The 64,828-nt window shown below is 46.0% G+C and overlaps 2 protein-coding genes across 2 annotated transcripts; both read right to left on the reverse strand.

The window, feature by feature from the left end:
- Positions 1-2,643: 2,643 nt before the first annotated feature.
- On the reverse strand, positions 2,644-21,029 carry LOC140728738 (uncharacterized). The gene is made up of 3 exons (XM_073047688.1): positions 20,939-21,029; positions 14,879-14,978; positions 2,644-7,000 (listed from the first exon to the last, which is right to left on the reverse strand). The coding sequence occupies exon 3, from the start codon at positions 6,903-6,905 to the stop codon at positions 3,264-3,266; it is 3,642 nt and encodes a 1,213-aa protein (XP_072903789.1). The 5' UTR covers positions 6,906-7,000; positions 14,879-14,978; positions 20,939-21,029; the 3' UTR covers positions 2,644-3,263.
- A 15,869-nt stretch (positions 21,030-36,898) lies between these two features.
- tmem256 (transmembrane protein 256) lies at positions 36,899-55,787 on the reverse strand. The gene is made up of 4 exons (XM_073048829.1): positions 55,652-55,787; positions 46,594-46,631; positions 40,523-40,603; positions 36,899-39,385 (listed from the first exon to the last, which is right to left on the reverse strand). The coding sequence occupies exons 1-4, from the start codon at positions 55,728-55,730 to the stop codon at positions 39,242-39,244; spliced, it is 342 nt and encodes a 113-aa protein (XP_072904930.1). The 5' UTR covers positions 55,731-55,787; the 3' UTR covers positions 36,899-39,241.
- Between the last annotated feature and the right edge of the window lie 9,041 nt (positions 55,788-64,828).

Consider the following 64,828-nt stretch of genomic DNA (forward strand, 5'->3'; position numbering starts at 1 on the left):
GAGCACAGCCTGATACCTTCCTGATCATTGCGGGAGATAGCTCGATGAAGCCTCTCATCTACCACGTCACCCGCAGAACCACTGTTACACCAATATCACGAAAGCTGACCATGCCATCCCATGCCCGCACTCCAGCAAGAGTGATCGCTCTTTCTTCTGGGTAAGTTTTTTACGCAGAGAGTGGTGAGTGTGTGGAATGGGCTGCCAGTGGTGGAGGCGGATACGATAGGGTCTTTTAAGAGACTCCTGGATAGGTACATGGAGCTTAGAAAAATAGGCTATGGGTAACCCTAGGAAATTTCTAAGGTAAGGACATGTTCGGCACAGCTTTGTGGGCCGAAAGGCCTGTATTGTGCTGTAGGTTTTCTATGTTTCCCCCCTCCACTATACTTTCTGCCAATCACTCAAATTATGCCCTCCAATATTAGCCATTTCCTCCCTGGGAAAAAGTCTCTGGCTCTCCATTCCATCAATGCCTCTTAACATCTTGTACAGATCTATCAAGTCATCTCTCATCCTTCTTCAATCCAAAGAGAAAAGCCCTGGATCCATCTACCTTTCCTCATAAGGCACGCTCTCTAATCCAGGCAGCATCCTGGCAAACCTCCTTTGCACCCTCTCTAAAGCTTCCATACCCTTCCTATAGCGAGGTACTGAGAACTGGCCACAATATTCCAAGTGTGGTCCCACCAGAGTTTATAGAGACTCAACACTGAACTGCTCCCATAAGCCCATAAGATATAGGGGCAGAATTAGGCCATTTGGCCCATCGAGTCTGCTCCACCATTTCATCATGGCTGATCCATTTCCCTCTCAGCCCCAGACTCTTGCCTTCTCCCCAAATCCCTTCATGCCCTGACCAATCAAGAATCTGTTAACCTCCACAACCGATGGACTCACATTCAAGTACTCTGCAATTTTCTCAATACTACTTATTTATGTATTATTGTATGTCCACAGTTTGTCTTCTTTTGCACATTGTTTGTCCATCTTTGTTTGTGTGTAGTTTTTCTTTGATTCCATCCTATTTCTTTGCACCTACTGTGCATGCCCACAAGAAGATGAATCTCAAGGTAGTATATGGTGAAAAATACGTACTTAGATGATAAATTTACTTTGAACATTATCTCATGGTTCTTGAACTCAATCCTCTGACTAACAGATGCCATCACACCAATACGCCTTCTTACCCACTCTATCAATTTGCATGGCAGCTTTGAGCATGTGAACCCCAAGATCCCTCTGTTCCTCCACACCACTAAAAATCCTGCCATTAACCCTGTGCTTTGCCTTCAAATTTGACCTTGCAATGTGAATCACTTCACACTTTTCTGGACTGAACTCCATCTGCCACTTCTTAGCCCAGCTCTATCTCAGCTTTCCCTTCCCCACCTAACTCTGTCTTGCCCATCAACCTCCTCCTCTCCTGGACCCACTTAATACATTGTCCAGCTCTTGCCTCTCCCCTCCCCCTCACCTCTGTATTTATTTATTGAGATACAGCACAGAACAGGCCCTTCTGGCCTTCGAGTCGTGCCACCCATCAACCTCCGATGTAATCTTAGGTTATTTACAATGACCTAGTAACCTACCAACTGGCACCTGTTTGAGCAGTGGGAGGAAACACACACAGTCACAGGGAGAACGTACAAACTCCTTACAGGCAGCTGTGGGATTGAACCCAGGCTGCTGGTATTGTAAAGCGTTGCGTTAACCACTACGCTGGCCTTCAATGCAGATGAAGAGCCTCAGCCTGAAATATCAAGTCCAGTTTCCTTCACAAATGCTGCCTGACTCACTGTGTCTGCTAACCCGAGGAAATCTGCAGATGCTGGTGGAACGCAGCAGGCCAGGCAGCAACTATAGGAAGAAGCACAGTCGACGTTTCGGGCCGAGACCCTTCGTCAGGTCTAACTGAAAGAAAAGATAGTAAGAGATTTGAAAGAAGGGAGAGGATCATGGGATGGGAGGCCTAGGGAGAAAGAAAGGAGGAGGGGAGCACCAGAGGGAGATGGAAAACAGGCAAAGAATGATTGTGAGAGAGGCAGAGAGAGAAAAGAGAGAGAGAGAGAAAAAGGGATAAATAAATAAATCGGGGGTGGGGTAAAATGGGGAGGAGGGGCATTAACGAAAGTTAGAGAAATCAATGTTCATGCCATCAGGTCCCATCCCATGATCCTTTCCCTTCTCCAGCTCTGTATCCCTTTTGCCAATCACCTTTCCAGCTCTCAGCTTCACCCCACCCCCTCCGGTCTTCTCCTATCATTTTGGATTTCCCCCTCCCCCTCCTACTTTGAAATCTCTTACTATCTTTTCTTTCCGTTAGTCCTGCCGAAGGGTCTCGGCCCGAAACGTCGACAGCGGTTCTCCCTGTAGATGCTGCCTGGCCTGTTGCGTTCCACCAGCATTTTGTGTGTGTCACTGTGTTTGCTTGCTGTCAAATATTAAAACCTTCTAGCTGTCTGATTAGATACGATTCAAATTAGATCCAGTTCATGCTCTGTTACTGGCATGTAGTTATTCTTAATATCTTACACCTGTCAGAATAAAAAGAGGACCATTGTTTTCCACTCTCTCTTTATTGGCCCAAACGTGTTATTTTGTGACCAAGGGGTGCTAAATAGGAGCACGCAACTGGTTGGAGTGGGATATACCCAGTTATTTTAATAGGCAAAGAACAGCGAAGCTGGTGAAGTCCTGCACTAGAAACTGTTCAGCAAAAGCAAGAAACTTCGAGAGTATTCTTTGTTGGTGAAGCAACTGAACGTCTTCTAGCTCATCTCTTGTCCACTCCTAGTGATCTTGGATGCCCATTCCAAGTGGTGTGGCCCTCGCGTTAAGATCCTGCATCAATGTCCTTTCATCTCATGTTGTCCCACTTCTGGAATGGGTTAGTATCAAGATGTCCAACCAAGCTAAACAACGGATTTGAGCAGCATCAAAGAATCGGCTGAGTTTGTCCAGTTGAGTGACCGGTGATTTTCCGCACTATGAGCCCTTAATTCTAGGCCGTGAACTTGGGAGTTTTCAGAGGTCAGAGTTGATTACTTTTGGGGAGTTTAGGATCAAGAAACTGATTGGCTGTTTAATGACCCTCATCAGAAGCGCAATAACCCTCTGAGCTTTTGTGGATATTGTACTTCCCTGTGGCTAAAATTAAACAAGTAGGCTTTATTGGTCATGCTGGAGTCAGGTTGAGATGTATTAGAAGATTTCACAGAGGATAGGCAAGATATTGGATTAGAAATCGAGGAAGTTTGGGATTATTCTATTCGACCAAGACGAGAGTGAGAATGAGACATATTTGAACATCTCACAGAACATTGAACAGGGTAAGAAGACCTTACTTGACCAGTTGTGGAGGGTCGTGCAACGTTCGAACATCTCACTGAAGATGTAGCAGAGTGCGATATTCCTGGGTAGGTCAACGGACCAGAAAGGGAGAGATGGCTGGGTGTTTCGGTGTCGCTCATTGGCATGAGGTTGAAGTGAGAGTGGGATGTGTTGGAACATCTTATCAGATGTGAGGCAGAATGAGACTGTGGTCTAACAGGGCACTTCACTGGATCGAGGATGGACTGATGCTCAGGGGGCTCATTATTTCCCTTTTGACCAAGACAGGAGTGAGAATGAGATGTGTTGGAGCATTTTACCGGGTGTAGAGAAGACTGCGAAGTAACTGGGCTCCTCACAGGACCAGCGAGAGGGGTCGGCCCAGATGTCTCAGCGTACTTTGTTGGACTGAGCTTGGAATGAGAATGAAAGGGGTTGGAGCACCTAACCGGTCCTGAGGGTGGTGTGGGGCCAGGGGGAAGGCCGGGTGTCCCATTGTGTCTTACTGCACCAAGGTTAGAATGCGAATGAGATGCATTGGAACAATTCATGGAAACTGGGGCAGCTTGAATTGTTCCTCGGGATTTCACTGGGGGATGGGATGAAGGGCTCGCGGCTGTTTCTGCACACCTTGTTAGGTCAGGATCAGAGTGAGAATCAGATGTATTACAACACCTTACATCACAGAGAAGAGAAAGAGGGCACATTAGCAGATCTGGTCTAAAGGGAGACTGGGCTGAGTGGGAACATTTTTCTGGGTGTGGGATACCAGGAGGTATTTGTGGGCATTTCGCCGCACTGGAGAGATGTACTTCAGAGGCTCTTGTAGTCTTAGGACTACAGTGAGAATGAGACGTGTTTGAACACTTGACTGGCTCGAGTGCAAGTAGGGACCGTGACATCGCAGTCTCCCCTTTTGAACCAGGGCTCGAGTGAGAGTGAGATGCAAAACTGGGGATAGTGAGACACAAAGGTCTTTTGGGTTGCACTGCTGGAGAAATGCTAAAGGACGCTGGTGATGCTTCAGAATGACTCGCAACTCCAGAATTACAGGGGGGTGGAAGGGCTTTGGCGGACATTAATAAATCAGAGATACTAGGAACAGGAGACGTCGCAGTGTGTCGTTCAGCTCCAGAACTAGAGGGATATGGAAGGGCTTTGGGGTGCCTTATTGGATCAGAGATAATAGGAGTAGGAGATTTTGCAATGTGTCTTACAGCTCCAGGGTTAGAGGGGAATGGAAGAATGTCAGTGTGCCTTATTGGATTGGACATACTGGGAATGGGAGACGTTGCAGAATGTCTTACAGCTCCAGGGTTAGAGGGGAATGGAAGGGTTTCAGTGTGCCTTATTGGAAGTGAGCTCGAGGAAGGTGGAGATGCTGAAGAGTGTCTCACTGCATCAGCGGGAGAGGGAGAAGTTTGTTCAATGTGCCTTATTGGACTACAGTTAGAGGAAGGGGGAGCAGACTGAGTTTTCTTTATTGGGCTGGAACCAGAGAGAGAAATTAAAGGATTTCGTGTTGGACCAGAGCTGGTGGAAGGTGAAATTGGTTCAACATTCTGTTTTGGGTTTGAGCCGGAGGGAGGTAGAGATGACGGGGGGTGCTTTATTGGATCAGAGGCAGAGGGAGGTGGGTCAGCTGCAGTGTTTCTCAACGGGTCTGAGCTGGAGAAAGGTGGAGGTGCTGAACAATGTCTTTTTGGATCAGACACAGAGCGAGATGGACATTCCTCGGTATACTTTACAAAGGAATCTGGAATTGGCTCTACGTACCACGTTGGACTTGGGCCAGAGGGAGGCGAAGGAGGAAGTCTTTTTGGACTGGTACAAGAAGGAGGTGGAGATACTGCACCTTGCCATGTTGGACAAGGACCAGAGGGAGGCAGGGATGACTCAGGAAGCCATTGTAGACACATGCTAGAGGGAGAGGGAGGCATTTCAGGATGTGTTATTAGACGAGAGGCAAGGGGAGCTAGAGGTGCTGAGGGGTAACTTGTTGGATCAGAACCAGAGGAAGGTGGTGATTTTTCATCAACATCTACTCGGACAGAGGTGGAAGGAGACACAGGTGTTTCTGTGTGGTTTCTTGAGGAAGAGTGGAATTGAGATGAATCACCTTTGGTGCCAAAGCCAGAACGACCTTTAGCAGTCTCAATTAGTCTGACAGAATCAGACCCATATGTGGAAACTAGGCTTACTTTATCATTGCTGGGATGGTAATGAACCGGGCTGGCCTGGTCCATTGAATCAGGGCTGGGAGGGTAATGAACCGGGCTGGCCTGGTTCATTGAATCAGGGCTGGGAGGGTATTGATACCTTTCAGGGATATGAGTTAGATTTGAGATGGTGTGATAATGAGACATGTCAATGTGTCTCATTGAATCAAGGCTGGTGTTTATTAGGTGACTAATTTGGCCAGAGTTAAAGAGAGTCCCGTTTGCTTTGATGTGCCTTGCCACACCAGGGCCTGAGTGAGAATGAGGGGCGTTGCCATTCTTTACTTGACTGGAGCTGGCATGAGAGCTGCTTGTTTTGGCGTGCTGTGACTGAGTGGGACTAGAGCGGGATTGGGAAGTGTGAGCATGCGTCATCGGGCCGGGGCTAGAGCCAGACCGGGGTGTTTCCTTCTCTTGTCTCGGACCAGATTTGGCGCGGGCCCGGGCCAGTTGACCATGCCTCTCAGGGCCGGGGCTAAAGTGAGGTGGAGATTTTACAGACGACCTCATTGGACCGGGGATGGAGTGGGTTAGTTCAGTGTGCCGAAATGAGTGGAAGGTGGAGTTCGATGCTTCCGACTGCCTTCGTGACCCGGAGGCAGACGGGGACGGAGACGTTCCAGCGTGTTTCCTTGAACCAGAGGGAGAGGAATTCTGACGTGAAGTGGTTTGCCTTACTGACCCAGAGGCAGAAGGGGACCGAGACGATCTGGTGTGCCTTACTGAACCAGACGCAGAACGTGACTGGGATGCTTCTGACTGTCTTTGTGACTCCGAGGCAGAAGGCTGTGATCTGGTGTGGTTTATTGAGGCAGAATAGGACTGAGATAATTGGGAGTGTTGTACTGACCAAGGGGAAGTGGGGGACTGCGGAGATCCAGTGTCCTTAGCTGAACCTGGTGGAGAGTGCCTCACTGACCCAGAGGCAGAGGAGGAATGTAATGGCTTAGCGTGCCTTGTTGGGCAAGGGGCAAAACACAGCGGCCCCTGATGAGCTAATCCTGGATCCTCAGCGTCGCAGGCAGGGCCCGAGCCAGACTGAAATTCCTGACTGCAGGCGCACGCTCCGCTCCTCTTTGATCCCCTCCTTCCGCGGTGACCGTTCCTCCTTGTCGGATCTTCTGGCGCTCCGCCGTTTCTGGCCATTTCTGAATGCAAGTTCTGGGGGCAGCCCGACATCACGAGTCTGGAGATCTTTCCAATCTCGACTCCCTGATCAGAATAAATGACCAGGTTGTGGAGGCTGCCATCTGGGAGCTGAACCCTGGAATTGTAATCCATGTGTCGTTGTCTGGTAGAGTCACTGCCCAAAGCTGTGCCAGTTCGGCAATGCCCTCCTGATCTGCCTTGCATTGGTTCAATGTACCCAGTCCAGTCGGCTTGGTACGATCATCTATACTGGACCTCCATCAAGTATCACCATATTGGTGTAGCTTTACCAGTAGTACCTAACGATAAAACAAAGATATTACTAGTAAAGCGTAATCTAAGGTCAAAATATACAGTATGGTGCAAAAGTCTTAGGTACATACATATAGCTAGGGTGCCTAAGACTTTTGCACAGTATTATAGTAATTTTATGTATTGCACTATGCTGCTACCACACACACAAAAAACAAATTTCATGACATTCGTGAGTGATGATAAACTTGATTCTGATCTGGGTCTCTATTGTGGACTGAGAGTGGGAAGGGGGCAGGGAGAGGGGAATCATGGTTGGGAAAAGGGGAAGGGAAGGGGGAAGGAGCAGGAAACATTCTGTAATGATCAATAAACCAATTGTTTGGAATCAGATGACCTTGGCTTGGTGTCTCAGGGCTGGGTGTGTCTGCACCTGTGCCTCTCCCACCCCTTGCACTCCTTCTCTGCCACCTGTCCCACACCCCTCCCATGGCACTCCACCCTCGCCATTCCCAACATCCTTTCCGCCTGCCAGATTTACAAACTCACTCTCCGCTCCAAAACAGCAAAAATCTTAGGCACCCTGGCTATGTATATAGGAAAATATAGGGGAGGATGTTTTCTTTACACAGTGGTGGGTACATGGAACATACTGCTGGAGGTGGAGGTAGAGACAGATGCATTAGGGATATTTAAGAGACTTGTAGATAGGCATGTGGATAAAGAAAAAAATGGAGGGCTACATGAGTGGAAAGGGTTAGATTGATCTTGGGCTAGGTTGAAAGGTCATCACAATATTATCAGACTGATAGGGAAGAAAAATTACCTAAAATGGAAGGAGAGAGAACTAGTTCTGCTGTTTTAAAACCTATATATATATAGATAGATAGATAGATAGATACTTTATTCATCCCCATGGGGAAATTCAATATTTTTTCCAATGTCCCATACACTTGTTGTAGCAAAACTAATTACATACAATACTTAACTCAGTAAAAAATATGATATGCATCTAAATCACTATCTCAAAAAGCATTAATAATAGCTTTTAAAAAGTTCTTAAGTCCTGGCGGTAGAATTGTAAAGCCTAATGGCATTGGGGAGTATTGACCTCTTCATCCTGTCTGAGGAGCATTGCATCGATAGTAACCTGTCGCTGAAACTGCTTCTCTGTCTCTGGATGGTGCTATGTAGAGGATGTTCAGAGTTATCCATAATTGACCGTAGCCTACTCAGCGCCCTTCGCTCAGCTACCGATGTTAAACTCTCCAGTACTTTGCCCACGACAGAGCCCGCCTTCCTTACCAGCTTATTAAGACGTGAGGCGTCCCTCTTCTTAATGCTTCCTCCCCAACACGCCACCACAAAGAAGAGGGCGCTCTCCACAACTGACCTATAGAACATCTTCAGCATCTCACTACAGACATTGAATGACGCCAACCTTCTTAGGAAGTACAGTCGACTCTGTGCCTTCCTGCACAAGGCATCTGTGTTGGCATATGTATGTATGTATGCGGGACCTTTGAATTTAATAATATGGGAACACGTTCTGACGTTGTGGTGACAATAAGTTCTGTGTTCATAAACCAGGGATAGTTTGTACTTTAACCCTACTGTTCACATTTGCTTCTGCGGACTGGCTGGGAAAATGGCAGCTGGAATTTAATGCAGACAAGCGCAAGATGTTGCACTTTGGTGGGACCAACCAGGGTAGGTCTTACACAGCGAACAGTAGGGCACAGAGGAGAGTGTTAGAACAAAATATCTGGGAATTCAGGTCCATAATTCATTGAAATTGGTGTCACAGGTTGATAGGGTCGTGAAGAAAGCTTTTGTCACATTGCCCTTCACAAATCAAAGTATTGAGTACAGGAGACGGGATGTTATGTTGAAGTTGTACAAGACGTTGGTGAGGCCTAATTTGGAGTATTGTGCGCAGTTTTGGTCACCTACCTACAGGAAAGATATCAGCCAGATTGAAAGAGTACAGAGAAAGTTTACCAGGATGTTGCTGGGTTTGGAAGACCTGAGTTATAAGGAAAGATTGAACAGGTTAGGACTGAATCCACTGGAACGTAGAAGATTGAGAGGAGATTTGATAGAGGTATACAAAATTACAAGGGGTAATTTTGCAAACAGCTTTTCCCACTGAGGTTAGGTGGGACTACAACCAGAGGTCATGGGTTAAGGGTGAAAGGTGAAAAGTTTAAGGGGAAGCTTTACTCAGAGGGTGGTGAGAGTGTGGGGTGATCTGCCAGCACAAGTGGGGTTTGCAAGCTCAATTTCAACTTTTTGATAGGTACGTAGATTGTAGGGGTACGGTGGGTTAAGGCCCTAGTGCAGGTCCGTGGGAGTAGGCAGTTCAAATGGTTCAGCGTGGACTAGATGGGCCAAAGGGCCTGTTTCTCTGTTGTACTTTTCTATGACTCTATGACTTATTTCTATCTACTCCCTCCCAGATTCTAGCCCCATCTATACCTAAGGGACAGTTTACAGTGGTTAATTTGTAATCAGTTATCATTTTTCTCAGAAAGGAAATATTTTGTGTATCACCCAGGTGCATCATTCCATACAACCCACACAAAATGCTGGAGGAACTCAGCAGCTCAGGCAGCATCCAGGGAGAGGAACCAACAGCTGACGTTTCAGGCCAAGACACTTCTTCAGGACTGGAATGGAAGGGGAGAGCAGCCGGAAGAAGAAGAAGACGTTGGGTGAGGGGAGGTGGGGGAAGGAGTACAAGCTGGCTGGTGATAGGTGGAACCAGGTGAAGGGTAAGGTGGGTGGGTGGGGTTTGCAGGATGATGTAAGAAGTTGGGTGGTGATAGGTGGAAGAGGTAAAGCTCTGAAGAAGAAGGAATCCGATAGGTGATGGGAGTGGATCATGGGAAACTGTCAAGCTGGAGGAGCAACACTCATATTCTGTCTGGGTAGCCTCCAACTTGACAGCAAGTACATTAATTTCTCTAACTTCTGGTAATTTCTCCCTTCGCCACCTTCTCTCATATTCCATTCCCCATTTAGGCTCCCCTCTCATCACCACTTCTCACCTGCCCAACTCCTCCCCGGGTCCTTTCCTCCTCCGCTTTCTCCTGTGTTCCACTCTCCTCCTGATGTAATAAAATTATTTCATAATAAGATTATAAATAGGCTATTTGGCCCATTAAATTTGCTCTGCTGTTTCATCATGGCTGATCCATTTTTCCTCTCTGAGGATATATCCTGGTATATCCTGCTACAAAGAAAGCACGACAGTAGCAGTATTTCATTTAGAGTTTGAGAAGATTTGGCACGTCACCAAAAACACTTGCAGAAGTACCGTTCTGTTGGGAGCATTCTAACTGGCTGCATCACCATCTGGTATGGGTGGGGTGTCTAAAAATCAGGGTCAAACTAAGCGGCAGAGAGTTGTAAACTCATTCAGCTCCATCATGGGCACTGGCCTCTGTAGTATCCAGAACATCTTCAAGGAGCGATGTCTTAAAAAGGTGGTTTCCAACATTAAGGACCCCCATCACCCAGGCAATGCCCTCTTCTCATTGCTACCACCAGGAAGGAGGTACAGAAGCCTGAGGACACACACTCTAAGATTCAGGAACAGCTTCGTCCCCTCTGCTGTCTGATTTCTGAATGGACACTGAACCCATGAACACCACCTCACTACTGTTTCCCTCCCTTTTTCCACTACTTGCTTAATTTTAGATTATGTATTGTTAAAAGTAAATTTTATTATCAAAGTATGTATATGTCACCATATACAACCCCGAGATTCATTTTCCTGCGGGCATGCTCAGCAAATCTATAGAATAGTAACTATAACAGGATCAATGAAAGATCAACCAGACTGCAGAAGACAACAAACCGTGCAAATGCAAATATAAACAAATAGCAATAAATAATAAGAATATGAGATAATGAGATAAAGAGTCATTAAAGTGAGATCATTGGTTGTGGGAACATCTCAATGGATGGGCAAGTAAGTGTAGTTAACCCCTTTTATTCAAGAGGCTGAGGGTTGAGGGGTAATAACTGTTCCTGAACCTCCCATAAGAGGTGAAAACTATTTATATATGTATTTATTTAAATTCAGTTTTTATTATGCATTGCATAATACTGTTGCAAAACAAGAAATTTCATGACACATACGGGTGATATTAAACCTGATTCTGATTCTCTCTCCAGTCGGAATTGGTATTGATACTGTGAAGAACTTGTCTTGCCAACTGTTCATACAGATCTGATCATTACACACATCATTGAGGTAGAACAGGGTAAATCAATAACAGAATGCAGAATAAAGTGTAACAGCTACAGAGGAAGTGCAGGCAGACAGACGATAAGATGCAAGCTCAATAACGAAATAGATTGTGAGGTCAAGAGTGCATCTTATCGTAGTAGGGAACTATTTAATTGCGTTATAGCAGCAGGATAGAAGTTGTTCTTGAGCCTGATGGTATGTGCTTTCAGGCTTTTGTATCTTCTACCCAATAGGAGGGTGGAAAGGAGACATGTCCAGAGTGGGTAGGGGTCTTTGATTATGCTGGCAGGAAGAAAGGGAAAATAAGTCAGATGTGGTCAATTGGCGGAGCAGACTCTACGGGTTGAATGCTCCAATTCAGCTCCTATGTCCATGTCTGAACATCAGACACAGTTTCTGTAATGTGTTGTCCTGCATCCACAACTCTGCCGTTCCTCGCGGTCCTGTGCGGAGCAGTTCCCGTACCAAGCTGTGAAGCAGACGGACAGAATGCTTTCTGTGGCACATCCATAATAACTGGGCAAGGGTCAAAGGGGACCTTCCCTCTGCTTCCACAATGCTCCCCAGTGCCGACCCATTCAGTGCTGCCCAGCTGGTTTGATCTACTGAAGGGCAGTACCTCACATTTATTCACCAAACCCATTTGCCGATCTTCAGTCCACATACCTAGCTGTTCAATCATTTTCAGTAACTCTCTACACTAACAACATCACTGTCTATTTTCGTATCGTCTGCAAACTTACTGACTGCGCCTTGCGCGCAGCAGGAACGCTGACAATGTTGCTGAGGGATGGGGACAGGGACTCAGACGTGCCTAACACAGCCTCCATCAACAGAGACCCTGTCACAGCAAAACACAAGCAGGAAAAAGAATGCCACAGGGGCATAGAGCATATAGCGCTGAAACAGGCCCTTTGGCCCATCTAGTCCATGCTGACCTGATCTTCTGCCCAGTCCTAAGAGAACACTACAGTACAGAAACAGGCCCTTTGGCCCATCTAGTTCAAACTGAGCTGACCTTCTTTGACCCATCTACCCTTACCTGGACGATATCCCTCCCAACCCCATCCCATCCATGCACCTATCCAAACTCCTCCAACATGTTACAGTTGAACTGGAATCTACCACCTCCACTGGCAGCTCGTACCACACTCACACCACTCTCTAAGTCTGAGGTTCACAACCTTTTTCTAATGCCACAGACCAATACCATAATGCAAGAGGGGTCTGTGGACCCCAGGTTGGGAACTGCTGCTCTATGTGAAGAAGATCCCCTTAAATATTTCACCTTTCACCCTTAACTTATGACCTCTAGTTCTAGTCGCACACTATCTGAGGGGAAAAGCCTGCATGTATCTATAATCCTTCAGAATTGTGTATACCCCAATAAGATCTGCCCCCCCCCCATTCTCCTGGGCACCAGGGAATGAAGCCCTAACCTAGACAACCTCTCCCTGCAGCCCAGCTTCTCAAGTCCCAGCAATATCCTCATAAGGGTGGAAATTCACTCGACTGCATCAATGTCAGAGTTAACACTAGCCCTAAGGACATGGAGGTGGGGATGATGCCAAGTCCAGATCCAGAAACTGTATAGAAATTTTAAAAAGCAAGCTGAGGAAATTTGTCATGGCCCCATTAAACCTCATCAAGTGCTCCGTATCCTATCCAGATAGGAAAACTCTGATCTCAAACCTCCACTAAACCCACTTGTGGGGTAGATAGATAGATACTTTATTCATCCCCATGGGGAAATTCAACATTTTTTCCAATGTCCCATACACTTGTTGTAGCAAAACTAATTACATATCAAACTGTATCTTTTGCTGTTCTTCTGCTTGGAGTGGAGGAGTTTGCTACATGGGCAATAGCTTGCTCTCCATATTGTACCGCCCTGACTTGTGTGTCTAGACAGCTCAGACGCAATGTCTATGGTTGACCCTGACCAATGGAGGCCTCAGTCTCATCTAGATCCATCACAGCATGGTATGGCAACTGCCCTGCACGAGAGTCGTGGACACATCACCCAGCACCTCCCTTCCACGGACTCTGTCTACACTTCCACTGCCTTGGTAAAGGGGTCAGCATAATCAAGCACCCAATCCGCCCCAGACATTCCCTCTTCTTGGAAATAACTCGAAAAACGTGCAGCTCCTGTGGTTGATGGTTGTGTCGGGTTGTTCTCCAATCTTGGTAATCCATTTGTGAACATTTTGTCACCAAACAATAAGACATCAGTGTGCTGTCAATTTATGGTGTGTCCTCCAAAAGCCTGGCCTTTGGATACTTACCAATCAGCTGATTGGTTGTCAGTGCAGAAACTCATTTGTGATGTAGGGAGGGGATCTCATCGCTGATTGGTTGTCAGTGCAGAAACTCATTTGTGATGTAGGGAGGGGATCTCATCGCTGATTGGTTGTCAGTGCAGAAACTCATTTGTGATGTAGGGAGGGGATCTCATCGCTGATTGGTTGTCAGTGCAGAAACTCATTTGTGATGTAGGGAGGGGATCTCATCGCTGATTGGTTGTCAGTGCAGAAACTCATTTGTGATGTAGGGAGGGGATCTCATCGCTGATTGGTTGTCAGTACAGAAACTCATTTGTGATATAGGGAGGAGATCTCATTGCTGATTGGTTGCGTAGTGAACTCCATGTGTTGTGGTCTGGAATTTTGCCTGCATTGGATCATAAATAGGACCTAGTCTACCTGTCTGTTTACAGAACTGTTTGCGGAAAACCATGCTTCTAGGAATTCTCTTTCATGCTGCGTGGGTGCTCATGCCATGACTTGCACTGATGCCCAGTCGAATTTTTGCCCCTATCGATCTGCATGGGTGGAGGCCAGGGAGGGTTGGCCATACCATTTAGAGGCAGTTAATGTTCATGGATCCCTGTGGATAATTTTCTCCCAGGTTTGGTTTTCCATTCCATGAACAATTCTTTAAACAGACATGTCTCTCTTCTCCCACCCACCCCACCCCATCAGGCTGAAGATACAAATGTCTGAAAACACAAACTATCTGACTCGAGATCAGTTTCTACTCTCCTGTTGGAAGACTATTAAATGATCCTCTAGTTCAATGAGAGTGCTTTTTAACTTCAGTCTGCCTTATCAAAGCCCTTGCAGCTATAAACACTTTTTCTGTAACTGTAATACTATATTCATAATCCTGTTATTATTTTCTCTTGTAGAATCTTGTGCACTGTTGTAATTAAGTGACCTGTTTGGATTACATGCATATGGATGAATCTATAAAAATACAAGCAAGTATAGTAAAGTTAAACTACAAGATAAATAACGATTCTACACCCTGATCCAACCATGGGCAAAATAGACCAAAGAGCAGTGGTCTGACTGCAGGAAGCTGAAGTGTTATCCCCGCTGAGATCCACAAACACAAATGTTGAACACAAGAGTCTTGGAGGCCAGATTGATAGATTCCTCATCTATCAGGGCGTGCATGAAGACACAAGATTGGGGTTGAGAGGGAAATGGACCAGCCACGATGAAATGGCAAAGCAGAGCCAAATGGTCCAATTCTGCTCCTATGTCTTATGGGCTTTTGATTCTGAGTGGTGCAGCTGTAGGTCATGCAACCCAACCCCAACCATGGGCAATGGAGAAGTCTCAACTTGGAAATTGCCTGGAGAAGGTATTTATCCACCCACCTGAGTTTCTGCAGAGGACTTCCTGGGTAAGTTGTAACTTACATGAACCACAAAGGCTGTTTGCCGTGAGCTGTGTGAACACATCTCTTGTACTGCTTCCCTGCAATTTAATGAAACAAGAGATCCAATAAATCTCCCCATTCAAAGCAAAGACGTGTTTGCATTCGCCATCTCCTTACCTGAGACACATTGCTGGGATTTGGCTCCATTAGCGTTAGTTCTCCTTTGTAAATGAGCCTGGACGGTGAACATTCATGGCACAATGTGTTCATACTAAACACATTGGATATAGGAGCAGAATTAGGCCATTTGGCCCATTGAATCTGTTCTGCCATTCAATCATGGATGAATGTCTTTTTCAGCCCTATTCCCTTGCCCTCTCTCCGTAACCCTTCACTCTATCACCAGTCAGGAACCTATCAATCTCTGCTTTAAATATACCCAATGACTTGGCCTCCACAACTGTCTGTAGCAAAAAAAACCCCCACAAATTCACCACCCTCTGTCTGAAGAAATTCCTTTTCATCTCCATTCTTCCGCCAGGACTTAAGAACTTTTTAAAAGCTATTATTAATGCTTTTTGAGATAGTGATTTAGATGCATATCATATTTTTTACCGAGTTAAGTATTGTATGTAATTAGTTTTGCTACAACAAGTGTATGGGACATTGGAAAAAAAAGTTGAATTTCCCCATGGGGATGAATAAAGTATCTATCTATCTATCTATCTAAATGGACATCTCTCTATTCTGAGGCCGTGTCCTCTGGTTTTTGACGCTCCAGCCATAGGAAACACCCTCTCCACAGCCACTCTATCTAGGCCTTTCAATATTCTATAGGTTTCAATAAGATTCAACCACCTCATTTTTCTAAACTCCAGTGAGTACAGGTCCAGAGCCTGTACTCCTCATACATTAACCCTTTCATTTCTGGGATCCTGACCTACTGAAGGTGGCCAAATCACATTCAAGTGTATTGTCAGAGGCTGAAGTACCCAGGAAACAGCACAGTATGTTACAGGCATGACAAGAGAAGTTACGTACTCAGATTAAACTGAAAAGCTTTACGCTAATCGCTGTGCTACCAGGATGCTCCCCTGTAGGAATCTATATAAAACACTGGAGCAGAATTAGGCCATTCGGCCCATCATGTGAGCTCTGCCATTTGATCATGGCTGATCCATTTCCCTCTCAGCCCCAATCTCCTGCCTTCTCCCCGTATCCCTTCATGCCCTGACTAATCAAGAATCTATCAACCTCTGTCTTAAATATACCCTATAATTCCACTTCCACAGCCACCTGTGGCAACGAATTCCACAAATTCACCACCCTCTGGCTAAGGAATTCCTCCTCATCTCTGTTCTGGAGAGATGTCTCTTTATTCTGAGGCTGTGCCTTCTGATCCTGGACTCTCCCACTGATGGAGACATCGTCTCCACGTTATCTCTATCCAGGCCTTTCAGTAGGTTCCAATGAGTTCCTCCCTACAGTCACCCATTCTTCTGAGCTCTAGTGAGTACAGGACCAGAGACATCAAATACTCCTCACACATTAACCCTTTCATCATTTTTGCGAATGTCCTCTGGAACTCGTCCAATGCCAGCAAACCCTTGCTCAGGCATACGGCCCAAAATTTGTCATGATATTACAAATGTGGTCTGAGCACTACATTCTAAAGCTGCAGTAGTGTTTTAACGTTTCCTGACTTCATCGCATCATCATCCGTCAGGCTCGGACATGGTCATTCTGCCAGAAACCTCAAAGCAGGTGATTGTGGCAGAATTGACCGTTCCTTGGGAAGACTGGGTTGAGGAGGCATTTGAGTGTAAGAAAGCCAAATACCGGGAGCTGATAGAGCAGTGCCAGAGACAGGGGTGGAGGGAATGAAGCTACCCTTCACAGGTGGGGTGGGATTTGGGGGTAGAGGTTCCGCTGGCTGCTCGCTCTGCAGAACCTACTCTCCCCTTGGCATTGCGAGGGCTGCAAAGAGAAGAGCCCCCAGGACCGTCACAGAGGCTGCTGAGCGAGCATCTATTTGGCTATGGATTAAGAAGTGTGACTCGTGGACCAGTGCTGGGGGGACACTAGCCAAGGTCTGATCAACCTGGCTGGGTTACCTGGGCGATTGTGTCTGATGTTGAAAGACCTGAAACACCCGATGACCCCAGGTTGTGTCAATGATGATGTGTCCCAGCACATCCTAGGATGTCTCTCAGCATCAACCTTGCTGTATTGTTTGTTTCCTGGAAGCTTTTATGTTGTTTTATTAAAATTTCATTTTCTAAATCTTATTAACTTCAAGAGGATACATTCCTATGCAATACTGTGAAAAAGTCATAGGCACATACAGTGCCTATAAAAGGTATTTACCCCTCCCACTCCTTCCCCCTGAAAGTTTTCATGTTTTATTGTTTTACAACATTGAATCACAGTAGATTTAACTTGGCTTTTTTGACACTGATCAACAGAAAAGACTCTTTCGTGTCAAAGTGAAAGCAAATGTCTACAAATTAGTCTAAATTTATTATAACTATTATATAAAATAATTGATTGCATTACTACTCACCCTTCAAGTCAGTATTTAGTAGATGCACCTTTGGCAGCAATTACAGCCTTGAGCCTGTGGATAGGTCTCTATCAGCTTTGTACATCTCAACACTGCAATTTTACCTCATTCTTCTTTACAAAACTGCTTAAGCTCTGTCAGATTGCATGGGGATCATGGGTGAACAGCCCTTTTCAAATCCAGCCACAAATTCTCAATTGGATTGAGGTCTGGACTCTGACTTGGCCACTCCAGGACATTAACTTGTTTTTAAGCCATTCCAGTTTAGCTTTGGCTTTACGCTTGAGGTTATTGTCTTGCTGGAAAGCAAATCTTCTCCCAAGTCACAGTTCTCTTGCAGACTGCATCAGGTTTCCCTCCAGGATTTCCCTGTATTTTGCTGTGTTCATTTTACCCTCTACCTTCACAAGCCTTCCAGGGCCTGCTGAAATGGAGCATCCCCACAGCATGATGCAGCCACCACCATGCTTCACGGTAGGGATGGTGTGCTTTCGATGATGTGAGGTGTTTGACTTATGCCAAACATAGGATTTAGTCAATTGGCCAAAAAGCTCAATTTTGGTTTCATCAGACCATTGAACCTTCTTCCAGCGACTTCAGTCTCCCACATGCCTTCTGGCAAACTCTAGCAGAGATTTCATGAGAGTTTTTTTTTCAACAGTGGCTTTCTCTTTGCCACTCTCCCATAAAGCTGTGACTGGTGAAACACCCGGGCAACAGTTGTTGTATGTGAGTCTCTCCCATCTCAGCCACTGAAGCTTGCGACTCCTCCAGAGTTGTTATAGGTCTCTTGGTGGCCTCCCTCACTAGTCCCCTTCTTGCACTGTCACTCAGTTTTTGAGGAGGACCTGCTCTTGGCAGATTTACAGCTGTGGCATATTCTATACATTTCTTGATGATTGACTTAACTGTATCTCAGGGATATTCAGTGACTTGGAAATTTTCTTGTATCCATCCCCTGACTTGTGCTTTTCAATATCCTTATTGCAGAGTAGCTTGGAGTGTTCCTTTGTCTTCATGGTGTAGTTTTTGCCAGGACACTGACTCACCAGCGGTTGGACCTTCCAGATACAGGTGTATTTTTACTACAATCAACTGAAACACCTTGACTGCACACAAGTCTCCAGAAACAGATCACCATGTAACTAACTGTATGACATCTAAAACCAATTAGCTGCACCAGTGATGATTTCGTGTGTCATATTAAAGGGAGTGAATACTTGTGCAATCAATTATTTTTGTGTTTTATATTTGTAATTAATTTAGATCACTTTGTAGAGATTTGTTTTCACTTTGACACGAAAGAGTCTTTTTTTGTTGATCAGTGTTAAAAAAGCCAAATTAAATCCACTGTGATTCAATGTTGTAAAACAATAAGACATGAAAACTTTCGAGGGTGGTGAATACTTTTTATAGGATCTGTATATATAGTTAGGGTGCCTAAGACTTTTGCACAGTACTGTAGTAATTTTCTGTATTGCACTGTCCTGCTGCCATTAAATACACACAAATTTCATGATATGTGTGAATGATGGTAAACCTGATTCTGTAATGGGTCTCTATTGTGGACTGAGAGTGGGAAGGAGGCAGAGAGATGGGAATCACGGTTGGGAAAAGGGGAAGGAAAAGGGGAGTGAGCAGGAAGCAGCAGAGAGTCATTCTGTAATGGTCAAAACACCACCTGTTTGGAATCAAATGACCTTCCCTGGTGTCTCAGGGCTGGGTGTATCTGCACCCATGCCACCCCCTGCCCCTGACACTCCTTTGCCAGCTGTGGCACTCCCATCCCATCCCATCCCGCGGCGCTCTACCCTCGCCACTCCCAACATCCTCTGCTCCAACCAGATTTACAAAATCACTCTTCGCTCACGTTGACAAAAAGAGTACTGTGTGAAGGTTTTATGCACCCTAGCTATATATACAGTGTGTGTCTAAGACTTTTGCACAGTACTGGTGCACCTTTAACATAGTCATTGATGCATTTTATGGAATTGAGAATCAAAATTATCCAACTTTGAGGTAAAAACAGAAAATGCTGAAAACAGTCTTTCTGTCCAAAGGATTTTTGACCTGAAATGCTAATTCTTGTTCTGGGTCTTCCAGCAACACACACAAAAATTAGACTGGAGACACAAATGGGGACACAAGAGGGAGTGCAGCTGCTGGAATCTAGAGCAACACACACACACACACACACACACGCACACACACACACACACACACACACACACACACACACACACACACACACAGAGTGCTGGAGAAACTCAGCAGGTCAGGCAGACTTTGTGGAGGGAAGTGGAGAGTCGATGTTTCAGCTGCCTATTGAATTTCAAATCTAAATTTCTCTGAATATGGATGACTCTTTACAACTCTAATTCTGGACTGGTAGTTTACAACAGACCATAAGATATAGGAGCAGAATTAGGCCATTTGGCCCATCGAGTCTGCTCCACCATTTCATCATGGCTGATCTATTTTCCCTCTCAGCCCCAATCTCCTGCCTTCTCCCAATCCCCACACCACCCATATCCCTTCATGCCCTGACCAATCAAGGATCTATCAACCTCTGCCTTAAATATACCCAATGACTTGGCCTCCACAGCTGCCTGTGGCAATGAATTCCACAGATTCACCATTCTCTGGCTAAAAAAGTTCCTCTTCATCTCTATTCTAAAAGGATGTCATTCCACTTTGAGGCTGTGTCCTCTGGTCTTAGACTCCCCCATCACTGGAAACATCCTCTCCATATTCAATTTATTGAGGTCTTTCAACATTTGATAGACTTCAACAAGGTCACCCTCATTCTGTAATAATTGTAAAAATATATAAAAACTGTCGGTGCTGGAAATCCAGAGCCACACACACAAAATGCTGGAGGAACTCAGCAGGTCAGGCAGCATCTATGGAAAAGAATAAAGAGCCGACATTTCAGGCCGAGACCCTTCATCGGGACTGGTAAGGAAGGAGCAGAAGCCAGAATAAGAAGGTGGGGAAGAGTACAAACTGGCAGGTGAGAGGTGAGTGCAGGTGAGGGGGAAGGTGGGTGGGTGGGGGGGGGGCAATGAAGTGAGAAGCTGTCACACGGAAGACTTGGCAGATACTGGAAATCCAGAGCAATACACACAAAATGCTGGAGGAACTCAACAGGTCAGGTGGCATCGATGGAAAAGAGACCATTCTTCAAGACTGGAAAGGAAGGGCAAAATGCCACAATAAAAAGGTGGGGGGACGGGAAGGAGGATAGCTGGAAGGTGATTGGTGAAGCCAGGTGGGTGGGAAAGGTCAAGGGCTGGAGAGGAAGGAATCTGATAGGAGAGGAGAGTGGACCATAGGAGATAGGGAAGTAGGAGGGGACCCAGAGGGAAGTGATAGGCAGGTGAGAAAAGGTAAGAGGCCAGAGAGGGGAATACAGGAGGGGAGGTAATACAAGCTGGCAGGTGATAGGTGGAAGAGGTAAAGGGCTGAAGAAGAAATCTGATAGGATTGGCTAACCTGTGGATTCACTTGCTCACGGGAGGTTGTAATTGGTTTCACTTCACGCTGAAGTTCCCAGCTTCAATTTCCCAATCAGTGCCGGGTAGGGTGCTGGGAAAGGATGCTAAATGTTAGTCTGAGTGTCCTTGGGTTAGGAATGGTACCAGTAAATCATTCGGAATTCTGATCTCTATCCTATAGTTGCAGTGTTGTGTGCGGGAGGGGTCATTGACGAGTCTCAGGGTCTGCATGGCTGCTTCTGGACAGGTGTTAGCCAAAATGCACGGTACATTCCTGCTGTCTGGCTGGGCGTTGTGAAAATATCTGTGGAAAGAAGAACAAAGGGTTAAACAATTGTGGGCACAGTGTCGGGATATTTTCTCAGTGGAAGGGTTCTATTGAGCAGCTTTTCGCTACATCTTCTAACAAACAAAAAATAACTCAGAATGGATCAGTCAGGTGTGTTAATTCTACTTGCTGCAAGGGAAGACTAGCACCACACAAGAGCTGGTGATAGCTTCAAAAAAGCAGGCAGCGTGATCACTTCTTTATACCCAAGTGTTAGCTACTGCGCTTCAGTTTAATGTCAGGGTGCACTCTTCGTCTGCTTAATCGATGTACTTGGCATTCTCCAGTAATGCATCGGCTTGACTTTCTTCAGTTTCAAAGTTCAAAGTACATTAGCAAAGTACATATACAGTATGTCACCATATACAACTCTGAGATTCATTTTCGAGTGGGCATACTCAATAAAACTATAGAATAATAACCATAATCGAATCAATGAAAACCGCCCCAATTAGAGTGTTCAAGCAGAGAGGAGAAGACAACAAACTGTGTAAATAAAAAATGAAAGAAATAATAAGAATAAATAAATAGACAATATCTATTGAGACCATGAGATGAAGCGTCCATGAAAGTGAGTCCATTGATTGAGGGAATATTTCAATGATGGGGCAAGTGTAGCTATCCCCTTTGGTACAAGAGCCTGATGATTGAGGGGTAGTAACTGTTGCTGAACCTGGTGGTGTGAGTCCTGAGGCTCTTGTTCCTTCTTCCTAATGGCAGCGGTGAGAGGAGAGCATGTTCTAGGGGGTGGCGGGGTCCCTGATGATAGATGCTCCTTTCCCGTGACAGTGTTTCATACAGATGTGCTCAATGGTGGAGAGTTTGTCAAGGTCCACTGGCATAAAGCTGCACGGACACTCTTAGCAAAGCACTCTGGTACAGAACAACTTCCATTTCTGTTGCCATTTGCTACTACAAATAGACAAGGTTGAAGAGGTACAGAGAAAATTCACAAGGATGTTGTCAGGACTGGAGCACCTCAGTTATAAGGAAAGATTGAATAGGTTAGGACTTTATTTCTTGGAACATAGAAGATTGAGAGGAGATTTGACAGAGGTATACAAAATTATGATGGGTATAGATTGAGTAAATGCAAGCAGGTTTTTTCCTCTGAGGTTGGGTGGGATACAACCAGAGGTTACGGGTTAAGGGTGAAAGGTGAAAGGTTTAAGGGGAACATGAGGGGAAACTTTTTCATTCAGAGGGCCATGAGTGTGGAACGAGCTGTCAGGGCTAGTGGTGTGTGTGAGCTTGATTTCAATGTTTGAGACATTTGGATGGTAGGGGAATAGAGGGCTATGGTCCTGATGGGAGTAGGCAATTTAAATGGTTTGGCACAGACTAGGTGGATCAAAGGCTTGTTTCTGTGCTGTACTTTTCTATGACTCTTAGTAAGATATATTTCCACAGCTTGCTAAACGCGATGGAATCTGTGGAGAATTGGAATTAAATAAAAATGAGGATTAAATTGTTTTAACCATAAATGGTGACTTTGATAAAGTAGAAGATAACGGAGAGTTCAAAACTAGTGGGCATTGGTGAGAGGGGAAAGATTTAATAGGAACCTGAGAAGGCAACATCTCCACGTGAGTATATAGAACGAGCTGCCAGAGGAGGTGGTTGAGGTAGGTACAATAACAACGTTTGGTGATTATATAGACAGGGATGGTCAGGGATATGGGCCCATCATGGTCAACTGGCTGAATGGGCTGATTCTACGTTGACTCTGCGAAGTTAATGTATTTGAGAGCCAACCCAAATGTACAAAGTGCTGGGTTCCAAAAATGAGAATAAGGGGCAAAGAGAGAATGCAAGAATGAATGGAGAGCATTCTAACTGGCTACATCCCTGTCTGGCATGGTTGGGGGGTGGGGGGGGGGGGTCTACTGCACAGGGGTCAAAATAAGCTGCAGAGCAAAGTAAATATAGTCATCCCCATCATGGGCACTAGCCTCCATAGTATTCAAGACATCTTCGAGGAGTGATGCCTCAAAAAGGCGATGCCCATCATTAAGGACCCCGACCAAGCCTTGTTCTCATTGCTACCATCAGGAAGGAGGTCCAAAAAAATTTGAAGACACACACAGCTTTTTCCCCTTTGCTATCAGAATTCTGAATGGATATTGAACCCATGAACACTACCTCACTACTGTTTTATTTCTATGTTTACACTATTTTATATATATATATATATATATATATATACACACACAGACAGACAGACAGACACACACATATATATATATATACATACACACAATGTATATGTACACACAATGTAATTCACAGGTTTTTCTCTATATTATAATGCATTGTATTGTTCTCCTGCCGCAAAGTTAACAAATTTCATGACGTGCCAGTGGTATTAAACCTGTTTCTGATTTAGAGATACAGTGGAGATCCAGCCCTTCCAGCCTGTCACTGGCCAGCTATATGGTCAGCATGAACACGATGGGCTGATGGGCCTGGCTGGCACTGTAAGACTCTAATTTATCAGCATTTTGAAAATATATATATGGGTAATACATGAAAGGCAGCATGGGCTTGTTACACCCCACCCACTCCATCTGCCCATCACCCACATGCTCCTCCCACTGTGACCCCTCTACTCACTGGTCGCATCTGCCTTCCCCCCACCCCCTTACTCCATGTTCCACCTACCTCTTCCATCATCTGCGGCCCCACGTTTGATTATTGTCACACGTACTGAGGTACATGTCGTGCATGTCATCCCTACAGATCATTTCAGAACAGCGGCATGCCCAAGTAGTCCATGGGGAAAGCAACAGAATAAAGAGTTACTGCTACAGGAATCGTACAGTGCGGGTGGACAATAAGGTGCAAGGGTCATGACCAGGTGGATTGTGAGGTCGAGAGTCTACCTCGTGCTGAATGGAGTAAAACTGCAATCTTGTTGTCCTCAGCAACAAGAATAAAACTCCAATCTAGTCGACCATTACTGTACTAGGGGGCCGCTTAGTAGTCTTAACAGCAGGAGTTGTTGCTTCCGTCTATTACTTTCCAGCCTCTGTCACTCTTTCCACTCTCCACTCCTCCCTGGAGCCTATCACCACCCCTCACCTGCATCCACACTTTCCCCTCACATCTTTATATTGGCTATCTAGGCCGTCGGGGGCATATAATGGAGCAAAATTAGTGGCAAGTTAGAGGGTAGGAAAGCTTTTAAAAACCAACAGAAGGTAACTAAAAAGTCAAAAAGAAGGAAAGGATGGAATACCAAGGTCAGCGAGCCAATAGTATTAAAGAGGAAACCAGAAGTTCCTTCCGATGTGTTCTCAGTCACCCAGGTCATTGCATATCAAGCAGCAGTAAATCAAGGCAACTGGACTTGCTGAGTTGTCTGGAAGGCATTTCACCGCTCAGCCAAGAGGCTACTTCAGATATAGAAACATAGAACACCTACGGCACAATACAGGCCCTTTGGCCCACAAAGCTTGCCGAACATGTCCCTATCTTAGAAATTACTAGGCTTACCCATAGCCCTCTATTTTTCTAAGCTCCATGTATCCACCCAGGAGTCTCTTAAAAGACCCTATCGTATCCACCTCCACCGGCAGCCCATTCCACGCACTCAGCATGCTCTGTGTAAAAGACTTACCCCTGACATCTCCTCTGTACCTGCTTCCGAGCACCTTAAAACTATGCCCTCTCATGCTAGCCATTTCAGTCCTGGGAGAAAGCCTCTGACTATCCACACAATCAGTGCCTCTCATCATCTTGAATACCTCTATCATGTCACTTCTCATCCACCATCCAGATATGCTCCCCAATCCAGGCAACATCCTTGTAAATCTCCTCTGAACCCTTTCATGGTTTCCATGTCCTTCCTATAGTGAGGCGACCAGAATTGAGCACAGTACTCCAAGTGGGGTCTGACCAGGGTCCTACATAGCTGCAACATTACCTCTCGGCTCTTAAACTTAATTCCATGATTGATCAAGGCCAATACACCGTATGCTTTCTTAACCACAGAGTCAACCTGCGTAGCTGCTTTGAGTGTCCTATGGACTCGGAACCCAAGATCACTCTGATCCTCCACACTGCCAAGAGTCTTACCATTAATACTATATTCTGTCATCATATTTGACCTACCAAAATGAACCACCTCACACTTATCAGGGTTGAACTTCTCAGCCTAGTTTTGCAACTTATCAATGTCCCTCTGTAACCTCTGACAACCCTCCACACTACCCACAACACCTCCAACCTTTGTGTCATCAAATTTACTAACCCATCCCTCCACTTCCTCATCCAGGTCATTTATAAAAATCACAAAGAGTAGGGGTCCCAGAACAGACCCCTGAGACACACCACTGGTCACTGGCCTCCATGCAGAATATGACCCGTCTACAACCACTCTTTGCCTTCTGTGGGCAAGCCAGTTCTGGATCCCCAAAGCAATGTCCCCTTGGATCCCACGCCTCCTTACTTTCTCAGTAAGCCTTGCATGGGGTACCTTATCAAATGCCTTGCCGAAATCCATATACACTACATCTACTGCTCTACCTTCATCAATGTGTTTAGTCACATCCTCAAAAAATTCGATCAGGCTCATAAGGCACAACCTACCCTTGACAAGGCCATGCTGACTACTCCTAATCATATTATACCTCTCCAAATGTTCATAAATCCTGCCTCTCAGGAATCTTCTCCATCAACTTACCAACCACTGAAGTAAGACTCACTGGTCTATAATTTCCTGGGCTATCTCTACTCCCTTTCTTGAATAAGGGAACAGCATCTGCAACCCTCCAATCCTCGGGAACCTCTCCTGTCCTCATTGATGATGCAAAGATCATCACCAGAGGCTCAGCAATCTCCTCCCTTGCCTCCCACAGTAGCCTGAGGTACATCCCGTCTGGTCCCGGTGACTTATCCAACTTGATGCTTTTCAAAAGCTCCAGCACATCCTCTTTCTTAATATCTACATGCTCAATCTTTTCAGTCCACTGCAAGTCATCCCTATAATCACCAAGATCCTTTTCCGTAGTGAATACTGAAGCAAAGTATTCATTAAGTACCTCAGCTATCTCCTCTGGTTCCATACACACTTTTCCACTGTCATACTTGATTGGTCCTATTCTCTCATGTCTTATCCTCTTGCTCTTCACACACTTCCAGGATTGCAAGGCCTGTCATATGAGGAGAGCCTAAAGGCTCTGGGTGCCTACCCACTGGAATTCAGACGAATGAGAGGTGATCTCATTGAAACCTATCAAATGTTGTAAGGGCTCGATAGAGTGGATATCGAAATGTTGTTTCCTATGGTGGGGGAAGTCTACGAACTAGAGGACAGACCCTCAGAATAGAAGGGCGTCCTTTAAGAATGCAGGAGATTGGGGCTGAGAAGGAAAACGAACCAGCCATGATGAAATGGTGGAGCAGACTCGATGGGCCAAATGGCCTAATTCTGCTCCTCTATCTTATCCCCCTTCATTCAGACCTTCAGGAAGGGGAGAAGGCACCTTTGCACTCATTGAGGGGTGTGCGATGGCACAGGTGAGTGGCTTCAGGTTCCCGAGTGTCAGCATCTCAGGCGTGATGGAACCACGAAGAAGTTTCCACTAGCGGGGGAGTCTAGGACCAGAGGGTGCAGCCTCAGAATAGAAGGTTGAACAGATGAGGAGGAATTTATTTATCTAGAGCAGGGTTCCCAACCAGGCAACCATATGGGCCCCTCGATGGGAGGGTCCATGACATAAAAAATGCCAGGGGGTGGTGGAATTCAGAGGGCTGTGGAGGCCGTGTCTTTGGGAATATTTAAAATGGAGGTTGATTAGTCAGGGCATCAGGGGTTATGGGGAGAAAGGGGTTGAGAGGGAAAATAAATCAGTCATGATCCGGTGGCGGATTGACCCTAATTCTGCTCCTATGTCTGATGGTCTTGCAGTGTACTCTAGAAGGGACTCCACCCAAACATCGGCTGTCAATTTCCCTCCCCGTCTGACTCGCTGAATTCTGCTGGCATTGTTTGTCACTATGTTTTCTTTAAAAAATGGTAAAAAGCATTAAATCGAACCTAGAACACACAGCAACGCGGGAACAGGCCCTTTCCAGCCCAGTGTTATGCCGAATTAGTTCAGAGCCTAACTAAACGAATCCCTTCTGTCCACGTGTCGATATCACGTCTTCTCTGTACCTGTAAATGCCCCTGTGGTATCTGCCGCCACCACCACCCCAGGAGGCCCAATTGAGGTACCCACCAATCTTAAAAAAAACGTACCCTCGCGCCTCCTATGGACTTACCCTCTCTCGCTTTAAATGCACCCCTCTAGTATTAGGCAATTGGACCCCTGCTCAATCTACTCAGCTGATCTCCTCATACTCCACCATTCCAACCCAAGTTCATCCAGCTTCTCCTCTCTAATCCGGACAGCATCCGAGAGAACCTCCTAGTCACGGAAGTACGGATGAACTGTGTTTTCTCCCCGCCCCTGCCCACCCCCCAGACACCCGGGGCTTCAGTGGTACCAGTGAGATGGTGTTGAAGATGATCGAGGCCAGGACAGCCGAGCCCAAGAGGCAGAAGACGAGGAGTTCAGCATCGAGGCAATGTCTCCCGCTGACCAGGCAGGTGTACTCCAACTCTGTCCCGTACAGCTTCTCCTCCACTAACCACTGGCATGTCGGCAACACGGAAACCATGGGCGGAGGCTGAGACCGAGAGCGTGGGCTTGGGGTGGGGGACGGGGTCGGGCAAACTGGGGTGTGTGTACTCGGTGCGAGGGAGGGGTGGGAAGAGAGTGGCCCGCCCCACATTGTGACTCCTCGCAGGCCCTTTGTTACGCTTCACGGAAGCCCCTTCCCTTCGTCAGTTGGATCGGAGACCCGCTCGAAGCTCCCCGCGTGTTTAAGGTCTCCCGGTGGAGGCGACGAACCTCAGGTCAAAAACTTCTCCAGGAGAGGTGGAAATTCGCCGCATCATCTCTTCTGCCCCCGAAAGCACCACCCATCCCTTCTTTATATACAAGTTTATTCGATTGGAAAGTCCATTTGTTGTAAAAGTATCTATACAACTCTGAGGTTCGTCTTCCCCACAGCCATGAGGCCAATAATTGATTACAATATCTCAATTATTTATATTTATTAATTATATACAATATACAGGACTTCATAAAACACACTCAGCGACAGTTTCAAATTAAAATACCGTCATCTCCGTCCAAAACCCACTTCAGTCGGCGAGGCGCCCACCGCTCCCGGAAACCGATGGACATGGCTTGGTTATTGTCCAGCAATACCCGGGGACGGATATAACCCCGGAACCCTCCCTTTTGTTACCTCGCCTTCTACGTTCCCAGCCAAGCCCGCTTCCTTTTTCTTTGCCTCCCCGCCCACCTTTGCCCCGACAGCGACTCGATGGGCAGCGGGCGAGGGGATCTGCGGGAACAGACGATCTGCTTGGAGATCCTCCAGCACGCCGACCGTAACTCTCGTCCCAAGTCTGGCTCCCTTCTAAGGCATATTCATCGCAGGGTCTCCGTGTGCAGAAACGAACGTTTAAAACAAAGCTTCAGGGACACAGGACCTTCCCCTTCATTCTCAGTCCTGAAGAAGGGTCTCGGCCCGATTGCTGCCTGATCTGCTGAGTTCCTCCAGCAATTCGCGTGCACGCTGCTTCAGACTTCCTCGTGTTTATTCTTTGGTTGTGAAGGTTGTAGGAAGACCTAATCACTTGAAGGTTGCTATATAAATACAGGGTTCTTTTCTTTCTTTTAATAACTATGAATTTTATTTAACTGCAACGGAAGTCAAAATATCAAAAACAAAACAGATTCATCCGTTATGAATCTGGCCTTTATAACAAGGGGAGTTGAGTATAGGAGTAAAGAGGTCCTTCTGCAGCTGTACAGGGCCCTGATGAGACCCCACCTGGAGTATTGTGTGCGGTTTTGGTCTCCAAATTTGAGGAAGGACATTCTTGCTATTGAGGGAGTACAGCGTAGGTTCACAAGGTTAATTCCCGGAATGGCGGGACTGTCATACGTTGAAAGATTGGAGCGACTGGGCTTGTATACACTGGAATTTAGAAGGATGAGGGGGATCTGATTGAAACACATAAGATTATTAAGGGATTGGACTCGCTGGAGGCAGGAAGCATGTTCCCGCTGATGGGGAAGGAGTCAGGACCATTTCTGACACTTCTCTAAACACATTGTCCTCAGATTCACTTGGTCCATTTCTGAGTGAGTGAGGCCTCCATCGGTCAGGGTCGACCATGGATATATGCACCCCGGCTGTCTAGATACACGAGCCTGGCGGTACAATATGGAGAACAAGGTCGTAGCCATGCAGCAAGCTCCCCCTCTCCGCTCATCTGATGAAACAGCAGAGACTGATACAGTTTGGTACCAGCAACGTCCCGGGAGTTGCCAGTCAGCATTGAACAACGTAGGACTGACTGCCTTAGGGACTCAAACTCCGGATTTACCCCCTCGGGGTTTACTCCCGAAGTCCTCCCCATGAGTGGGCACAGCCGCAAGGCAGCGGTGATTTGAGATCAGAGTTTTCCTTCAACCTGGTGAGCTACCAACCACGGCTGACGAGCGCATTTGCCCGAAACAGGACTCTAGTTCTTGTCGCTCTCATCCCGGCAGACGCAGCGTCAGCCCAGGACCCCTCCCGGACCCCCGCGCCTCTTATGGACCCTCATATATATAAAAGAGGGCTCAAAACGGTTTAGTCTTGTAAATAATATTTATTTTTAATACAATTTATTTCGCTTGATAAAAGTTATTGAAATATTAAACACGCAAGAGTTTTAAGAGAGGTAATTTCATTACTCAGAGGGGGACAAGTACTGCCAGAGGAAGTATTTGAGGGAACAGTTACTACCCCTCTGTCAGTCTTTGTGTGTAGTTTCCCATTGATTCTACTGCATTTCCTTGTTCTACTGAGAATGGCCTGGAGAAAATGGAATCTCAGGGTAGTTCATGGTGACATACACATACTTTGATAATAAATTTGCTTTGAACTTGGAATTGCATTGGTTAAGAGATATTTGGATAGGTACATAGTGGGGAGCAGCTTGGAGGATTATGGGTCGAATGCAGGTGACTGGGACTCACGTGATGGGCTGAAGGGCCTGTTTGCAAGCTGTACTACAAGCAGACATTGATATTGAGCAACCATTTATACTAATCCCATTTTATTTGCCTCATTGTAGGATAGTGGCTAGCACAATGCTTTACAGTACAGGCGACCTGGGTTCAATTCCCCCCATTGCCTGTAGGGTGTTTGTAACATTCTCCCCATGATTGTGTGAGTTTCCTGCAGGTGCTCCAGTTTCCAGGCTAGGGTTAAGTTGGGGGATGCTGGGCATCATGACTCGAAGGGTCGGAAGGGTCTATTCTGCATTGTATCTCAATAAATACAGAAAATAAATACACCCCACCGGTTCCGCACTCACCTGTACACCAGGGTCAACAAGCAATCTGCTGGATGAATTCAGCGGGTCAAACTGCCTCTGTGGCGGCAATAGAATTGTCTGCATTTCACAAACAAGAGAACATTTGCAGATGCCGGAAATCCAAGCAACACACACAAAATGGTGGAGGAGCTCAGCCGGTCAGGCCTGCTGAAGAGTCTTGGCCCTGTACTCTTTTCCATAGATGCTGCCCAGCCAGCTGAGTTCCTCCAGCATTTTGTGTGTCGACATTTCACACTTAGAGGATTGTGTTCAGTTCTGGTCACCTCATTGTAGGAAGGGTGTGTAGAGGGCATAGAGAGGGTGCACAGGAGATTTACCAGGATGCTGCCTGGACTAGAGAACATGTTTTATGAAGATGGACTGAGCGAGCGATGGCTTTTCTCTTTGGAGTGAAGGTGGTGACTTAATAGAGGTGTACAAGATGATTAAAGTTCAAGGTTCAAAGTACAAGTATCAAAGTATCTAGACATTATAAAACCTTGTCTCCTAACAAGCAGCCACAAAACGAAGAAACCCAAAAGAAACCATAAAAAAAGCCTGTTGAGCATCCAATGTGCAGAGAAAAAAAATCATGCAAACAATAACCACAAGCAAATAGCGTTCTGAACTGAAGTCCACAAAGAGAGTCCGTCCACGGACCCTTACTTCAGCGCAGAGCGGAGCAGCGATCTGAACCGGCCAACCCTCACCTCCGGCCCCGACACCCTGACCTCCTCCGAAATGTGTTTGTTGCTTCAGTTTCCAGCACCTGCAGGATCGCTCGCTTCTAGATTGGTAAAGAAGGTGTATGGCATGCTTGCTCTGATTAGTCAAGCCACTGAGTTCAAGAGCTCGGAAGCTAAGTTACAGCTTTATAAAACAAAGTAGTATTGTGGTCAATTCTTGTCGTCTGATAGGAAGGATGTGGAGACTTTGGAGAGAGTGCAGAAGGGCCTAGTTTGGGGGGGATGGGGGGGGGCTTGTGCTATAAACAGGTTGGACAAACTTGTGTTGATTTCTCTATAGCAGCAGAGGCTGGGGCGAGACCTAGAAGTAGTTATGTGAGGAATAGAAAGATTAGGCAGTCAGTATCTTTCCCTCTCTTCCCCAGGATTTAAAAGACTAGTATTAGAGGGCATGTATTTAAGGTGAGAGTGGGCAAGTCAAAAGATGTGTGGAACAGAGTCGGGTCGGTGCCTGGAATGTGACACCAGGAGTGGTGGTGGAAGTAGGTACAATAGAGGCTTTAAAGAAGCTCCTAGATAGGCAAAGGAATGTGTAGGGAAGGGAGGGATATGAAAAGAAGGATTAAGTGAATTGTGAATCTTTGGTTTAATTGGATCGGGACAATAATGCGAGCACAAATTGAGTCTGCTTTGCTATTTAACCATGGCTGAATTTTTTTCTCAACTCCATTTTCCCCGCCACCTTACCAAACATGAACCTGCCAATCTCTGCCTTAAGTATACCCAGTGACTCGGCCTTCACAATCTTCTGTGGCAATGAATTCCACAGATTTACCACAGTCTGGCTGAAGAAATTCCTACTCTATTCGGTTCTAAAGGGATGCCTCTTTTTTCTGAGGCTGTGTCCTCAGAGCATGGACTCTCCCACTTGTGGAAACATCCTCTCCACGTCCACCTTGTCCTGACCTTTCACCTGCTGAGCCTTTCCAGCATTTTCCATTATTATTTCAGTTTTCCTGCAGATTCTGTTATTCTCCTGAGCAAGTTCAAAGGTTCAAATACATTTATTATCAAAATATGCATACAGCCCCAAGATTCATCTTCCCACAGACAGCCACAGAACAAAGAAACCCATGGAACCCACTCAAATCAAATCGTTTAATTATTCAATCATACATGGATTAACTGAACAAAACAGTGTTCGTCTGGGGCCAAGGTTTCAAACATACACAGCACATTCAAAATAGCAAGCAAGAGAAAACAGTCATACAAAAAAAAACATATCTATAGTCCAACACCCTGAGTGACATGTCCTGCAAAATGATGGCAAAAAATGGTTCCCGGCAATCCAGCCTGTCATTCCATCGATCAAACACGGGAGGGCAGCACCAATGGGACAGGCCAGCCCCTAGCCAAGCACTTATGCCACTCTACACTTCCTCTGGTGTATCCTTACCTGGACTGCAGCAGCAGACTAGCCCGCGGCTTGAGGCCTAGTCAAGTTACAAATGAGACTGTCTAGCTCCCACGCTGCCCTCTTCCCAACAAAGGGAACAGGTATGTGGCATCTTACATTATCAATATCCAACAGGGTCTTGCAATCGCAAGAGAAACATCCAAAGCAATCACCCCCGGATACACTGCATGCCACCTTCGTGCATCAACTCTGCTGCCTTATAACAACAGGCAGCAACACAGGCTACACCCAGGTCAGCTCCTCCTTCGTCAAGCCGCCAGCCAGCTCCTTCGACATCCCAGCCGGCTACTCCGATCAATGAGTAGCTCACTGATGTGGTAGACCTGCTGTATCCAAAGTTTTTGGAGTCCAGTAGTCTTGTGATCATAAAAAAACCACACTTAGCAAAGGAAAAAAAAACACCTTTGGTTGGTCCCTGGTTGGCACAGAAAATAGCAAGTTTCTGTTTTAATTTCCGATTTCTGGCACCTGTAGATTCTTTTATTCTCCTGTGCAAGTTGAAAGATTCAAAGTACATTTATTATCAAAGTATGTACTATGCAGTACACAACTCTGAGACTTGCCTTCCCACAGACAGCCATGAAACAAAAGAAACACCATGGGATCTATTCAAAGAAAATATCAAACACCCAACACGCAAAACAAAACACACAAACAGTAAAAAAAAAATGAGTGAAAAACACACAGAATATAAAGCACCACGCTACAGAGTCCTTGATACAGTCCAGGAATACTTGGTTCAGTTCAATCCAGAGCTGTGTCGTTCATTGACTGCAGGCCCCAGAGCCAGACTTCCCCGATCAAAGTCGCACAGAACAGCAGTTAAAAAATGAGAGTAACCAGAAACACACATAACATGAACTAGAGTCCAACCCACAAACCGTGTCGACAAAACCTTGACCAAGATCGTGGCAGCAGCGAGCGTGAGGGAGAGCGAGACAGAGCACATCAGACACCTTCCATCAGCAAGTCCCATTGATCATTCAAACGTTCAACCATACCCATGTTACACACAACAAATGGTCTGGCCACCACAACAATCAGGGTGAGACGATTCTGGGGATTCACCTTTCTGTGCGAAGTTTCAGTGTAGAGAGCTCACCCGCACCTCTACTTCCTCAGGAGGCTGAAGAAATTTGGTATCCTCCCCTTGCATCCTATCTGGATAAATCGTGGCTTGGTAGGACAACTGTCTGCCCAAGACCACAAGAAACTGCAGAGTTAATGGAGAATCTATTAAGAAAATCAAGAAAACCAGGCTCTCTTCCACAGATGTGAGAATGACTTGGCATTCATGAAACCATGGTTGTGTAGTGGTTCGTGCTGCAACACTTCACAATGCCAGTGCCCTGGGTTCATTTCCCACCGCTGCCTGTAAGGAGATCGTATATTTTCCCCGTGATCACATGCATTTCCTCCACGTGCCCCAGTTTCCTTCCACTGGTCAGTAGGTTAATTGGTCATTGTAAATAGTCCCGTGATTAGGTTAGGGTTAAATCAGGGGATCAGCCTCTCAAAATCCAGCCTGTCGTGAGAGGTGGAAATGGGTAAGGCTGGCCAACAGGGCTCTGGTGAAGCTGTACGGACCAATCCCCTGTACATGGATACACCAGATTACAGAAACATTGGTAAACTCCAACCATACCATCAACTTTGGATGACGGAGACGGGAGGTCATCAATGGCCTGTGGTCCACTGGGAACTAGCGGCCCAAGAAGGAAAAAAATCGGGTGGGGGGGGGGTGGTAATTGCTGGGCAGCATGGCTCAAAAGGACAAAGGATGCTCGTCAATTTTTATGTACCACAGAAGACATGCTATCTGAATATATCACGTCTTGAACGGCCACTGCTCTGCCCGAGTCTGCAGAGTTGTGGGCACAGCTCACAGAAACCGGTCTCCCCTCTGTGGACTGTCTACACTTCCCACTGCCTTGGTAAATTAACCAGCACAATCAAAGAACACACCTGCCCTGGACATTCCCTCTTCTCTCTGCTCCCAAAGGTCTGAAAGCCCATGCCACCAGGCTCAAGGACAGTTTCCACCCCACGGCTTAATTAGACTCTTGAATGGACCTATTGCACGGTAAGATGGACTCTTGACCTCACAATCTGCCACGTCATGATCCTGCACCTTAGTGTTTACCTGAACCGCAATTTTTCAGTGGATTGTTATTGTTTTACCTTGTTCTACCTCAACGCACAATGACCTGATCTGTATGTTTTCTTCTTTTTCTTCACTTTTTTAGGTAATCTTTTTTCTTCTTCTCTGGGACTTTTCAGATTTGACCATAAGGATTCCCCCCCCCCCTTTTTTTTGTAGTTATATCCTCAATTGGAATGCCCAGTCTTTTTTTTTGTTTTAGGTTAGTTTAGTGGGGGTTTTTTTCCTTAATAATGGCAATTTTTGATCTTTTTTTGAATTGTTAAGAGGAGTTGTGGATATTGAGGAGTTCGATATTATACTATATATGATTTTGACAGTGTACACTCCTTTTTTGTTGGTTGTACTTCTATTGGAATATGTATTTGATATAATTTCTCTGATTTGTATTTGTCTTTATATATTTTTAAATCAATAAAAAAGATCTAAAATGAAATGATCTGTATGGATTTTCACAGTATCTCAGTACGTGACAACAATAAACCAGTACCTATCCCGAGCATTCTCTCCTCCCTCACATCAGGCAGAAGCTACAAAAACCCAAAAGCACGTACCACCTGGATCAGAAACAGATTATATCCCACTGTAGTACGATTGTCAAAAATACATCACAAAAATAGCCACAGCTCTCCACCCCGCCCTTACACATCTGGAGAAGAAGGATGCTTATGTGAGAATGCTGTTCTTGGACTACAGTTCAACATTCAACACCATAGTTCCATCGAAGCTCGACAAGAAGCTCGAAGACCTCGGCTTTGACCCTGCCTTAAAGGCCGATCCTGCCGGATGGTAAGAGTGGGCTCTCACCTCTACCCCTGTGACCCTTAATACAGGTGCCCTTTAAGGCTGTGTCCTGAGCCCCCCTCTTTGTATACCCATGACTGTGTCATGACCCACAGCTCCAATCTATTTAAATTTGCTGACGATACTACACTGATTGGGCTAATCTGAAATATTATTGAGGCAACCTACAGAGATGTCAAGAAAACAACCTCTCCCTCAACGTCGCAAAAACAAAGGAGCTGGTTGTGAACTACAGGAGGAACGGAGACAGGCTAACCCCTACTGACATCAATGGATCTGGGGTTGAGAGGGTGAACAGCTTTAAGTTCCTCGGCATCCACATCACTGAGGATCTCACGTGGTCTGCACATAGAGGCTGTGTGGTGAAAAAAGGCACAACAGCGCCTCTTTCACCTCAGACAGTGAAAGAAGTTTGGTATGGGCCCCCAAATCCTAAGGACTTTCTACAGGGGCACAATCGAGAGCATCCTGACTGGCTGCATCACTGCCTGCTATGGGAACTGTACCTCCCTTAATCACAGGACTCTGCAGAGAGTGGTGCGGACAGCCCGGTACATCTGTAGTTGTGAACTTCCCATGATTCAGGACATTTACAAAGACAGGTGTGTAAAAAGGGCCCAGAGGATCTTTGGGGACCTGAGTCACCCCAACCACAAACTGTTCCAGCTGCTACCATCCAGGAAACGGTACCGCAGCATAAAAGCCAGGACCAACAGGCTCCGGGACAGCTTCTTCCACCAGGCCGTCAGACTGATTAATTCATGCCAATACAACTGTATTTCTAAGTTATATTGACTGTCCTGTTGTACATACTATTTATTATAAATTACACATTTAGACAGAGACGTAACAAAGATTTTTAGTCATGTATATGAGGGATGCAAGTAATAAAGTCAATTCAATCTGCCTTGCCGTGAGTTTTGCACCTGCCTGCACTGAGTTTTCTCTTACTTTAACAGTTTGTTCTGCATTCTGTTATTGCTTTTCTCTCGTCCTACCTCAATGTACCGACTCGTATGGATGGCATGCAAAACAAATTGTTGCTCTGTGTAATAATAAACCAACTTCCCGATTACTCTCAGCGGCCACTTTATTTGGTACAGGAGGTGTCACTGAGTGCATGTCCCCAGGTCTCCGCAAAAGGCAGCCAAACGCTGCCACTTAAGATTTGCCAAAAAAAGGCAGCTGGATATTTAGAGTCATACAAACTTTATCAATATTATCTATTACATTTGTACAAATGTTGGTAATTAATACATGATCACACTCTTGCTTTGCCAACTTACAACACCTCTAGTGCTTCGGTACCGTGCACCTTCTGGCAAAATAACTCACTTTGGACAAGGGAGCAGGGATTACACTGAGTTTGAGGGCAATCTTCAGTGGTGAACATAGAGAATCGAGGACACAGGCATGATCTGACATGAAGATTTACAGAAGAGGCGTGGTTTGGAGGCCTGTGTGCCTCAGTGACCCAGAGAGCTACGTTGGCTGGAGTCAGTGCTCTTGGGAGGGTCACCAATGCCAAACAGGTCAAAGGGTAGAAGACAGACTAAAGGTAACCCACTAGCCTTCCAGGTTCGTGGGCCGACAACCCTGAATGGTCAAACAAAAATTGCTACCGAAACAGCAATGATGAATCTTTCCACATCTGAGTGCAATGGTATGCCTTAGTCTCTGCCTGGGACTTGCATGACCGACAGTAGCGAAAATTGAGAGGAAGCTACTGACGTGATGAAGGAATACTCCCAGAGATGGAGGATCTTCATTGCCGCCCTAAACACCAGCAGATCATCTTAAGAATTATTTCTTCCCTCCAACCTGTCCACCCTCCACATGGATTTCAATAGAACAAAAATCGCTTTATTATGTGGCTGAGGAAGCAATGGATATTATTGGGAAGGGAAGGGCCTTGGAGAAAGGCCAGTCTGACAAGGCCAAGTAGCTCAGAGACATGGAACTGCAGATTCCGAAACCTGGTGCAAAAAAAAACCGAACGAGCTGTCGGGGGCCCTCAGAGGTTCAGGCAGCATCTGTCAGATGCAATAATCCTTACAGTAGCCAGTTAACTGAGAGACCCAAGTGCTGAAGAAACTTGGTATATCAGGCGCTGGGGTTTATTGACTGGCTGCGTCACAACCTGGACCATTGCTCCTCTTCAAAGTAATAAATCCGACTCAACGAATGCAATAACAGCTCTTTTGAAAGACTGAAACAGAGTGAGGATTTGCTTTAACCCCCTTGTGTTTTAATAATATATATTGCAATTGATCATGAGGACAGCCAAATTTAATCACTAACCTCAAAATGGAGGGAGATTATACTATCTGACGTAAAAATGCAATACACACGTTTTGAAACACTTCTCATCAGGGAGAGAAAAAAAATTCTGCTCAAGGAATCAAATTAGTTGGTAGGGTGACTGGAAAGAGGGTGAGAAGCAATAAGCAACCCAGGGACTGGGAATTCCACGTGGGACCACCACCAGCTCCTTTACATGGCCTACAGAATTCTCTTTCAAGGTGGCTAGGGTCCAGTCAGAGTCCGCGATGTAGAGCTGCGCTCCAACTACATTCTTCACGGACTGTGGTCCTCGCTCTTCAGAACTCGCCAAGCAGCCTGTTTTGGGATCTCCAGGAGCAGCTTAGAAGACATATGCCTTCAGCAGACCAGATTCCTTGCTGAAGCTGAAGACTGAAGCATCGCGGGAGATCGAAACATCGAGGCTTCTGCACTCAAGTGATTGCTCTCTCTCTCTCTCGGGTGAGAGACGGTAACTGACTGATTCTCGAGTCAGGGGAACTCAAAATAAGCGACAATGCCGACTGTAACTTTGAAACAATGAGGTGTTACCTCCCCTCTCACTGTGACAGGAGCGGTATATCTCTCCCCCTCGTTAGTAAGAGAGGGTCTGTTGAGATGCTGAAGTGTTGGGATGGACAGTAGTTTTTAATGGTCTGTAGAACATGGTCTCGGGGGGGGGGGTTTGCTGTTGCTTGGTGGGGGGGGGCTGATGCTTTTTTGCTGGAACAAGCGGAAGGAACTTTGATGCTTTGCTGCTGCTTGTGTGTTGGAAGGAAGGGGGTCCAATGTTTTTGTGTCATTCATTCCTTATTTTGTTTCCCTCTGTTTCCTGGATGTCTGTGAAGAGTAAGAATTTCAGGTTGTACACTGTATACATTCTCTGATATTAAACTGAGCCAGTGGTTGAGAGAGGGTGGTGAAAAGACTGGTTTCTACTGAGCAGACAGGATTAAGTTTTCTGGGGTGGTTTCTGTAGAGACAGTGTGAATGTTAGTGCAGGGGTTGGTTTTGTTAACGTCCAGCTATATGTGATTTGCAAACGTCTTCTTCCACTTGATTACCCGTTAGGATTCTTGCTCCCTTGCTCCGATGTCTGTCGGTTCTCTTAGCATCATAGCGCCATGGCTGCCCAGCCCACCATTAGTAAGGTTCCGCCATATGGCGCAGCCTTGGTGAGCATGGGGTCCCCGGTGATGGCCTGGAAGTAGAGGGAGCCGCAGAACATCACCATCCCGGACGTCAGCAGGGTGCCCGCCTGGAAACAAACAGCAGCAGATTAGGAGAATGGAACAGTACCTCCGACGGTCTCTCAGAACAGCAAGTCTTCGCATTAGGCACGTAGCTGCTCCTGAACCTGGTGGTGTGGGTCTTCAGGCTTCTGAACCTCCTGCCTGATGATAGCAGCAAGATAACTACCGAAGTAGTGGGCTTAGCCCAACACATCCCTCTCTACCAACCATCAGTAGTATCCACAGGAGGTGCTCACTCAAGAAGGCAAGATCCAAAGATCCCCACCATCTGGGCCAGGCTATCTTCTCACAGCTACAATTGGGCAGGAGGTAGAGAGCAGCAGGTGCCTGGAACACATTTCCTGGGGTGGTGATGGAGGCGTTCAAGAGTCTGTTAGATAGGAATGTGGATGTGCAGAGAATGGAGGGATATGGAGGATCTGAAGGCAGAGGGGATTAGTTTAATTAGGCATTTAAATTCTGAATGGTCCATGAACCTATGAACATTACCATTTTTGCACTATTTGTTTTTCATTATTTATAATAATTTTTTATGCCTGAATTGCACTGCTACCACTCCAAGAGGACCTCGCTGTATGGTCCGGAGGTTTGCGTGCTTCAATGACCCGGAGAGTTAAGTTGGCTGGAGTCAGGGTTTTATGCTTTGGTTCTTAGTAGAGTCAGCCATGCCAAACAGGTCAAAGGGTAGAGGCCAGACTAAGGCTGGTCCACCAGGTTCAGGGGTTCAGCTCAGGTCTAACAATCCTGACTGGTAAAATAAAATTGTTACGGAAACAGCAACAAAGAATCTTTTTATATCTGAGTGCGACGGTATTCCCGAGTCGCCACCCGGCATGACCAATGGTGGTGAAAACCAAGAGGAATCTACTGGTGTGATCAAGGAAGCCCTGGACACTGCTGTAGAGACAGACTTCACTGCTGCCCTAAACACCAGCAGTGTAACAGGCAGTAAGTGTACTACAGCTGCAAAACAACACAGGTCAGCGATAATAAATTTGATTCTGAATTTCCAGTTGAATCAGCTTGGAAGAACATTGTGAGCCGAACAGCCTGCTCCTCTGCGATACAGTTCAATGTTCAATACAGTGGAAGCAGTCAGAAACACAAACTGAGAAATTAAAAATATTGAAGGAAGATCGTACCAGCAAAGGTTTTCGGCAATGAGGAACTCCCAGTAGTGCCAGGCTGTGTAAGAAGTGGTACTTGTTTGCAGTCTCAAACAGCTGAAAAACCAGACACGTTAGTGCCACAGGGTTTGGAAACACAGCAATCTGTCACATTATACAACACACGCTGCTCTTCCCCCACTGCTCGACAACACAGCTCAAAACTTAAACACATTCAATTTTCAGACATGTTGATGCATCGGTCATTAGTGAATTTGGTTAAAGAATGTCTGGAACATAATCAGCATATGGGTAGTAGATAACTTAGAGAACTTTCTATCCAGATGGCGATTATGTAAATAAGGTTGAAAGAGTACAGATAAACTCACAAGGTTGTTGCTGGGTCTGGAGTGCCTGAGTTATAAGGAAAGATTGAATGTTAGGACTTTATTCCTTCAAATATCGAAGACTGAGAGGAGATTAGATAGAGGTATGCAAAATTATGAGGGATGTAGATAGGGTAAATGCAAGCAGGCTTTTTCCACTGAGCGTGGGTGGGACAACCAGAAGTCATGGGGTAAGGGTGAAAGGTGAAAAATTTAAAGGGAACATGAGGGGAAACTTCTTCACTCTGTGGATCATGAGAGTGTGGAACAAGCTGCCAGCGCAAGTGGTGCATGTGAGCATGATTTCAATGTTTAAGAGAAGTTTGGATAGGTGCTTGGATGGTAGGAGTATGGTGCAGGTTGATGGGAGAAGGAAGTTTAAATGGTTACACATGGACTAAATGGGCTGAAGGGCCCGTTTCTGTGCCTTGACATTACCGAGTAGCACTCCCCCCCCCCCAATTTTTATATTCTTTTGTTTAGTCACTAAACCCACCAGAGACATTTTCGTAACCCACAGGGCGGGTGTCAAAATGCATTCCCCATTCCCAATTCCTCTGAAAGGCAGAGGTTGAAAAAAATCTAAATAAACTTTATTCTTCATAAAAAGTTACAAGAATAAACCTTGCAAAGCCTTTTCATTCAGTGAATGCTTTCAGTATTACATTTCTACACATCCGCAGTACTGCTGCCACTCGAGTGTCCTCACCCCGAGGTGGTACACTACGACAGAAGTTGAGGGGTTTCCTGGCCCCTCCCTCTCCAGTAGGTGAAGAACCCTATTCCATGGTCACTCCCCACAGGAAAAGGCAGAGTTGAATCCCGAGCCCCTACATTGGTGCCAGAGAGGGCATTTAAGGCGGCTGACCCAGTGTCAGTGAAGGGTCAGGAATACACATCCAAGTCAGGTTGGTGTGTAAATCAGAGATCTCAAGCATGCAGGCGAGACTGAGCTGGAAGACACAAGAGGCTGCAGATTTCTGGAATCTGGAGCAACACACGAGGTGCTGGGGTAACTGACTGGGGCAGGGGTTCCCAATCTGGGATTCACAACCCCCTCGGTTGATGGTAGGAGGTCCGTGGCATTAAAAAAGGTGGGAACCCCTGGACTAGGGTCAGGCAGCATCTGTGGAAGTAAAGAGACAGTCAACGTTTTGGGTCGAGACCTTTCTCCTAAATTGGCCAATTTTCCTTCTCACAGTTTTGGAAGATGTTATTGAAGAACACCCTATTGATAAACCTTTCTCTCTGGCTGCTGGCTCTGCCATTGAACATTTACCCAAAAACACCCAATAATACAAGTCTCTTCTTTGAGTGTCACTATAGTTCAAAATATTTATTATCCAAAGTACATATATGTCACCATATACAACTGTTCATTTCCTTGCAGGTATACACAATAAATCCAAGAAACAACAGAATCAATGAAAGACTTTACACAACCAAAGACTGACAGACAACCAATGTGCAAAAAAAAGACAAACTGTGCAAATACAAAAGTTAAGAAAAATAAGCAATAAATATCGAGAACCTGAGCTGAAGAGTCCTTGAAAGTGAGTCCATTGGTAAACAAACCCCTTCCATTCAAGAAATTTATTTATTGACATACAGTGGGGGTGTGTCTTTGGACTAGGGGAGGAAACCGGAGCACCTGGAGGAAACCCATTCGGTCACAGAGAGGACGTACAAACTGCTCACAGGCAGAGGCGGGAATTGAACCTGGGTCGCTGGTACTGTAAAGCGCTGTGCAGCCCCAGGCTGATGATCACTAATAGTGATCAATCAAGTACCTCCTGTATGGTTTGTACCCGCTGTTAATAGTGAATCAGTTATATCAGTGTATCAGCAACACAACAGGGAATGTGAGCATGTGAAGGCTCACCAAGTAAAGACCAGCAGCGACCTCTACTGGTGTACTCTATGTGTACAGGGTCAGATGTTGCTCCTGGCAGTCAATTTTAACTACTACATTTTGGATTTCTAGGTATGTAACAGAGAAGAAGCTTCTGGATAATACATAATCAGCTATAATCCAATTACTGAAAATTCTCTGAACAGTATTTATAGGTGATTATATAAAATTAATGTTAAACTACAAGAAAAATAACAATTCTACACCCTAATCTAACAAACACCAGCCTGTTGGTTAGCTTCTCTTCAAGGTTCAAAGTAAATTTATTATCCAAGTACATACATGTCGCCATATGCAAGCGTGAAATTTGTTTTCTTGTGGGTATTCATGGTAAAATGATAAAATCAATGAAAAACGCAGACAGGAGAAAGTCTGCAAGTGCTGGAAATCAGAGCACCACACACAAAAGGCTGGAGGAACAAGTCAGGCAGCGTCGATGGAAAGGAGGTACAGGCTTCCCCCGCTATCCGAAGGTAGAGCGTTCCTAAGGGACCGCTTGTAATCCGAAATGCCGTACAGCAAAGAAGCAATTACCATTAATTTATATGGGAAAATTCTGAGCGTTCCCAGACCCAAAAAATAACCTACCAAATCATACCAAAAAGCACACAAAACCTAAAATAACATGAACATATAGTGAAAGCAGGAATGATGTGATAAATATACAGCCTATATAAAGTAGAAATATTGTATGTACGGTGCAGTTTCACTTATCAAAATCGGGAAGCCAGCAAGCCAAAATCGATTTGGAGAAAAAAAAATCGGCACGTACACACGTACGTACGCACATGCGCACACAACTGCCCGCACAAGGCGTCACGGTCATGGTAGTCTTTCTTGGGGTAAACACACGTATAAAGCGGGCATCTTTTTTTCATAAAAGCGAAAATCCTCTCTGGTTAGCGAAAACAGGTACTATTGTAGGTCTTATATAACAGCGAGCTGTCGTAAAGTGAACTTTCGAAAAACGGGGGCCACCTGTAACAGTCAATGGTTCGGGCCGAGACCCTTCATTAGGACCGGAAAGGAAGGGCCAAGGAGTCAGAGTAAGGTGGGAGGAGGGGAGGAAGTACAAGGGGGCAGGTGATAGGTGAAACTGTGAGAGAGGGAGGGGTGAAGTAAAGTGCTGGGAAGTCGATTGGTGAAAGAGATAAAGGGCTGGAGAAGGGGGAACCTGATAGGAGAGGACAGAAGCCCATGGGAGAAAGGTAAGGAGGAGGGAGGTAAGGAGATAAAGTGAGGGGAAAGAGGAGCGGGGAATGGTGAAAGGGTGTGGTGGTGGGAATTACTGGAAGTTTGAGAAATCAATGTTTGTGCCATCAGGTTGGAGGCTATCCAGATGGAATAATGTGCTGCTCCTTCACCCTGAGTGCAGCCGTGGATCAATGAAAGACCGCACCCAACAGGACAACAAACAGTGCAAATACATAAATAAACGTCAAGAACACGAGTCCAAGAAAGCAAGTGTTAACAGTTGTGGTAACAGTTCAGTGATTGAGGCGGTGAAGTTATCCCTCTGGTTCAAGAGCCTGATGGTCACTTGTCGGTTTAGTTCCGTGGTGACTACATCTGAGGGAGCAGTAAGAAAAGAAGTTTCCTATGGTGGGGGGTGTCCAGAACCAGAGGGCAGAGCCTCCAAATTGAAGGACGACCCTTTAGAACAGAGGCAAGGAGGAACTTCTTTTTAGCCAGACTGGTGAATCTGTGGAATGCTCTGCCACAGACACCCGCGGAGGCCAAGTCCGTGGGTATACTTAAAGCGAAAATTGACAGTTTCTTGATTGGTCAGGGCGTCAAAGGTTATGGTGAGAAGGTGTATGGGGTTGAGTGGGATCCAGGAGCAGACTCGATGGACTGAACGGCCTAATTCTGCTCCCATGTCTTATGATCTAACTTACCCCTGTATTTACCGTGGGTTTTTCCTGCCACTGCTTGTAAGGAGTTTGTACATTCTCCCCTTGACTGTGTGGGTTTCCTCCGTTTGCTCTGGTTATCCTTCATGCTGTGACCATGTAGCTTCCTCCAAAAGACCTACCAGTTGCTGGGTGAATTGGCCATTGTAAGCTGCCCCATGATTAGGCTACAATTAAATTGAGGGATTGCTGGGCAGCACAAAGAGCTGGCAGGCCCTGCTCTGCATGGCAATAAATATATATTTAGAAATGACATTTGTGCCATCAGATGGAATTTGAAATGTTGTCCTCCAACCCGAGTGTGGCCTCATGGTGGCAGTGCAGGCAGCCATGCCGGAATGGGAATGGGAAATCAAACGCCAGATTTCCAGCATCTGCAGATCTGTTAGCTCAACAAGGCAATAAACTATTGATTATGTGCTGGTAAATAGATCAGTCTAGATAGATAATTGATACTCACCATGGACACTATGGGCAGTAGGGTCTGATTCCGTACTGTCACACTATAACAACCCAAAGAACAAGGGCAGCGCACTGACACAGCTCACGGAGTCCCTACGTCAGAGCCAAAGACTGGGCTCAACCCTGACCTCATATGCTTTCAGTCAACCACACACGTTCTGGCAAACAATCATCGCGTGCTGCAGTCTGTAACTTCCCGTTGGACTTGAAGGCAATTCGACGTGGCAGAACTGAGGCAAGGAGAGGTGACGAGACGGTCACCGTGAGCTAGGAAGAGACTGTAAGGTTGGACACAGCCCAAATCGAAGCCACAGGGTCTAGGCTCAAGAGCGTATCAACACAACTGAACACAATGCTCGGACAGAGATTTAAGCGCCAGGCCAGATTGAAAAGGTCAGGGTGGTGAGGAGCAAGCCTGTTCAGATCGCTGCTCGAAGTAGTAGAACCTGTTGTTTGGACTGAGAACTAAGCATTGGGCCAGATTGAAAAGGTCAGGGTGTAGGGACCCTGAGACAAGGTACAGGTCGATTAAGATCAGGCTCCACGTTTACTCAGATCCACACTGAACTATGGGTCTCAGACTTGGTGGACTTCTGTTCAGGAACGGTATTTGCTTGCAGTTACTGATGGCATGATGTATTTTTATTGCACATTGGGTATCCAACAGTCTCCTTTATGTGTTATTTCATTATTTTATGGGCATGATGTGTTTTTTATTGTCTGTACACTGGGTGCTAGACAGTCTCCCCCCCCCCCCCCCCCCCCATATATATGGGATTTGTTCTGGGTTTCTTTGCTTTGTGGCAGCCTGGTAGGAGACAGATCTCAAGGTTGTATATGTATACGTACTTTGATAAGAAATGTACTTTGAACCTTCAGTGTGGAGTTTCCTCACTCTAGTTGGGTTGCGTTGTTCTCCAATCTTGTCAATTCATTTGCAAACGTTTCATCACCATACGAGGTGACCTCATCAGTGCGCTGTTGATCGTGGCGTGTCCTCTGAATGCTTGGCCTTGATATACTTATCAACCAGCTAGTTGATAGCAAGGGGACCTCGCTAAACTATTACAAGTATATAAAGGCCAAGCATTCAGAGGACACAGTACACTGATGATGTCTCCTCATGCTGTGATGAAATGTTTGCAAGTTCCCAAGATTGAAGAACAACTCAACCCAATCATCAACTACCTGAGCTACACATTTTCCGAGTTATTTCACATTTTCACCATACAAGTTTCCCTTGGTCCCAATGACGTACGAGTTGGAGGGTTAATTATCAAAAGCAAATTGCCTTTCTCAATGGGGGTGGGGTTTGGAGCTGTGCAATAAATAGCAGTTGTGCCAAAGATATCCATTGTGAATGTACGTCACAACAAAAGGAAAAGGTGCCTTTGAAAAGGAGCCGGGAGGACACACTCAGCCCTCGTGCCTTACCTCTTTCAAGTAATCATCCCGATCACTGCGTCGGAATCCTGCACAAAAGAAAACAGAGTGTTAAGGCCCTTTGACCAAAACCATTCAACAGGGGCAGGAGTTGAGGAGGTTATGTAAGCTTGAATGGACCCTGCTGGAGAGTTTATCCAATGGGATTAGAGGATGGGACCAACCTTCACCATGGATCCAGCAAACAACATTCTGGACAAGAGCACAACTAGGTTTCATGAAGGGGGTCATAAAAAGCAAGTATGTAAGTGTTTAAGAAATACACACAAAATACTGGAGGAAATCAGCAGGATCTCTGGAGCAAAACAGGTGGTTGACGTTTTGGGTTGAGACCTTTCTTCAGGATTGAGAAGAAAGGGGGAAGAACACTCTATAGATGTTGCCTGACCTGCTGAGTTCCATCATCTGGACTGGAAAGGAGGGGGCAGAAGCCAGAATAAGGTGGGGGGGGGGGAAAAGAGTAAAAGAGTTCAAGTTGGCAGGTGATAGGCAAGAACAGGTGTGATGTTGTGAGAATTTGGGAGGTGATGGGTGGTCACAGTACCCCTATCTTGCAGTACACCCTCCCTCCCACCACCTTATTCTGGCTTCTGCCCCCTTCCTTTCCTGTACTGATGAAGGGTCTTGGTCCAAAACAGAGTGCCAGCAACTCAATGCAGGCATGGTCAAGAGGTTCAGTTGTTCAGACCAAACATCAGAACGGGGAAGAAATGTGATTGAAGTAAGTTTGACTGTGAAATGATTGCTGGTGCCAGACGGGGTGGTTTAAGTATCTCAGAAACTGCCGACCTCCTGGGATTTTTACATACAACAGTCTCTAGAGTTTACAGAATATGGTGTAATAAACAACATCCAGCGAGTGGCAGTTCCGTGGGCAAAATCTCCTTGTTAATGACAGAGATCAGACTGGTTAAAGATGACAGGAACACTAATAACCACACGTTACAACAGTGGTGTGCAGAAGAGCATCTCTGAATGCACGTGTTGAACCTTGCAGTGGATGGGCTACAGCAGCAGAAGACCACAAACATACACTCACTGGCCATGTACAGGAAGCATCTAATAAAATGGCCACTGAGTGTATACGTACTTTGACAGTAAATTTTACTTTGCCAAGTGCTTGAGAGGCTAAACAACCTCCACCTACTTTTAATTCGGTGAAGGATTAGTGTTCATGCATGAAGACGTGGCCAGGGGGTGTTTCAACTCCCTTCCTTTTGAAAGAGATGATAAATACTGATGGTCTAAAATTCTCACCAAGAAGATATTTTGATCTGAAAAGCACTGACTTCAAAGTTCAAACTAACTTTATTATCAAAGTATGTATACTTTATATAACCTTGAGATTCGTCTCCTTATACCTAGTCATGAAACAAAAAACCCCACCAGAATCCATTAAGAACAGAAGACCGTCAACACCCAGTGTGCTGAGAGAGGAAAAAATGGGTAAACAATAAAAGCAAGCAAACAGCATTCAGAACTGAAGTTTACAAAAGCCAGGCATCACTACAGCCAGCTCAGATGTCCAGTGGTTACAGGCCACAGTCTCAGTACAGCACAGAGACTAGCCGAACCGGACTGTCCCTCGACTCTGATCCCAGCACCCTGACCATTTCACCTGGCTCGATGGTTAAACTGTCCAAACCTTAGGTTGCCACTCACTCTCTGCCACTCTGAAATGCCCTCGGGCTTGGTTGCTTTGATTTTGCCAGCACCCAACTTTTCCAATTCAGCGAGGCTCTTAAATCGATCAAACCTCGGATCTTCCCTAGACTTCGCCACACCTCTGACGCAGCGAATTGCCTGTAAGTACGCTCCAGCAACTCTGGCCCACTTGTACTGCAGTCATCCTGCCTCTCCGAGACCCCAGACCACACCGTAAAACTGCCAGGTTATACAGTACAGGTAATTCAGCTCAACTCCGGCAGTGAAGCCACAGTCTACTGGCTGCAGTGCTCGCCTACCAGAAAACAACAAAGTACTTAGTTGCTTTGTTTCGCTGGCCACCAGCAAGTAGTCGCTGAGCATCAGCGGCGCCATCGTTAAAGGCAGTAGAGTAATTTGGATAATTGGTTTATCATCGTCACATGGACTGGGGCTCAGTGACAAAACTTTGCTTTGCCTGTCATCCAAACAGATCACTACATCACATCAGTAACTGAGGTAGTACAATACAGGGGGCCCAACCGTTTTTATGCCATGGACCGATACCATTGAGCAAGGGGTCTGTGGACCCCAGGCTGTGAGCCCTTGGTACAAGGGAAAAGCAAGGGCAAGGCAGAATGCAGTAACGGGATTAGCAGAGTAGTAGCTTTCAAAAGGAAACAAAGTATGTTCTTGAAGGGGCATCAATTGAGGTGTGGAGAACAGTATGGGAGCCACATCATCACCTTCTCAAGGGCAAAGATAGGTGTTAAGCACCAGTCTTGCCAAGAACTTACACTCAGCAAGACCGAAGAAATGATTGTGGGCTTCAGGGAGGGCAAGACGAGGGAACACACACCAGTCCTCATAGAGGGATCAGAAGTGGGAAGAGTGAGCAATTTCAGATTCCTAGGTGTCAATATCTCTGAGGATCTATCCCAGGCCTAACATATCGATGCAGCTGCAAAGAAGCACGACAGCAGCTGTATTTCATTAGGAGTTTGGGAATGTTTGGTACGTCACCATAGACGCTTGCAAATTTCTATTGATGTACCGTGGAGTGTTCCAATTTGCTGCATCACCAGCTGGTATTGGGGGGGGGGGGGTGGTTTGCTCCATCATGGTCAATGGCCTTCATAGTATCCAGCACATCTTCAAGCACCAATACCTCAAAGGTGGCACCCATCATTAAAGACCCCCACCACACTGGTCATGACTTGTTCTCATTGCTACCATCAGGAAGGAGGTACAGGAGCCTGAAGACACACACTCAGTGATTCAGGAACAGCTTCTTCCCCTCTGCCATCCGATTTCTGAATGGACATTGAACCCATGAAAACTACCTCACTACTTTTTAAAAAAATTTCCTTTTTCTTTGCACTACCTATTCAAGTGTGTGTGTGTGTGTGTGCACGCACACACGTACACACACACACTGCAATTCAGTTTTGTTTTCCTCCCTATTATCATCTATTGCTTTGTTCTCGGCTGCAAAGTGAACAAATTTCATGCCATATGCTGGTGATATTAAACCTGATTCAAGATGGAAATGGTCAGAGTTCTGTCAAAGAACTAGCACAACACCTGTGCAAGGTCATTCTGATTTCTAATACAAGGCTCTTGACTCATTAGAACCGAGGAAGGCAAATGCAATTTCAAGAGCTAATTTTGGGCCCTGTATCTAATGGGTGGTAGGGTGGAGATACGTCTCTATCAAAGGAGGTGTAAGGTGCTCCTTCCCTTCACCAGCCTGCAGGTCACCCTCGGACAAGGTGTAGCACCTCCCCCCACCCCCGATCAGGGTCACGTGAAGCCATGGGAGCAGGTGGTGGATGGTCGTATGAGCAGCCGGTGCAGATCACAAGTCCTGGTTATGCGACCACTGACACCAGGCAGACAATCTCTGAAGAGTATTGATAGTGGCTGGGGTCACCTGTCTTGTGAAGACACTGCCCAGAAGAAGGCAATGGCAAACCACTTCTGTAGAAACATTTGCCAAGAACAAAAATGGTCATGGAAAGACACACGATCGCCCACATCGTACAACACGGGCTTTAACAAACGAACAATCTGAGGAAGGATTTGCTGGCATTAAAAAGAGTCTGGAGAAGGTTCACTAGAATAATCCTGGAAATGAAAGGGTTAATGCATGCGGAGCATTTGCTGGCTCTGGGCCTGCGCTTGGAGTTTAGACATTGGGGAGGGTAATCTCTCTGAAACCTATCAAATATCGAAAAGTATAGATAGAGTGGACTTGAAGAGAATGTTACCTATATTGGGGAAATCTCGGACCAGAGGGCACAGCCTCCAAATAGGACGTCCCTTTAGAACAGAGGTGAGGAAGAATTTCTTTAGCAATAGGGTGGTGAATATGTGGAATTCATTGCCATAGGCAGCCGTGCAGAACAAGTTATTGTCTATATTTAAAGTAGATGTTGATAAGTAAGGGCCTTGAAGGTTATGGGGAAAAGGAAGGAGAATGGGTCAGCCATGATAGAATGGCAAAGAAGACTCAATGGGCTGAATGGCTTAATTCAACACCTATGTCTTATGACCACTGCATGCAGTTCTTAGCTGCTTAATCCAAGACACTCCATGACAGACAGCTGAAATCTCCAGTTGCATGGATACTTGGGCAGGACACCAACATACTGCTGAAAACATTGACAAAGTAGAACGTTTTTAATCAAGCCACTCATTTTAAATGTGTTCTTTAAAATGGTGCGAAATAGATCACGGTAACTTCGAAATATAAGCACTTGCTCGGAATTGATTTGGCAGGAATGCGTTCTTAAAAGCCTTTGCGGAACCACTGCCAAGTTGAGCATCACTTTAATTGGGGGGGGGGGGAGGGAAGGGAAAATATATTTGATCTATTGTCGCAAGCCAAGTAAAACAGAAACAGTGATGACCTTGTGGGACTATCGCACGTCACTCACTCGTGCATCGCCCTGTCTCCCTCAATTATCTTTCAAATTCAATTTTGATAAGGGAATTCATTTCAGGCACACTGGACCACAGCCTTATAATCTATAAATAATGGCAGCAGATTCTGATGTCTGTGTGACCTTGCAATAGCAACACAGAACAGTACAGCACACAATGTTGTGCCAGTGAGTACAGACAAGACAAAGCAGCAGAATTAGGCCATTCAGCCCATCGACTCTTTTCCATCACAGCTGATTTATTTTCCCTCTCAACCCCATTCGCCTGCCTTCTTCCCATAACCTTTGATGCCCTGACTAAGAACACATCAACCTTGGCTTTAAATATACCCAGTGACTTGGCCTCCACAAAGCTGTCTGCGGCAATGAATTTGCACAGATTCAAAGAAAATTTTATTATCAAATCACATATATGTCACCACATACAACCCTGAGGTTCATTTTCCTGCGGGCATACTCAGCAAATCTATAGGATAGTAACCATAACAGGATCAATGAAAGATCAAGCAGAGTGCAAAGGCATCAAACTATGCAAATGATAATTTAGATAAACACAATAAATAACGAGAACATGAGATAATGAGATAAAGAGGCCTTAAAGTGAGATCATTGATTGTGGGAACACTTCAATGATGGGCCAGCGAAGTTGAGTGTAGTTAGCTCCTTTGGTTCAAGAGCCTGATGGTTGAGGGGTAGTAACTGTTCCTGAATCAGGTGAAGTGAGTTCTGAGGCTCTAGTAACTTCTACCTGACGATGGATGCTTCTTTCCTATGACAGTGTTTATGTAGATGTGCCCACTGGTTGGGAGGGCTTTACCCGTGATGTACTGGGCCAAATCCACTAGTCTTTGTAGAATTTTATGTTCAAAGGTATGGTGGTGGCTGTGATGCAGCCAGTCAATATACTCTCCAGTATACACCTGTAGAAGTTGTTCACCACAAACTGGGTGAAGAAATTCCTCCTCATCACTGTTCTAAAGGGATTTCTCTGTATTCTGAGGCTGTGCCTGCCAATCCTAGAATCCCCCACTATGGGAAACATCTGCGCATCTACTCCATCTCGGCTTCTCACCCAAATAAGACACTCTGAAGTCGAGGCACAAAGACTGCAGTGTCTGCGTGTACATGTGCATGGACGTGTAGGAAAGGTGCGTTTTTTGGTGTATGTTGGCCTCGTATTGTTCTGAACATGATGGGCTCGCTAAGTCAGTACTGGAGTGTGTGGCAACACTTGCAGGCTGCCTCCAGCTCATCTTCAGACTGCGTTGGTTGTTAACACAAACAACACATTTTGCACTGTATGCTTCCATAAGACATAGGAGCAGAATTTGGCCATTCAGCCCATCGAGTCTGCTCCACCATTCCATCATGGCTGATCCTGGATCCCACCAAATGCTATAAACCTGCCTTCTTGCCATATCCTTTGATGCCCTGACCAATCAGGAAATAATCAACTTCCGCCTTAAATATACCCAAAGACTTGGCCTTCACCACAGTCTGTGGCAGAGCATTCTCCAGATTCACTATTCTCTGACTAAAAATTCCTCAACTCTGTTCTAAAAGGTCGCCCCTCAATTTAGAGGCTGTGCCCTCTGGTTCTGGATACCCCCACCAGAGCAAACATCCTCCCCACATCCACCCTATCTAGTCCTTTCAACATTCGGTAGATTTCAATGAGATCCCTCCCTGCATTCTTCCAAATTCCAGTGAGTAGAGGCCCAAAGCTGCCAAATGCTCCTCACACTTTAACCACTTCATTCCCAGAATCATCTTCATGAACATTCTCTCTGCAATGACAACCCATCCTTTCTAAGATATGGGGCCCAAAACTGCTGACAATACTCCGTGTGGCCTGACTAGTGTCTTATAAAGCCTCAGCATTATCTCCTTGCATTTTCCCCTTGAAATAAATGCCAATATTGCATTTGCCTTCTTTGCCACAGACTCAGCCTATAAATTAACCTCCTGGGAGTCTTGAACAGAGATTCGCAAGTCCCTCTGTACCTCTGATGTTTGAACCTTCTCCCCATTTAGATAACTCTCTGCACAATTGTTACTTTTACCAAAATGCGTTACCAGGCACCAGGCCCTATATGGTCTGTATAGTCCAACAGACCCTATAGATCACTACAGCACAGCACCAGGTCCTATATGGCCTGTATAGTCCAACAGACCCTATAGATCACTACAGCACAGCACCAGGTCCTATATGGCCTGTATTGTCTAAACCAAACTGTCCCACCTGGAGAAACTTGGAAAATTTGGACAAACTTTGTGTGCTTTTTCTGGAATGTCAGAAGCTGAAGAGAGACCTGATGGAAGTTTATAAAATTATGAGAGACTGACAGGGGAAATGGCCTTTTTTCATGGTCATTCATTATGTGTCGTGTCATATGATTGTTCTTGGCAAATTTTTCTGCACAAGCGTTTGCCATTGCCTTCTCCTGGACAGTGTCTTTACAAGACGGGTGACCCCAGCCATTATCAGAGATTGTCTGCCTGGCATCAGTGGTCGTATAAATACTACCAATAGCAGTAAAATTACCTTAAATCCTATAATCTTTAATTTTTTTTGTCCTAGTCCCAACTCAACCCCTCAGCAACCTACATTCAGAGGAGGTACCACACAACTAGTTGAGTTGCTACCTCAGGCAACACCATTGCAGCCTGCATATTCTCCCTATGAACACAACAGCTCCCTCCCACATCTGGGATCCCTTAGATTCGGCCCAGTACATCACGGGTAAAGCTCTCACAACAACTGAGCACATCTACATGAAACGCTGCCGTAGGAAAGCAGCGTCCATCGTCCGAGATCCTCACCACGCAGGCCGTGCTCTTTTCTCGCTACTGCAATCAGGTAGAAGGTACAAGAGCCTCAGGATCTGTGCCACCAGGTAGTGTTCTCCTCAAAGGGTGGAGATATGTCTCTACTGAAGAGTGGAGTAAGGCACTCCTTTCCTCCTCTAGCCTGCATGTCACCCATTGGCAAGGTGCAACGCGCCTGCTTAGCCTCCCCATCCCCAACCGATCAGGGTCACAGGAAGCCATGGGAGCAGGTGGTGGATGGTCCTGGTTATGTGACCACTGACACCAGGCAGATAATTTCTGGAGTATTGATAATAACCCGTCTTATAAAGACACTGCCCAAAAAAAGGCAATGACAAACCACTTCCATAGAAAAATTTGCCAAGAACAATCATGGTCATGGAAGGCAAACACGAGGAAATCTGCAGATGCTGGAAACTCAAGCAACACACGCAAAATGCTGGTGGAACGCAGCAGGCCAGGCAGCATCTATAGGGAGAAGCACTGTCGACGTTACGGGCAGAGACCCTTCGTCAGGTTTGTCATGGAAGGACCATGATTAACCACGTCATACCCATAACACAAAATGAATGACCCTGGAAAGAAGGTCATTCACCCTCTCCTAATCTCTCAATTTTATAAACTTCCTCGCTTCTCCAATGTTCCAGAGAAAACACGCAAAGCTTGTCCAAATCTTCCACGTTTCTCCAGCTGCAGGTCAATGTGAGAGGCACAACAGTTTGGTATGGATTAGGTGGGCCAAGGGCAAGTTGCTGTGCTGTAGTGTTCTATGATTCTCCTTATAGCTCATACTCTCTAATCTGGGTAGCACCATGGTGTACCCCTTCTGCAAAGCTTCCACATCCTTCCCATGACGGGCAGTCAGAACCTCAACACTCCCAACGTGGGCCAAACTTTGTTTGGAGGATGAATGTAAGGACACGCCTGTGGCCAAAGCACATATCCCTTTAGAGGTCAGACAGGTGTGGGAAACATTGGTGGGAAGAGGGGGAAATCAATTCACTATGCTACACCACAAACCTAGTGAGGACCCCCCTCCCCAACTTGCTGAGCTCTCTCGCACAACCCCACCCCATACAAACCCGTAAAGCTATGAGAACACCCCAACCTTTCCCACTGAAAAACCATGAGAACCCCCACATCTTCTCCCAAGTACCAGTGGGAATCCCCAAACACCACCCCTGAAAGCCACAGGGGGAGGAGACCCTTCCCTTGGAAAGCCACGGGGGGAGGGGTCCCTTCCCTTGGAAAGCCACGGGAGAAGGGGACCCTTCATTTGGAAAGCCATTGAGAGTTAGGAGACCCTTCCCTTGGAAAGCCATTGGGGGTTAGGAGACCCTTCCCTTGAAAAGGCATTGGGGGATAAGGAGACCCTTCCCTTGGAAAGGCCATTGAGGGAGGGAACCCTGCCCTTGAAAGCCAATCAGGGAGGGGGCCCTGTCCTTGAAAAGCCATGTGTCCCCTACCCATTCCGTCCCTAGTACTCATCAAGACATCTTTCCTACCGCCCCAAAACCCCTGAGACCCCTCGCTTCCCCTGGAGCCATTGAAGAAGCAACTGGGCCCGGGTACACAAGCAGCAGCCAGTGGGCCGACTGCTCCTGGCGATAAGGAGGTGAAGGCAGACTCACCGTGCGCACCGTAAGCGCCGAGCCCCACGGCCAAAGAGCCAGAGAGCCCCGCCAGCCTCCTGAAAGCTACAGCCGCCATGGTCGACAGCCACGGCACCACTGGGTTAGTTGAATGGCAGGCGTGCAACCAATCATCACGGCGATTTGCTGGTGTATGTAAATTATTGACGTACCGATGATCCAATCCAGATTGCATAGTCCGACCAGCTTTATATGATTGGCACGTATTCAAACCAATGAGCGACATAGGTGGGTCTCGCCGGGAGACGATCAAAGGTGAAACTATTTCGCAAACGCCAAATACATGTAAGATAATGAAACGGATGGTTATAACAAGGCTATCTTTTATTTTGTGGAAAGTAGTGACAATTTAGCAAATTAGCCACTACTTACATACCATTAGGCGGATTTCGTAAAGGGAGAATTACCATGGACTTGGTGTTAAGTTTGGAAGCTGATATTCCTAAGGCTCAACTTAAGAGTCAATGGTAGCAGTTTTCTTTGATGTAGAGAAAGCTTATGATATGCTAGGGACACAAAGCTTGCTGCTTAAACTGGAAAAGATGGGAATAGGTGGTAGAACGTTCAATTGGATTCAAGATTTTTTACGTGATAGAAAGATACAAGTTAGGTGGGATCAACATTCTCTAAGGAGTATGAGGTAGAGAATGGGACTCCACAGGAGAGAGGGCGTAGCCTACTCCTTTTTAGTATCATGATTAGTAATAATCAGATGCTGGCTTAGACATTTTCAAATCGTTTGATGATGATGGCACAGCAACATTTGCAAGGCAGATATTAAGCTTCCTACATACCTACACAGTTGGTTCAAAAGATTCAGAGACAGGTTATTCAGGTGTCTCTATTTATGTTCCAAAGACAAGATTATTGTCCAATGTGTCAGTATTCGCGCCAGAGATGGTTGCTATAATTTTAGCCTTGGAATGGGTTGAAGAAATACACCCCGAGTGCATACTTCTGTGTTCTGCTTCATTCCTGGTTTTGTCATCTACTAAAACAGATATTTAAGTTGGTTGGTGGCGGTGTGGGGATACGCTTTTACCCAAGGAGGTGCAAGATGCTCCTTCCCTCTGCTAGCCTGCAGGTCACCCTTGGGCAAGGTGTAGCACCTGCTTAGCCCCTCCCTCCCATGCCACCCTGATCAGGGTCACGTGAATCCATGTGAACAGGTGGTGGATGGTCGTATGAGCAGCTGGGTGCATATCACAAGCCCTGGTTATGTGACCACTGACACAAGGCAGACAATCTCTGAAGAGTATTGATAATGGCTGGGGTCACCCATCTTGTGAAGACACTGCCCAGAAGAAGACAATGGCAAGCCACTTCTGTAGAAAAATTTTGCCAAAAACAATCATGATACGACATGGCGCATAATGATGATGATAATTTCAAATTATAAGCCAGATATTCTTCTTGAGAACGACAAAATCTGTTGAGGCTGCTATGTATGCAATTCTTACAGGTCCCTGCTCATATTGGGGTTGAAGGAAAAGAGGTGGCAGTTCATTCCAGCCAAGCAATCACTTAAATTTAAGGATGTCAATATAGTGGTGCCTTTGCATAAGGGGGAGGCAAAAGCCATAATTAAAAAGTCTCTTTGATCACTGTGGCACCAAAATTGGGTTAAGGAAAAGAAAGGATGTGTTTATATATCACTCAAGGGATGGTGGGACCTCAACTGGGAGATGGGTAAAAAAGGAGGGAAAAATTACATTTACACATTCATGCATCTGACATATTAGGTTGAAAAATTCCTTGTTCAGAATTAACATGCACTGTATGGGCATTTGTAGGGAGTGTGCTTCTCAAGAACAAGTGCTCTGATGACGCTGGGCCTGTATGCGCTGGAATTAAGAAGAATGAGGGGTGACCTCATTGAAACCTATCGAATGTTGATAGAGTGGGTGCAGAGAGGATGTTTCTATAGCTGGCAGAGTTTAGGACTAGAGGACACAGCGCTCAGAATAGAGGGGTGTCCATTTGGAAGGGAGATGAGGAGGAATTTCTTTAGCCAGAAGGTGGTGAATCTGTGGAATTCCTTGCTTCAAGTGGCTGTGGAGGCCAGGTCATTGGGTATATTTAAGGCGGATTTTGATAGGTTCTTGATTAGTCAGGGAGTGAAGATTAAAGGGAAAAGGCAGGAGAATGGGTTTGAGAGGCACAACCGCTCCTCTCTCCTCATCATCCTCAACACGGGTGCCCTCCAGGGCTGTGTGTGCTGAACCCATTGCTCACACACGACTGCTCAGCCAGACACCCGGGTAGTCACATTGTCAAGTTCACCGATGACATGACAGTGGTGGGGCTCACCACCAACAACGACCAGACGGCCTACAGAGAGGAGGTGGAAGAACTTGAGTCCTGGTGCCAGGCAAGTAACCTTTTCCTTAACGTCAGTAGGACAAAGGAGATGGTTATTGACCTCAGAAGTGCTCGCACCACTCACACCCCCCGTGACATTGACAGCACCGCAGTGGAAACAGTGCACATCACCGCAGTGGAAACAGTGCACATCACCGCAGTGGAAACAGTGCACATCACCGCAGTGGAAACAGTGCACATCACCGCAGTGGAAACAGTGCACAGCACCGCAGTGGAAACAGTGCACATCACACACAACCTCTCACAGTCCCAGAACACATCCTATCACCAACGCCTCTACTTTCTGAGGAAGCTGAAGAGTGCTGGACCACGCACATCAATACTCATGCCATTCCACAGATACACAGTAGAGACTATCCTAACAAGCTGCATCACTGCTTGGTACAGAAACTACACTGTGGCAGACAGGAAGGCTCTACTATGGGTAGTCAAAACGGCCCAACTTATCACCGGCACCAGCCTACCTACCATCAAGTGCATATATAGAAAGGTGCCGGAAAAGGAGCCAGTAACATCATGAAAGATCCCACACGCCCTGCTCATTGACTGTTTATCCCACTCCCATCAGGGAGCAGGTTATGTAGCATCCAGGACCACCAGGCCCAAAAACAGTTACTTTCTCCAAGCATAAGGTGAAGCAACACCTTATGGAAATGTCTGTAACAAAATGGAATCTGTATTGTACCAGAGTGCTTTGCTAATAGTGCTTGTAAACATTAGGCCAATTAACCTTGAGTACATGATACACTGCAGAAGGAAAAGCAGATCTGGTTACTGGAAGAATGCCAGGAACACTGACTAAGCAGGGAACAAGGATGCACCCTGCCCTTGAGCTGGTGCAAGTAGATAACATGTGTGTGTAAGGGGCCGACCATGCTGCCTGTTTTTTCGAAGCAGTCACAGGCTCTTGTGTGGTGCTAGTCTTCCCTTGCAGCAAGTAAAGTAAACACAATTATGATTGATACAACCCGAGTTAATTGTTGTTTGTTATAAGACCTAGCAAAAAGGTGCTCAGCAACCTCCACCCACTAATCCACCCCTCCACATCCCCCACCACCACTACTTTATCATTTCCTGTCAGAGCCACCTTCTGTGCCTAGCTTCCCTTTCTGGGTATATAATCACTCCATGTGTATTTATATCTATTGTGTCCTTTACCTTATTGTGCTGCACTGGATCCAGTGTAACAATTATTTCATTCACCTTTACACTTCTATACTGGAAATGGCATTAAACAATCTTGGATTGAATAATTCAGGGGATACCAACAAATCAGCCATGATAGATGGTGGAGTAGGTTCAATGGACCATCGTCATAATGTGCCATGTCGTATGAGGTGGATGACCACGGTCTTTCCATGACCATGATTGTTTTTTTGGCATATTTTTCTACAGAAGTAGTTTTCCATTGCCCTCTTCAGGGCAGTGTCTTTACACGACGGGTGACCCCAGCCATTATCAATACTCTTCAGAGATTGTCTGCCTGGTGTCAGTGGTCACATAACCAGGAGTTGTGATCTGCACCAGCTGCTCATACAACCATCTACCACCCACCCCTGTAGCTTCACGTGACCCGGGGGGGGGGGGCGTGGTTGGTGGCTAATCAGGTGCTACACCTTGCCCAAGGGTGACCTGCAGACTAGTGGATGGAAGGAGTGCCTTATACCTCCTTTGGTAGAAACGTATCTCCACCCTACCACCCTTCAACGGACCAAATGCCCTAATTCTTCTCTTGTTTCTTATGGTCTTATGATGTAAAAAGGGATTGGTGTAAATGGGTGTACAATGAGTGTGAACTTAGGGTTCAAAGGTCTGCTTTCTGTGCTGCATCCCTCTCTACAGCTCAGTGCCCACAACAAACACTTCCGGACTCTTGGAGAGTGTAAAGAAAGAGTTAAGTTTGATGTCTCCTTGATATATGCAAAAATGTGTAACATAAAATGGAGGTTTGTAATACAAAATGGCATTACCTTGGAATGTGGTGATAGCCTGGAGATGTGCATGAATGCGCATCCTTGATAAGACCATAAGGTATAGGATCAGAATTATGCCATTTGGCCCATTGAGTATGCTCTGCCATTTTATCATGGCTGATTCATTTCCCCTCTGAACCCCAGCCTTTGCCTTAAATACATCCAATGACTTGGCCTCCACAGCCACTGGTGGCAGTAAATTCCACAGATTCACCACCCTCTGGCTGAAGAAATTCCTCATCACCATTCTAAATGGACGTTCCTCTATTCAGAGGCGATGCCCTCTGGTCTGAGACTCCCTCTCTATAGAAGACATCCTCTCCAGATCTACTCCATCAAGGTTTTTCAACATACAACAGGTTGTTTTGAGAATCAACCCCCGCTCCCCCCATTCTTCTGAACTCCAGCGAGTACAGGCCCAGAGCCATCAAACGCTCCCCATGTGATGTCTTTCGATCCTGGAAACATTTTCATGAACCTCCTTTGAACCCTCTCCAATGTCATCACATTCTTTCTTAGACAAGGGGCCCAAACCTGCTCACAATACTCTAGTGATGCCTCATTAGTGCTTTATAAAGCCTCAACATTACATCCTTTCTTTTATATTATAACAGTGAAGAATATTTTCCTCTTTACAGACCTGTTGCCTCTGTTTCTAGGTCAAAGGTCTCAAGAGATAAGAATGTATAGGTTGGTACCACTAGGTGATGGAACAGTGATGAGGTAAAAGTTATGTTAGATATTGAAGGGTACAACAAGGGGCAATTTATTAGTGCAAATGGGAATCTTCACTAAAGCTGGGTTACAACTAGTGCTAAGAGCTGGAGATAGAGGCTAGGACACCAGAGAGAAGAGCTGGAGATAGAGGCTAAGACACAAGGGAGAAGAGATAGAGACAGAGGCTAGGACAAGAGAGAGAAGAGATGGAGATAGAGGCTAGGACATGACAGAGAAGAGATGGAGATAGAGGCTAGGACATGAGAGAGAAGAGATGGAGATAGAGGCTAGGACACGAGAGAGAAGAGCTGGAGATAGAGGCTAGGACATGAGGGAGAAGAGATGGAGATAGAGTCTAGGACATGAGAGAGAGAGAGATGGAGATAGAGGCTAGGACATGAGAGAGAAGAGCTGGAGATAGAGGCTAGGTCATGAGACAGAGAGAGATGGAGATAGAGGCTAGGACACGACAGAGAAGAGATGGAGATAGAGGCTAGGACACGAGGGAGAAGAGATGGAGATAGAGGCTAGGACATGAGACAGAGAGAGAGAGAAGTGGCATTTTGTCTCCTTTACTATTTATTAACCATTGTTTTCTTTCTTTCTGTATTTTATTCATCATATAACTAATAAAGTCATTTCTTATAACCAAACTGAGAGCTAAGGTGTTGAAGAAGCTACATGCCGGCCATCTAGGCATGGTCAAAATGAAAGCATTGGCTCGAAGCTTTGTCCGGTGGCCTGGGATCGAATAGCTCGATTCCAGATGCTAACACATGCTGAAGATGTCAGGCACAAACATGAGAAAATCTGCAGATGCTGAAAGTCCAAGAAACACACACAGAATACCAGAGGAACTCAGGAAGCCAGCAGCATCTATTGAAAAGGGATGCTGAAGGGTCTCGGCCCCAAACGTTGACCGTACTCTTTTCCATAGCTATTGCTTGGGCTGCTGAGTTCCTGCAGAAGATGCCAAGATTGCCTCTCCGTCCCTGGAAATGGGCTGCATTGCCCAGGCAGAGGATTTCTGTGGATTTTGCTGGACCATTCATAGAACACAGAACAGGACAGCACTGTGTTGTACCGAACCAGCTGAAAAGCAAATCAAAAACACCCTCACACTAATCCCTCCTACCTACACCATGTCCATATCCCTCCATCTTCCTCACATCCATGTGCCTATCCAAACGTCTCTTAAAAGCCTCTAATGTATTTGCCTCTACCACCATACCAGGCAGCACATTCCAGGCATCTACCACTCTGAGTAAAAAAATGGACACAAGTGTCTGGTAGTAGTGGCCAGAGGAGTTCCCAATAGCCTCCAGTACTGCCTCACACACTGTGATGTGTTTTAGAACACCTAGTCGGTGACAATGGGCCATAGTTTGTGGGGGAATAGTCTCAGTCCTTCCTGAAAATGAATGAAATAACACACATTATGTATGCACCGTAAGGCCCAGCTACCAAAGGGGTTGGTGAAGAGTTTTGTCCAGAGTTTAAAGAACGCACCGTGATCAATGTCAGCAGAACACACTACACTGACACTGAATCAGAAACTCACCAATTTCCTCTTTGCATACGCAATACAGCACACTCCACAACCAGCAGCTCACCAGCCATGCTGTCCCTGGGTCATCCACTGCACTCAGCTTGGATCTCCTCAAACCGAATCTCAGAAGGAGTCTGCAGGACAAGAGTGGAGTTAAATTGAGGGCTCCTCAAACAAGGAGGTTCGATGTTTCACTCCTGGATGAGCAGTTCTGAGAGTGGACTACAGAGTGATCAAAAGTGGGTAATTGGAAAGGTCAAGGACAGAAATAAACCACTCTCCAACACAGTGGAGGTTGCGTCAGATGTCATCTGGAGACGGCACATCGACCAGTTGAGGGGAGGTGAGTCAATTGTTAGAGAAGAAAGGTGCCCAGAGCTGTCACAACCACTTCCTGCAGTCCCAGAGTCAACTCATACAACCACCACGGAGGCAACTCCAGAACCTGAGATTGTTTCACAGTTAGAAGTCTCACCTGCCAAGCAGAGTGTCCCCCTTGTCAGGAAAGACGTTACCCCACAAGAGTACGAAACTTCCCACAGTGATTCAATCTTTAGACTGGAGTGGGACCATTTAAAATTTACTATGCTTGGATGTCTATATAATGGCTGTATTATAGAGTGTACAGTATACTACATGACCAGAGAGCATTACATTGCATACTTGAGTTGGAGTTTATAGCTGAGCAGGGAGGACTGTTGTGTATTTAATATTTCAGTAAGATCTGATTAATATCCTATATATATTGCTTGATTAAGCATTCTTTGTTTACATAATTCATTACGGCTTGTATGTAAAAGTACGTGAATGGAATACATCATTACGCCACCAGGTCATATGCGAGTACCTCACTAAAGAAAAACTAAGTAGACATGGTATCCCGGCTCCTGTGTTCTTTCAATTAGTTTCTGGAGTTACAAAATGTAACAGTTTCCCTCATGTTCCCCTTAAAGATTTCACCTTTCACCCTTAACCCGTGACCTCTAGTTCTAGTCTTACCCAACCTCAATGGAAAAAGTCTGCTTGCATTTACCCTATCTATACCCCACATAATTTATGGCCTGAAGATTGATGGTGCTTGGAATGTTGGCCTGGAGTCACGTCTCTGCAAGAACGAGCACGCAGCAGTTACTTATCTCGTGTTTGGTCAGCTGCAGACGATGGCAATCCAGCTTGTCTTGGATGAGTCACTAGCAGGTGAAAGCAGTTAAGCTTGTCTCACGCTGGGTCAGCCCCAGACGAAGGCAATCCAGTTTGTCATCCAGGGAGTGAACACTGGAGAGCGGCACTGATGGGCCAACACCCAGCCCAGCACATATTCCGGCCTTGCCTGAAAAGGTTTATTTGAGTTATACAGAGATACAGCTGGGTAACAGATCTTTTGGACCTAACAAGCCCACGCCGCCCATTTACATCCACGTGACCAATTAACCTACTGACCCGTCTGTCTTTGTAACGTGGGAGGAAACTGGAGCACCCGGAGAAAACTGACACGGTCACAGGAAGAACGTACGAACTCCTTACAGACTGAGGCAGAACGGAACAGCTCTCCGGTGCTGTCGTAGCATTATGCTAACCGCCTCCCTCCTGTGCTGCCCACAACGAAAGGGAGTTGATTCCTTTTTGCTTTGACCAATTAAGCCACGGACCCCTTGTGCCATTTTTCACTTTCTATCTTCTCAGCACTTTGGCTAGGATTAAGTGTGGTATCATGGTGGACTGGCCATGATGAAGAGGTTAACCTGCTGACATAGGGGTGGAAGCTCATGTTGATTGGGAAACCAATCTACCACCCTTTTCCAGCAACTGATGCCCAGCTAGAATGGCTGCACCTACCAGTGCATCTTCTGGAGGTCCTGGGATCTGAAACACTGTCAGGGTGGCAGCGAAGGAAGCCGGTGAGGGAAACCCCTTCACCAGGGACCACTTCATTCGGAAAGTTCTGCTTGACTGCTACAAGTGCAAGGTGAAGGACATCTACAGTGTCCAAGACCTCAACGTCTTTCTCAATGTAACCTTCGAGCATGGGGCAGGATGGCAGAAGTTCCTGGAAGATTTCCGAGAGAAGGGGAAACGAGGAGCCATTGTCACCGCCAAAGGTGCAGCCATTGCTCTTCACCACCCCAGGTGGGAATAAAAACTTTGAGATTGTTTATATATTTGATCTTGCAATTTGACAAAATGGAACCTTTATTATCCCAGAGTGCTTTGCTATATGCTGTGTGTGTATGTACGTGGCAGGAGGCATGTAATATTCTGATCATTGTTGATTGTGCAACTAAGGGGGTGTCGGTACATTGTGCGGCCTTGGATAGAAATGAAACAAGACTGTAGCTGCTGGTGGGGAAGTGCTGACTCAGCTCGAACAGATAGCAGCCAAGGAATTGCATAAAAATGAACTTTGTAAGATGTAAAATGGAAGCTGCCTGCCATCCATTGTAAAGAGGCGGACTTCACCTTGCAAGTAATAAACATGTTTTTGAACATCTGTTGTGTTTAGTCCTTTGTAATAGACCTAGTGAAAGACTTGGCACC

Source organism: Hemitrygon akajei, chromosome 6 (genome assembly GCF_048418815.1).
Source record: "Hemitrygon akajei chromosome 6, sHemAka1.3, whole genome shotgun sequence".
Lineage (NCBI taxonomy): Eukaryota > Metazoa > Chordata > Chondrichthyes > Myliobatiformes > Dasyatidae > Hemitrygon > Hemitrygon akajei.

Coding starts and splice junctions, on each gene's coding strand:
- LOC140728738 (XM_073047688.1), bottom strand. CDS start 6,905: ATGCAAGGCAGATCAGGAGGGCATTGCCGAACTGGCACAGCTTTGGGC.
- tmem256 (XM_073048829.1), bottom strand. CDS start 55,730: ATGGCGGCTGTAGCTTTCAGGAGGCTGGCGGGGCTCTCTGGCTCTTTG. Junction 46,632..55,651: donor CGGCGCTTACGGTGCGCACG/GTGAGTCTGCCT, acceptor TCTTTTGTGCAG/GATTCCGACGCAGTGATCGG. Junction 40,604..46,593: donor GGGATGATTACTTGAAAGAG/GTAAGGCACGAG, acceptor CTGGTTTTTCAG/CTGTTTGAGACTGCAAACAA.